Source organism: Lacerta agilis, chromosome 3 (assembly GCF_009819535.1).
Source record: "Lacerta agilis isolate rLacAgi1 chromosome 3, rLacAgi1.pri, whole genome shotgun sequence".
Classification (NCBI taxonomy): domain Eukaryota; kingdom Metazoa; phylum Chordata; class Lepidosauria; order Squamata; family Lacertidae; genus Lacerta; species Lacerta agilis.
In genome coordinates this window covers 8,387,343-8,443,976 of record NC_046314.1, presented here as the reverse complement: position 1 = coordinate 8,443,976, position 56,634 = coordinate 8,387,343, and the positions used below count along the sequence as shown (strand labels likewise).

At 43.9% G+C, this 56,634-nt stretch overlaps 2 protein-coding genes across 2 annotated transcripts in view; one reads left to right on the top strand and one right to left on the bottom strand.

Moving 5' to 3' along the window:
- LHFPL6 (LHFPL tetraspan subfamily member 6) overlaps positions 1 to 16,664 on the bottom strand; it is a 19,416-nt gene extending 2,752 nt beyond the window's left edge. Inside the window, exon 1 of the mRNA XM_033142772.1 lies at positions 16,265 to 16,664. Coding sequence (XP_032998663.1) covers positions 16,265 to 16,661 — 397 coding nt within the window. The 5' untranslated portion in view covers positions 16,662 to 16,664. The remainder of the gene's footprint in view (positions 1 to 16,264) is intronic.
- An 11,739-nt stretch (positions 16,665 to 28,403) lies between these two features.
- COG6 (component of oligomeric golgi complex 6) lies at positions 28,404 to 55,603 on the top strand. The gene is made up of 19 exons (XM_033142771.1): positions 28,404 to 28,598; positions 30,319 to 30,462; positions 31,393 to 31,464; positions 32,879 to 32,937; positions 34,904 to 35,015; positions 35,848 to 35,930; positions 36,123 to 36,193; positions 37,562 to 37,655; positions 39,477 to 39,605; positions 39,697 to 39,788; positions 41,093 to 41,157; positions 42,154 to 42,245; positions 43,860 to 43,977; positions 46,106 to 46,237; positions 47,234 to 47,401; positions 50,771 to 50,878; positions 51,162 to 51,215; positions 52,525 to 52,604; positions 54,929 to 55,603. Exons 1-19 carry the CDS (start codon positions 28,419 to 28,421, stop codon positions 55,074 to 55,076), a joined length of 2,001 nt encoding a protein of 666 aa, XP_032998662.1. The 5' UTR covers positions 28,404 to 28,418; the 3' UTR covers positions 55,077 to 55,603.
- Positions 55,604 to 56,634: the final 1,031 nt, after the last annotated feature.

Below are 56,634 nucleotides of genomic sequence, written 5' to 3'. Positions count from 1 at the left end.
ATGCTTCTGGATGTGACAGTAGGATTCCTGACTCTCTCCCTGCACAATTAGGAATAATCTGTTTACCAGACTGGCCTTCCTTGTCAGTGCAATTATTTACAAGCTGCTGGATGTCTGCTCATGAAAGGCTCATAAATCACACAGCAACAGACTGGAAAACACCGAGCACACATTTTGCTGGGAATAAAACAAAGGCAAGAAACACAAAAATCCCTGAGGGGGTTCCTGAAGTCCGCGTGTCACTCAAGGCTATGCATGTTTACTTGGAACTGAGCTTCACTGTTTTCAGCAGGGATTTATTCTCAAGTGTGTGCCTTACATACGAATGTTTAACACTGTGCCGTTACTGCTGTACATTTGTTTAAAAAGCAAGCTGCACTACAACAATAGTCCCTTATTGAGGGGCCAAGGACCGCTTGGATGGGTTCTCAAGGTGGAAGCTTAAAATGAGAACAAAACATATGCACCCTACTTTGATGAGAAATCCATGCACAATTCTTCACTGGAGATTGCTGTGCACAAGGAAGGAATGACCTTTAAAAAGCTGGCAGTTCTAGGAATATCCCCCCCCCCAAAAAAAACCCCTCTTAGGCTTCCAAGCAAATTTGCAAGATACTTATATTTTGGGAGTGCTGCCTGGAAACTGCTTCCATCACAGTTCCAGCTGCTCAGCCCCACTCCTCTCACTCGGGAGGAACTTGGAGGGAGCTGCTGCCTGGCAACGGCCTGTGAGAGAACTTGAAGACAGTTCCCATCTTCTTCCTAGTGAGAGCCAGAAACTCAGCTCCACTCCTTTGCCTCAGAGGACTTTGGAGAGAGCTCCTGCCTTCCAACTAAAGACAGCGAAGAGGGCAGGAAATGCTGCCTGAATAATCCTAGGTCCCTGTGGAGACCACGGATCGCACCCAACCAAGTCATCCTCTTCGCACAAAGACTTCCATTTGCACAACGGGACTTCCCATCCTTGCGTCCCTCAAATCTGCTTTACTGGGTTGGAGGAAACTCCCAGAATATATTTGGGCGGGGAGGAGAAAGAACTTTTCATTGCACACAGGGGCGTCTCGCCTATAGAGGCAAGTGGTGCGGGGTACCAGGGCTCCAAGTTCGCACCAAGTTCTGGAGGGCGCCTGGGAAGAGGCGGAGGCTGGATGCGGCGCCTCCCGGTATCAGCTCACTGCCCTCGCCCGCCACGCCGAAGCAGCGCAACGCCCGGAGCCTCTGCCTCTTCCCCGCCAGAGGAGCCGCCCTCCAGCCGCTGCCCGCCTCCTCCAGCCCCACAAAGCTGCCGGCAGCGCTGTAAAAAGGTGAAACGGGGGGGAGGATCAATGAGCGGGGGGGCAGGCGGGGGGAGGGATCAATGAGCGGGGGGGCAGGCGGGCACTGGAGGGATCTTTGAACCACGGCGCCGGATATCCTTAAGAATGCCCTGATTGCACACACAGAGGTCCTTGAGTGAATGGGGCGACTAACTTGGATGCGCCCAGGGTGGATAAAAATCAACGATTTAAAAAATAAAATAAAATCAGATTTCTTTGATTTAAATTGGATTTTAAAAATAAAATGCATTTGGAGGAAACATCTTTCTAAAGATAGTTTTCTATTTACGCTACATTATAGTCCAAATGCTATTCATCAGGAAATAAGGATTTGTTTTAAGTTTTTCATGTGTGCTGAAACTCAGTCTGTTTTTTTGTTTGTTTTTTTAAAAATCATTTAACCACATCAGTTAACAAACATGGACACATATGCTGTAATGTTATTGTTTTAGTTAAATAAATAGTTTAAAATGTTATTAAGGAAATGATTGTTTTTCTCCTTCCAATAAAGTAAAGCAGAAAAGTCGTCCAAATATAAACAGTTAAGTTATTAAACCTCACAATAAATTTCATAAGTATCTGTCAATGTATTTCTAATAGTATAACCAAATCAGTAATTTTTCATATAACTGTAAAAACTAATCTGAAAATTTATTATTCCAAAAATGAAACCTTCATCTGGTTGTACCGTAAATATTAAGATTATACCAGCAAGGATGGGTCTTTCTGTTAAAAAAATTAATGATTTAAATCTAGCCTTACTGACTTGTGATTTAAATCAAGTTTTACTGACTAGTGATTTAAATCGTGATTTGATTTAAATCAAATACACCCTGGATGCGCCCCATGTAACTGGTGTCCCTGTACTGAAGATTTGAATGTGATTTCATTCTGAGAATCCTAAAAACCATTTTAAGAGTCTCTTGGGGCTACAAAGTGGGATACATACTAGTCCGCTGAATGAATAAATATGAAACTCTGCAATCCAATGGTGAAACGTCTTTAACCAGCCCTGCCATTTTGGCTCCCTTACAGCCCAAGTCTGATTGGTCAGCATCATAGGCCACATGGTTGGAGCCAAGGCAGGGCAGGGAGGGTGCCCCCACCCCCCAAAATCAATAAAAATACATAGCAACTGAGGTTCTGCCCCCCTCTAACAAAAAATCATGGCTATGCGCATGATAGGCCATATGCATTTACCAGCATCAGGACACCTGTTTGTGCATCTGAGATAACCTGTTCAACTATGACGTCATTCCTTAATTGATAACACCGGACGCCATTGTTATTTCTGCATGCAAGGCTGCAAAAGAGAACTGTCCTATTAGGCAAATTGCCCCAAGTCTCATGAAAAAATTAGCTACCTCTAGATGGGAAAGCGTCAAATTTTCATGGAACTGCACAATATATATATATATATATATATATATATATATATATATATATATATATCCTTGCCTGCAGAGAGAAGTGATCTATCTACTATCTCAGTGGTGGCGAACCTTGGCAATCCAGATTGTCTGATCCTCTGCCTAGGAGCAGCTATATGTATCAGATCACAACTCTTTATTATTGAAACAATTATTTCTGAACAGCAGGGAAGTAGGAATTAATTTAGTAATATACATTCATGAATTGCAAAGAACACAAACAACTCCATATGAGGATAAAAGGCTGTGCCAGTAACTGCTGAATTGATTTTTTTTTTAAAGCCCCACTGGCACCAAAGCTACCATTAAATTGAGTTGTTCTTCCGGCAAAATGAATGTCAGGACTCTGTAAAACCCTTTGCTTGCTGGATATCAAAGTGGTGATTAAAGATTCTGCAAACACTAATAATTGCTTCCCAAGTGACCATAGTTCATAAAGATGTCTTATAATGAGTATTCACCGCAGACTGTTCAGTGCTCTAAATTCGTAATAAAGGTTACATTTAATACCTGGCTCTTCTCAACATTCAGAGTTGTTAATTAATACATCTCAAATGCAGTAAAAATGGACAAAAAGCCAACACTCCTCTGATAATATAACAGAACATTCACAGCAGAATCGAATCGTTAAAATTATTTTAAAATAAAAGGGGGGGGGAGGAAATCCTGAAACATTGGGCTCCATTAGGAAGCAATTCCACAAAATTAAGGCTGCGAAAAAGAAGATACCACTTTACTAGGGCAGTCAGTGTTTCCCGAACTTGGGTCTCCAGCTGTTTTTGGACTACAACTCCCATCATCCCTACCAAGCAAGATCAGTTGTCAGGGATGGTGGGAATTGTAGTCTGAAAACAGCTGGACTCAATTTCGGGAAACACTGCCCTAGTACAAGGGGGGGGCACTGTCATGGAGAGGTTGGACACAGAGAAATGGTGGGAGGAACCAGCTGGGGAACTCCCAAGAAGACTCAAGAGGCCGGGGTGTGGTGGTGGGACAACAATGAGTAGTCAGATGGAGAAGACTGGGGAGAGGAGGTATCGGAAGCCGGGGGGGGGGTAACAGGGGTGAGAGGGCTTAGAGAAGTCCAGACCGAAGCAGGATGGTGGGAGAAACAAGGCCAAGATGCTGAGATGAGTCAGGCTGGTGAAGAGACACTGGTGCAACAAGCAGCCGTCCTCCCTGGTCTCCCAGAACCAGAAGAGGCATGAAAAGGGCAGGAGAGATTGGCAATGTGCAGACAGTCTCCGATTGCTTGAAAAGAACCCTAGAGAGGAGGAGACTTAGGCAGCTGTGGGGAGGCGGGGACCTTCAGTCTCAGCAACTGCTTCACGGGGGCAAGACCGACTGGGACTGAGCTGCTGTGCTCCTTAGGCCCGACACTCGTGTGCAGAACGTGCTTTTGCTAGTGAAGAGTTAGGTCCAACTTGCACGGTGTGATTTACTGCTGGCTTGCTGCCGACGGGAATGTTAGGCCCTCCAGATGTTGCTGGACTACAATTCCCATTATCCCTGGCAATGTGGGCTGAGGCTGATGGGAGTTGGAGTCCCGATGACATCCAGAGGTCCACAGGCTGCCTTTCCACCCTGCCCTGGTATATGCAGACAGCGATTGAAGCAGGGCCTCGTGGAACATTTTAATCAGAGTCAAGACATTCCTTGAGAGCACCAGATTCCAAGGCACTTTGGCTGCCATAGATCAACAGCAGCCCCTTGGGCTGTGTCTGGAAGCTGGGTAGCCCCTGTCGTTGTTGTGTAACAGCTCTTATTTGCTCCTGCCAGCCCTCTCTCATCAGGACACGGGCCACCGCGTTCTGCGCTAGAACTCCTCAAGGGCAGAGTCATGTAGAGCTGATTGCATACATTCATCATGTGCAGCAGACAGATAAAATCCCATCATGCGAACAGGGAGAATGCCATTTCTGTTTCCTGACTCCTGGACAGATATGCGTGATTTCTGAAAGTATACGACCAGTACATTTTTTATTTTGCCACCATTCAATCCCCGCCCCCCCGACAAGTGAATTTCCAGGAACAACAGACCGCTTTCCTTCCGTCAAAGAAAAATCCAGCTCTGGCTGGCTCATGGCTTGCGCGCCTGAGCAGTGCTCTCTGATGCTGTGTGCATATGGGAAGAATGCATGCAGAACGCTTGCCTGAGGCTGGCTTCAGTGGAGAGGCAGATTATTCTGATCCCCCCCCCCTATATTTCTGCAAGGATAGGAATCTCCTCCGTCAGCAGTTAGGCATGGTGGATGACTCCATGCTTGCCCAGATTGATGTATCATTCATGCCCCATCCATTAGAATACACATGCACGCACGCGCGCACACACACACACAATTGTTAAATTAAAAGTATTTTTAATTTAATTAGTATTATTAAAAAGGTCCACCAGAGGCTGTATTTCCTGCGTCAACTAAGGAAATTTAAATTGTCCCAGGAAGTGTTGATCCAATTCTACAGAGGCATCATTGAAACTGTTCTCTGTAATTCTATAACAGCTTGGTACGGTACAGCCTCCAAGAGAGACAAGAAAAGGCTCCAACGAGCTATGAGAATTGCAGAAAGGGTCATTGGTGTTAGCTTGCCTTCAATAGAGACAATTTATGCTACCCGAGTTAGGAAGAGAGCAGAGAGAATTGTAGCAGATCCTTTACATCCCGGTCATCATCTGCTTGATTTACTTCCATCTGGACGTCGCTACAGGACTTCATATACAAAATCGGCCAGGCACAAGAATAGTTTTTTTCCCCCTTGTGCCATTAAATTGTTAAATTCGTAGTTGTATAGCTGAAGGGGAGGTAAATGATGGGTGGGGTTTCTTTGCTTCTTTGTATTGTGAGAGGAACAGTGTCTGTATGTTTACATTGCAATGTAGCCGAAACAAATTCCAAGTATGTTGGAAAATGTACTTGGCCAATAATAAATTATTCCTATTCCTATTCCTATTCCTAAATATGTCATTGCTTCTCAGGGAACTCATTGCACACTTGCAATATTCCTAGTCACACGCTAAGCACCACTGCCCAAGGACTTCCCTTCTACCCTTCCGTCCACTGCTAAAGGCTCCTCCCCACCTGACCTGCTATAGGCTGGTTTTTAACTACCGTATTTATTTGAATGTAATGCGCACCTTTTTTGCCAAATTATGGAGTGAAAATTAGAGTGCGCATTAGATTCGATGGCACATTATGTTCGGGTAAATACGGTAACTCTGCAAAAACTCTTAACACTCTGCAAGAAGGGTGTTAGTTCTTTGGGATAAAGAAAAACATACCGTATTTTTCTATGTATAAGATGGTGCTTTTTGCTAAAAAAACAAAACAAAAAGGCAAAAATTCAGTGTCGTTTAATATATGGATAGTGAATGCAGAGGGAGGACATGTGATTAATGGTAGCAGCAAGCAGGAGATTGGCAGTGGCGATTGGGCGGGTGATTGGTGGCTGTGGCTGCGGCAAGGCCTGCTGGCGATTGGCTGTGGCTGCGGCAACTGGGCAGACAATTGGTGGCTGCGGCAAGGTGTGAGATCGACAGCGGCTGTGGCAAGCGATCAGCAGTAGCGGGTAGGCAGGTGAGCGATTGGCGGAAGTGACCTCCCCCGCCTCCCAAAAAAGCTAAACAACTTAATTTCTTAATTTTGGGGTTCGTCTTATACATGGGGGTGTCCTATACATGGAAAAATACGGTAATTGCCCTATGTGAAAAATGAGCCTCAGCAGCTGAGATATCCAAAATGGCAGGATTTGCACTACCCTGTGCCTCAGGGTTCACGTTGCCATGCATGTGCACCAGAGACGCAACATGCACCTGCCCTCCCACACAGAGATTTAACTTCTAGAGCAGCATTCCCCAATCTTAGGAGTCTCTAGATGGTGTTGGACTACAACTTCCATCATCCCTGAACTTGCTGGCTAGGGATGATGGGAGTTGTAGTCTAATGACATCTAGGGGCCCAAAGGTAGGGATGCTGTTCTAGAGAGTCTGGGAAAGAGGGCTGAAACTCGAAGAATGGCAAACCCTAGCAATTCATAGCAACATTATTTTTTTACGGCACCCCTGTGAACTCTCCCCCCAAGGCAAAATAAGGACAGTATTTACCTGCGACAGATACCACAAAATCAGGCCTGTAGCTCAAATAGAAACCACCGCAGGAAACGAAATTTAAGAACTTAATGCAGTTATAGTGTACCCTTCCTAGGTAATTGCCACAATGGCTTCTTAATGATATATCTGAAAGCGTAAATGGGAGACATGATTTAAAAACCAAGAGCAAAGTGAAGCTGCTACACTTCAAAGAGGAAGCACAGCTCACTCGTTCTTCCAGGTTATGTGCTTCCACATAACATACGAAATCAGCCCAGAAATGTGGGGGAAAGATGTAATTTTCCTTTAACACACTTTTTGCTGATCTTTTTTTTTTTTGGCTCAGACCACAATCTGTGTCCAGCCCCAAAGAGATCTGCATTGCATCTCTGACAACACAATATCCTCTGTGCATCACAGCACAGAACCTCCAACTCTCCTGAGGTCTTCACCTTGAGAATGAGGCCCCCTCCCTCCACACAGCCTCCCATCTGGGTAGTTTGCCGAGTGGCACCTGGGTACGGTTGATTAGTGCCAAGAGGGTTACAGGCTTCCGTAAATCCTTTTATACACCTGTGAATGCCTCCTAGGGCAACTGGGAGCCACAGGAGCCACACCTGAGGTTGAGTTGATGCTTTGCAGCAAGAATCCAAGTATAAACTGTCAAGAGGGTAAGAAAGAAGAGCAGCTGACATAAAAGGTTCACCAAACAGCTTCCTGGAAAGGAATCTGTATATGCATGTTCATCATCCCATAGCCCGGACTGAGACAACAAGCTGGAAAGTTATTTGGCATTCTGTTTTACAATCAAAGTGTAGAGAATCCGGGCTTGATTGTTTTATGATTTACAAACAAATCTGGGGAAACGACACTCAGATGAGCCAAAAACATTTCTGAAATTGTTACAGCCTATGTCTAAATCGACTTATTCCATAGGGGGAACATCTGATATTGTCTACACAGACTTCCATCATAATTAGCTAATCCGCTGCAATTTGCTTACTGGAGAAAAAACAAGAGGACCATTAAGTACACTTTTCCTAAAAAGGACTGACAATAAAAAAATAAATAAAAATTTAAGCAACATTTCCCGAGCGGCACACATAGCATATTAAATAATACATATTTCATAAACTCACCATCTAATAGCTTCAAAAATTCAACTGGTGTAGCTTCACTGCCTTTCCATGTAGGAAACACTACAAGTTGAATATCTGCCAGGCAGCCATTAAAACCATTGCTGGAGAAATAGAAGCTGAGCTAGAATGTGTACCACAGATCAGGGCCAAGAAGATGCCAGCATGGTTAATGAGCAGAGTCAAGGAAGCTATTAGTAGCAAGAAGTCTTGCTTTTAAAAATGGAAGTGTTGTCCAAACGATAATAAAAAGGAACATAAACTTTGGCAAATGAAATCTTTGCATCTGTCTTCACAGCAGAAGATGTAGGGCAGATCCTTGGGCCTGAACTAATTCTCACAGGAAGTGAGTCTGAGGAACTTAGGCAAATAGTAGTGACAGCAGGCAAAGTTCTAGGCCTTTTTGACAAAACAAAAGCTGACAAATCAGTGGGTCTGGATAACATCCACCCAGGAATTCTCAAATAACTCAAATGTGAAACTGCTGATCTGCTAGCAAAAACATGCAACTTGCCTCTGTCTCTGAAAACAGGGGGGAAATCCAATGTAAAACACTCATTTTTTAAAGAAAAAGGATTCAGAGAGGGGATCTGGGAAATTACAGGGAAGTTAGCTTAATGTCTTTTCTGGGAAAACTGGTGGAAAACGCTATGAAATATAGAAGAACAAGCCCCGCTGAAGCAGAACCAGGAAGGATATTGCAGAGCTGTAAAAGATTCAGAAAAGGGCAACCAAAATGACCAAGAGTTTGCAGCGAGTTTGGGGGGGACAGGGGACGACTGCCATATATGTCCAGGTTTTCGAATATTCCATTTTTGTTGGGGGGGGGGACTCATGGAAATTGTGATTATCAATGACTGTGCTGCCGCCAATTTACATGTTCAGCTTCTTTTTTGGTTGCTATTTTGAAAACAATGTTTTATTGAAGATTTTTAAAAATCTTTTAAATGGCTTATGCTGTATTTGTGATGTTCTGCTGTTTTTCAGTAGATTATGGTTATTTGTTGTTTGTAAGCTGCTTTGAGATTCAGCTGAACAAAAAGCAGCATAGATATACAATAAATCAAATGAAAATCAAATCAAATTTAGAGGCAGGGCTTTTCTTACATTCTTAAAAGCCGATTTCTCCTGTACACTGGGATACAACTTTCCATATTCTACGTTTGTGCCATCCATCACATAATAGATGCCAGGAGTCCATGCGGAGACAATCTGGCCATTCTCACACCATTTCCAATCCCAGAAGATAAGTGGTGTTATTCTGCTGCAGCAAAAATAATGTGGCTGATCCCTGTGGCGCTGGAAAAGTGCTACCCTGAGAAGGCAACAACTGAGGGATGGGAGATAAATTCCTAAACAAAATAAAAACTGAAAGAGACTAAAATCTTTAGTATGGCATGAGCTTTCGTAGGCTACAGACCCTACTTCATAGGTGGGGGTTAGATATATAAATAAAGAGGCTGTAACTCATTCGTGGCTAATAATAAATAATCATAATCATAATCATAATCATAATTGCAGCAAGAAGACATGAACTGCACCCTAAAGTGGTTGAGCTACTCCAATGCTAGCCAGAACCCTGAAAATCTGTACACATGGATCTTCTGAAGTACACCAGATTAGTAGGGAAGTCTGAAAATGGGGCATTTTTACATCTAGGATTCAACATTCATCGCACAAATTTTATCCGGCCCCAGATATTATCAGCCAAAGAATGAGAAGCTGGCAGGAATATTCCTCCTCTGCCAGCTCCTTCCTCAAAATAATACTGTTCAAATGGTCAGTTGTCCTGCAAGCACAGAGGTGAAAGGAAGGTCCAGGTGGTTGCCCCTTGCAGGGAAATTAGAAATTTAGTTGCGTATCCGTTTGTGAATACAGTACTGTATATGAAACTGCCTTCTACCAAATGAGATCTGTTGGTTCATCCTAGCCCAGTGCTGTCTACTCTGACCGGCAGCAGCTGAGTCTCAGGCTGAGTTATTTGCCCCATCAGCTCCTTCTCCTTCCTTTTAATTGGATATGCCAGGAATTGAAACTGGAAAAGCACGGGGCTCCATCCCCAACACACCTCTTTGTTCTGGCACTGACATGTTGATCTCCCTTTTCTTTCTTTTCGCTCCAGCTCCCTTCCCTTCCCCTTCTGTTGTCTTGTCTTTTTTAGTTTGTAAGCCTGAGGGTGGGGCCTGCTTCTTCTTTTCATTTATGTACCCTGCCTGTCTGGGCACCGTGTGCTGAATTTTAATTGCGGCGAGATGCTCTGAGAGATTTTGTATTATGATTTTTGTCTGAAAAGCAAAAATAAAAATATAATAAGAAAGAGAGGGAGAGAGAGAAAAGAAGGAAGGAAGGAAGGGAGAGATGTCTCATAACAGAAGCAAACACTCCAGCACAGAGCAAACAAAACCACATATGGACGACACATTGGGCTGTGAACGTTCCTCTGCCCTTCAGGCACTGTAATGAGCCTTCAGGGGATTTTCCAATATGTGCATCTACAATGCTTGCAGGAAAAAAAAAGCTGCTATTAGTAGCTTTGCTATGGAAAGCTGCTCAGGACTGGCTGGCTTGCTCATGTACTCCGAATGCCATGGAACAGGGGTAGGCAACCCAAGGCCCGGGGGGCCGGATGCGGCCCAACCGCCTTCTCAATCCGGCCCTCAGACAGTCCGGGAATCAGCGTGTTTTTACATGAGTAGAATGTGTCCTTTTATTTAAAATGCACCTCTGGGTTATTTGTGGGGCATAGGAATCCGTTCATTATTATTTTTTTCCAAAATATAGTCCGGCCCCCCACATGGTCTGAGGGACAGTGGACCGGCCCCCTGCTGAAAAAGGTTGCTGACCCTTGGATTAAAGCTTCACCTGATGAGACGCAGCCCTGAAATTTGGCACACGGGTAGCCGAAAGCGCTCCGACAATTAAAGAAATGTGTGCAAACTTTTATTTATTTTACACGAAGCAACCCAACATTTGGGCCATCTCCAGTGGGAAGCAAGCAAATTGGACCAAGATGTTGGAGGCCTCGGGTTTTCGTTACCTCTTTTTGACTTGAATTTGCAGGCGGGGGGGGGGGGGGCGCTTTAAGTGTCCCTCCGCAAATGCAAAGCCTCCGCAAATGCAAAGGCACTTGGCCAAATCCTGAACTTTTTATTGGGGTAGCCATGTGTTCCCCACGAGCTACAGCTCTGAAATGTGCTTCAGAGTCCAAGACTACCAACTCCTCCTGTCAGGCAGCCTTGAGGTGGGAGACATTTTTTGGGGAAAGGAATGGTGGGTGGCACTACAGGGGAAAGAGTTTGGAAATAGGAAGAAATTTGAGGAAGAAGGAAACTGGAAGGCACATTTGTTCACCACAGAAAGGGAGGGATTAGCTCAGGGGTCTGCAAACTTTTTCAGCAGGGGGCCGGTCCACTGTCCCTCAGACCTTGTGGGGGGCCGGACTATTATTTTGAAGGGGGGGGAATGAACGAATTCCTATGCCCCACAAATAACCCAGAGATGCATTTTAAATAAAAGCACACATTCTACTCATGTAAAAACACGCCGATTCCCAGACTGTCCGCAGGCCAGATTTAGAAGGCGATAGGGCCAGATACGGCTCCCGGGCCTTAGTTTGCCTACCCATAAATTAGTTGATATGCGAGAGAGATATGGGAAAGCCAATCTAGAGAACGAGGGAAACGGAATGGAAAAGCTTGCTAGGGAGGCTTCATAAAGGAAACGACTTTAAAAGTCTCTCCTCTTACAACCTACTACGTGAGCAGGATCAAAAACAGCAAGAGACATCTCCTGTAGCTTTGGCTCTCCAAATTTAGCAGTGCGGCAGCCTGTAACCGGGAATAGCATTTATATCCCCTTTTCTCTCTCTGAACCCATCCTCCTCCCGGCCTCAGCCAACTTTACATCAGAGGTGTCCCTGTCTCTCTCTCTCTCTCTCTCTCTCTCTCTCTCTCCAGTCTCAATATCAAGCCCTACAGTGAACTGCCTGTCCCACGCTAGGGACTGCGGAGAGCAATGGCCTACAAGGAGCACTGATGTGGGTTGCCATGGGAGCAAGCCACCCCTGTTATTTTTCATGCAGGCCGCAGCACTGCTGCCACCGCCGCACGTGTGAGCGTTTAAGAATGGCAGCACAGCCAAGCAAATCTCTTCACAAGCCTGCTCCACAAAATGGAGCGAGCGCCCGAAGAAGAAGAAGAAGAAGAAGAAGAAGAAGAAGAAGAAGAAGAGTTAGGATTTGATATCCCGCTTTTCACTACCCGAAGGAGTCTCAAAGCGGCTAACGTTCTCCTTTCCCTTCCTCCCGCACAACAAACACTCTGTGAGGTGAGTGGGGCTGAGAGACTTCAGAGAAGTGTGACTAGCCCAAGGTCACCCAGCAGCTGCATGTGGAGGAGCGGAGGTGCGAACATGGTTCACCAGATTACGAGTCTACCGCTCTTAACCACTACACCACACTGAGCTTACACCACCTTGTTTTCAAGCGGGCTGTTCGCACTGCGAAACCAGCAACCTCTGGAAAGCGTGAGCCCATGCAGGAGAAGGCAGCACACAGCCAAATATTTCGTTTTCACAATACCCAAGGGTCTATCCACTCGCAGATTTCTATTCTCCGAATCTCTCACTTGATCCCAGAGTGTATCCAACAAAGTATGGTTTTCACTCGCGAAACCACATGCCGTAATAAATAAGTTTGTGCTACAGGCTTTTGATTTTTTAAATTTTTTATTTATTTTTGCTAATATTAAGTCATATCGCTACTCTCCTAGAAGCGGGCTGGTAGTTCGGAAGTTATTAATAAGGATTAGGCTAAATCCAGACTAAAAAAAACAAAAAACTTAGGTTACATATTTTAAAAGGAGCTTAAAGGAATGGTTGTTGTATAACTATTTAAAGCATGCATTATATTTCAGCATTAGTGGAACTGGAAGAGAAGAACCTCATTCTCCTATCTTAATGCCATTGTTTTTTCTCCTGTGTAGGTGTCAGCACAATTTCTCTTTCATGAGATGTTAAAGAAACCCTCCTAAACTTTCCCCTCTCAAATTCCTCTTTTTAGATGTCATTTATGAATAATTGGAGGACCCGTGTGGCGCTGTGGGTTAAACCACAGAGCCTAGGGCTTGCCGATCAGAAGGTCGGCAGTTTGATTCCCTGCGACGGGGTGAGCCCCTGTTGCTCGGTCCCAGCTCCTGCCAACCTAGCAGTTCGAAAGCACGTCAAAGTCCAAGTAGATAAATAGGTACCGCTCCGGTGGGAAGCTAAATGGCGTTTCCGTGCGTTGCTCTGGTTCACCAGAAGCGGCTTAGTCTTAGTCATGCTGGCCACATGACCCGGAAGCTGTACGCCGGCTCCCTCAGCCAGTAAAGCGAGATGAGCGCCGCAACCCCAGAGTCGTCCGCAACTGGACCTAATGGTCAGGGGTACCTTTACCTTTATGTATAATTGGACTTGTATGAGGTTTGTATTTGAATACATATTTCTGAGCACTTCTCCTCGTTTTTGAAAATATGTAAGCATGGCATAGCATTTGAACTCATGGTTCCCAAATTCTGTCATATGTCCCCCCCCCCCAACTGAGCTACAGGTTGAGAACATCAGGTAGAGATGGCCTCTTGCTCCCAATTCCCTGGCCATCGCCTAACGGATGGAGGAGCAAGAGGTTAAGCATCATTAACCAGGGTTGCCTTCCTCACAATACTATTGATTGGTGATTTCATTAAGGGGTTTTCAGGGGTGTTGTCTGTGGATGATGTTGTGACTGGGGGGGGGTGGTCTCTGGGTGGTCGCCATAGTTGCTGCAATTGTCATGCTTGTAGCATTGCTAGTCTTCGGACAAGGGAGCCTAAGATACTTGCTAATCTGCATAGGTGCAACGTCCACCTTAGTGTGCTGTAGAGGAGGGCTGCTTATCAGTATAGCTACAAGAAGTAACCTAAATGGTGAAATGTGAAAGGATGCCCATTTTAACACGCAGAAGCCGTTAAAACAAACCGGACGGTGTGAGGTACATATCCTGAATTCAAGTCCGACCTTTCAGCTAAACAGGCCTGCAGACCTCTCATTGATAAAGATGCAAAACTATTTACATAACAAGATTATGTGGCGACAGATTTAAAGCACTGGGGTCCTGTAGCCGCCTTTGAATTTTAGTGCCTTAAAACAAAGAAACAGAGACTGAGAAAAGAGAGAAAAAAGGAGAGGAGAAGACTCTTCCTGTTCTTCCTGTTTGCCCGGTTGAACTTCAAACTGCTAAGCTTGCACATGAGGGTACAGCGCGTCACTCTCCAAAAAACAGCATGCCTACAACAACATTCTGACTGTGTAACCATTGTATGGGACAGGCTGAATGACAATCACAGGAATGCAAAGCATTGTTAGATACTGTTCTACTAACAAAAAAAGTTAACTGGCCACACATAGCCAAAGACAAGGCAGTCTGGAAATCGGACTCTTTCGCAGCTTGTAGTCAAAACTCAGGACATGGAATTTATGTTCTAACTGAGGGCAATGCTCAGTGCGAGTAAAGCCATGCACAAAACAGAATATTGAACCATGGATGTAACATTTATTGCCTCTTCACCAGTGAAAGGGGGCTACTGGTGGATTTTTCCACTGCCCTAAATCGAATCGTGACCTAATTTAACAGCCTTTTTTCAACTTAAATTCTGTAAACAAACTTAAAAATGCATGCCGTGTTCAATTTTATATACTGTGTTAGTATCTGAAAGGTTTGCCCCAAAGCCAAAAGTAGCTGAATGAAAATACTGTGTGTGGGCTGCAATAAAATGCACTTAGCGTGGTTTGAATATTATGAAATTTGAAGATTTGCTTGGAAACTATTTTTAGAATTACTTGTAAATACTGTATTTCAAGGCACGACAACTAATAGCACACACTTCCCTGACATTATTTAGATTTTAAGAGGGAAAGTGACAGCACTGAAAACCACTGCCGGTAACTGCTGGAGAAGCTGTATATAAATATAGGTACTTCCTCTAGACAGTTACCAAAAAAACTGAACTACAACTTTGATTTTAGATTTGATTAGTACTGCAACCATTCCAGTTGTCCATCTTGACTTATACTGTGTTCATTTTCTTAATGTCACTAAGGAAATGCTACCGCTATCTACCAGTGCATTTCTAAATTTAAAAAAATAAATTGGGAGATTACAGAAAAATAGTAGTGGGGGGGGGGATTATGCCGAAAATGTTCTGCTTCCACCCCCCACTCCCATCACTACTTTTCGTACACTTTAATCAGGCCTGGATTGGTGAAGAAAATTAACCACCAGTAGCAGCCAGAAACATGTACTTTTGAGAATGCAATTGTCATTTGTTAGCACTCTCTGGCCTTGTTCGTCCCATGCTCAAATTGCAACCCAGAGTTTTCTGCAAAGATAGGTATCTTCAAGAATGCAAGCTAAGATGGAGGCAATGCCAAAATCACTTTTCTCCATTGCAGGATCACAAGTTTACCACAAACACAAAGACTACATCGTAAGAACAGGGGAAATTGGAGTTTTTGACCCAGCTTTTCCTTCCACAACAGCAGCTGCAGAGGTTGGAATTAGAAGCAGTTGTGGAGTGGAAGGAACACAAAGACGTAGGGAGCGCTCTTGCCACAAAAAAGAGAGGAAAAGCTAAAATTAAAACCATATGGTCAGAAAGAGTAAAACCGAGAGTATCCAAAACACATTTTTTATATATATAAAAAGGAGAGGGAAAATATGCAGAATCTACCTACAAAACATGATATGAGCTGCAATCCAAAATGTGTTTTCCAGTAAGGAAGTCTGCAACCCTACACATGAACCTGACAGAGCAAAAAGTCCTAATGAACACAGAGGACCTTATTTCCTAGTAAAATGTAGATACAATCGTGCTGCTTGCTTGCCTCATTAAAATCAATAGGGCTTTCTTCCAAACAAACATCAGGACTGGGCGACCAGTCAAATACCCTTTTCCTGTACGTACTGTAATGGCGGAAAAAAGGAATCTGCCACTTCATGAGCCGTAGCTCTGAAACAGCTCCGTTCTTCCATATTGTAAAAAAACAAAACGAAGAGTACAGTACTGTAAAAGCAGTGCACTCACTCGTTTGAAAGTTTAGAAATCGAGAGCAGCCTTTCCCATTCCTAACCGAGTGCAAATGTCAGATCCGGCAGAAAATTTAACATACAAATATATTCAAGCCACAAAGACAATTCCGCAAGGGTAACAAGAACAACATAGGCACTGTTTTCTGTACTGGCGGAAAGGCGGGTTCTGAGTTCAAAAGTTCACTGTTACTCACCACCCAAGAACTGGAGTCCTCCAGCCACCCTGCCCACAGTCCTGGAGATAAGCTCTGACACGCAGCATCCCATGAGTGCCGTAAGGGCCACCAGGAGGAGGAGACCGCAGCCCAGACCTGTCACCACAGTGCAGATCCTCCACTCCACGCTTGGGATGGCCTGAAAAGATGCATAGCGTCCACACTGCTCCACCATCACCGTGATCTGGAGGTTCTCGTCTCGTACTGGATAGGAGCATCTCCGGAAAGTGCCAAAGGACACCGATTTCTCCAGCTGAGAGCCCAGCAGCCAGTAAGGCATGAAGAAGCCCACGCAGGAAACCCCGGCGCAGAGGAAAGAGAAAAATGCCCATACTACCCCCGTACAAGTAAGGCTAGATGCCATTTTCCCAGTCATAGCTCTTCCCCACCCTCCAGCCGTGTCAAAAAAAGGCCGGGGACACGATTTCGCTGTGCGCCGTGAAGGTTAGGAGGACATTGCGCGAGTAACCCAAAGGCCTTTAGTCTCAGTAGCGTTGCGGCCCAGTAGAATCTTCCGGAACAGCCATTGTATTTGGTTCTTTTATCATCCAAAGTCACCTTCCTGGTGCGGTGGAAAGTTTTCTCACTCTTCCCCAATGCGTTCTGCTCTGTGTTAGCTGTGGTGGTTGTAATAAGAAGCAGCCAGGGAGGGGATGGTGGGAATAGGAAAGGACAAAGGAAAAAAAATATTATCAGCAAATAACATCAACTTGCTCCTGCAACAAAGGAATGGGGAAAGGATGCTGGGATGGGAGTGGAATTTTTTCAGCATGCAGAAGGCGAGAGGAAAGAGAACAAGGGGGGTTGGGTTAGGGTGGGGCTACCAATTCCAGTTCTGGGTGTTGCTGTTTTCAAAGCGGAGGGGTAGGGGGTTGTGTGAATCAATCACACCTGTGCTTTTGACAGCATTGTGATGTGCAGAAATCAGTAGGTGAAGCCTTTCACAGCAGATAGACTTCATCACCTGCTAATATCTGCACATCTGGTGGCTGTGGAAGGCAGAGTTAGAGAGGCCAGGTGAAAAGTTGGCAACCCCCCCCCCCGCACCCGCCTCCTGTAAGACAGGGATTCAGAATCAGTGCTGGATTGCTCGGGAACCACGATAGAACAGCAAGGTGATGTCATTTCTCAGAGAATAACTAGGTTACTTAGAAAATAAATCAAAAGAGCCGTAGGTAAAGAAGGTGGTCTATATACGAAGCCTTTTCCCTGTTCTGCTGCTCATGGATGAGCAGAGGGCCAAGTGGAGCCTTTTTGGGTCCTAAACAAAAATCTGCCCTTGCTTTTCTTCTCAAATGTAGAGGGGGGGGGGAATCTGCTACCAGGGCAGAACAAACAAGAGGGGCTTAATAATTATATTGACTGTAGTTTAAAGTGGAGAAAAACAGGCAGGAGAATGAAAGGGTGGGCTTGATGGAATTTGGCAACCTTGTGGAGAAAACTTGGCTGGTGCCCCTTCCCACAAAAGCGAAGCAAATTAAGACCCAAGGCATACAGTGGAGCCTTCTTTAAGCATGCCCAGATCCACCCCACCCCTCCTTTTGTTTTTTAAGCATCTACTTTGGTGGCTGCCTAATTTCAAAGAGGCTGTAATGGTCAGAAATCCCCAGAGTTTCCAGACAACCTGTTTATCCAGCATTCATCCTAAGGGGTGCTTAGACGACGCAGGATATTTAACGAGCATTCGTTCAGGCACGTTGGCGGAGACTTTAGACGACGTCGCCTCCAAGTTCCGCTGCAATTTCCCCCCGCCACTTTCCTTACGGCAAGAAATCCCATCTTCGGGGAAACTTACCATTGCGCAACCCGACTTCGCCAGCATGCTTTCCAATCCCAACCCAAAAAACTGAAAGCGCCCCTTTCTCGGGAGAATGCGCGAGGGAGACAGCCAGAGCAGCGCCGCCTTTGGCAAAGCCTTCAAAGGCAGAGGGGGCGGTGGGGACACCCCCAAAGCGACCAGCCGTGGCTTTTATCGCAACGCCAACATGGGTGCGAGCAGCAGTAGCAGCAGCGCCCAGTGGCCAACTGGACTTGCTGGGAAGTTTGATCCCGCCTGTCCCGAGCAGTGCAAGCCAAGGAACGGATCCAGCCAGGGCCTGGGATTCAGGGGACGGGGATGGGGGTCGGGACGGGGAGCCCCCCCCCTCCTTTGGAATAACCAGCAGCGCTGCGCGCCCCCTCCCAGCTTTGCGCAGCAGCCCTTCTCCCGGGCCGCTATGCGCGCTGCCAGCCCGAGGCGTTGGCGAGGGTCGTGGGAGGCGGTGGGGGGTTTCCGTCTCCTGCCCGCCACCCCCACCCGAACAACGCGACTCGCCACTAACCTGTCGTCCCCAACACGGGCCCACATGGACGCTGCCAAGTGCGGCCTTTCTGGGCACCCGAGGAGGTGAAGGAAACGGTGCCGCCGTCGTTCCCACCCACCCCTCCGCTCCTCCGGCGATGCTGCTTTCGCTGCAGTCGCCGAGCTGGGCTCTAAGAGGCGTGGGCGGGCCAGGGCAGGGTCCCTAAATCCCGGAGCGCGGAGCTCCGCCCCCTGCCATCCCGAGAGGGAGGGAGGGAGAGAGGGAAAAGGGGGAGGGGGATGCCTGGCGCGCAGCCTTGTAAGGCAAAGAAGGACGGGGAGGCGAGGCGCGCCCTCAAGGAAGCGGGAAGGCAGGGGCGCATCTCCAGCAGCGCGCCAGTTTTTTTTGGAGGGGGGGAGGCGGAATCGCGTTAAATAATATTGGGTGGGGGGTGTCAATCACCACTAACAAATAGTTATCCCGCCGAAAAAAGCGGCGGACGGAGGGTGAAGAATGATGACCTCGCGATGTGTCGATGGTTTCCCACTTTTGCAGAAATGCATTTTGCGCTCCATCGTGAAACGAGTCGGCTGGAATGAATGGCCGGGAGGCGTTGGGGATGCTTCTGCTGCTCCTGGCAATGGGTACCCAAGGATGGTGGTGGGTGGAAAGAAATTCTGCCAACCTTTCCCCCCCCCTCCCACACCAACTTCATTTACTAGGGGACCCCGACATTGGGGACCTCCTCTCCAAACCTGTGCCAGAGTTTCGCAGTCGTTTTGCAGCGCTCTGAGTAATTGAGGAATCAAGCGCGGGGTTCGTAGTTGACACCCAGAAATCTAACCTTGTCCAAATCGCTTCAAACCGGTGCCAAAGTTTGGCAGAGAAAACCACACGTTTTGCAGACCCCTACACACTGAATAATTGATACTCAAACCGAGGGTCATGGATATCACCCTATAACCCAACATTGTCCGATTCATTTCTGGATTCCCACCCCCCAATGGATGTAGCCAGGAAGGATATATCGGGGAGGGGACAGGCTTTATGGGGGGGGGGCAGAACCAAGTTATCAGTGATGCAATTGGTCAGTTAAGCATTTTTATTTATTTACTTTATGAGGGCAGCTGCACTCACGGATCCCCCCCATTTTTAGAAAATGATGGTTTGAAAGATTGGTTAGTAAAAATTTCACAGCGCCTTCATTGTTTACTAAATTAATATAAAATGCATTATTTTTATATTAACTTCGTAAACAATGAAGGCACTGTGAATTTTTTCAACATACTCATTTAGCACGCCCAAAGAGATGTGCAGATAAATATGTGTTTACTATAGATAACCACCTGAAAAAAAGGGAATTAAGCTTTGATTGTTCATTTAACATGGATGTTGTGTTCATTCCAGTTGTCATGGACTTACCTTGGAAACCAAGGATTGAATCCCACCACTCACTCAGCCGTGAAACTCACTGGGCGATCTTGGGGCGTCCACCATCTCTTAGCCTAAAGGTAAAGGGACCCTTGACCGTTAGGTCCAGTTGCGGCGCTCATCTCGCTTTATTGGCCAAGGGAGCAGGTGTACAGCTTCTGGATCATGTGGCCAGCATGACTAAGCCGCTTCTGGCGAACCAGAGCAGTGCACAGAAACACAGTTTACCTTCCCACCGGGGCAGTACGTATTTTATCTACTTGCACTTTGACGTGCTTTCGAATTGCTAGGTTGGCAGGAGCAGGGACCGAGCAATGGGAGCTCACCCCATCAAGGGGATTCGAACTGCCGACCTTCTGATCGGCAAGACCACAGCACCACCCGCGTCTCTTAGCCTAACCTACCTCAAAGGGTTGTTGTGAGGAGGAAACGGAGAGGAGAAAAAGAACCTTGTACACCAGCTTGAGCTCCTTGGAAGAAAAATCATGGTATATAAATGTAATAAATAAATAATAAATAGTCAAATCTAAAATGCAAGTTGTCATTCACATTTTTCAGAGGACTGTCCATAGGAAGAACATATATTTATGTACCACTAGCATGCTCAAATTGGTACAGGTTTTCAGCGCCTTCCCATTTTTATTTTCATTTAAAAAGCAATGTCAGGGAAGTTCATGGTATTAGTTGTCACATGCTAAAATATAAAATAAAGTACGTCCAATAAAAAGTATATCCAAGTAATTTTAAAAAATTTGTTTGAAAATAACATATAAACCACATTAAGTATGTTTTCTATAAGTTTGCCCTAATAAAATATTTTAGTTCATCTACATTGGCTAACGGGGGGGGGGGGGGGATGATCAGAATGACAGCATATAATAGCACTTGTTTAGTTTTTAATTTTATTTTTCTTGTTTTGTTTATTAAACTTAAGCATGCTATATCAGATCTCCCATCAATTTAGAGTGGAGATAAAAAATTCCAGGGGGGAAAAAAATCTCGGTTTTGTTTTTTTAATTCCAAGTGTTTCAGGAAACACGCAAAGTGCATTCCCAGGCTTGGCCCAAGACATACTGGTGAAAAACTCAGCTGCCTTTCTGCTAGAAGGCCAAGCAAAATGACAGGTCTTGAGTTTGACCTGCCTCTTTGTCATCCCATATGTAGATTTGTTAGTTAACACAAAAACCGTGTTGAACATTAAGTTACCAGTATGGATTCTCTGCGTGTTTCTACATGTCAAGTTTTAAAACAGGTGTAGGAGGGCACTTGAAATACAGTACACAGTATGCCGCCTTGAATATGCACACCAACTTTTACGTCTGATATCACTCTCAGCCTTCAAATCACATTGTCTCATGTTTTGACATCTTGCCTGGCCCCTTTTGGAAGTGGGTTTTGATGATCACACCTTGAAAGAAGTCCAGTAGGTATGTGCACTTTTAAAACACCAATCTACATTTCAGGTATGAACACCAGCTTGAACCCCAAATCCATTTTCAAAAACAGAGAGAGGGAGAGAAAATTCCTTCCAGTAGCACCTTAGAGACCAACTAAGTTTGTTCTTGGTATGAGCTTTCGTGTGCATGCACACTTCTTCAGATACGAAGGAGAAACGAAGGAGAGAGAAATGTACTGTAAAACGGGTGGTAAACACAGCACTTGAAGTGAGACCTCTTCTTGGATAGTGTTTTTTTCCTAGCACGTTGAAGCACACGGTCCATGAGGCAGTTCTGCAGGCCAACCCCGCTGACATTTCATTGCGCCTGAGGTAAATCCTCAGCCGACAGCTACATTAAATGGGAGTCAAAACCTGCCACCTGAGCTGGTATTTTTAGCTTGTTTTTGGGTAAGATCATCTTCGACTTGGGATCAAATCTGGGGAGGGGAATATGATGGGCTTTTTTTCCGGCCGGAACTCGGTTCCGGCATCTCTCAGATGGGTGCCATTGCCGTTATAAGAGAACAAGGGTGAGTTCCAGCACCTCTTTTTCTAGAAAAAATAGCACTGGGAATATGAGACAACTGTGGAAGGGGTTCTGATCAAGTGTTCCTGCCTGCTGGCCTGGAAGCTAGCTAGGGCGGGCTCTCTCTGCCGTTGTCTATTTCTCTTTGAGCGCAAATGCGCAAGTAGCAGCTAGAAAAAGGAGCTCCTCAGGGCGTTTACCACATTAGCTATCTGCTGAGCATTCACCCTGATTTGTTTGCCGGGAGCTTAGGTGATTGTGGGCTATTTAATGAGCCATCCACCTGATTTGTTCATGGGGAGACTAGGCGAAATTGTGTAAAAGCAAGTGTTAGCCCATGCTTCACACTGCTGTTTCCTGATTGCAATAAGTCTGGTCCTTTGTTTATTACACAAGAGTTCCCAATCAATTATAACTGCGTGACTTGAAATTGCAGGAATATGTGATTGAATCCCACCTGAAAATAGCCATCAGCCTGGAAGCGGCCTCACATCCTTTTGCTAAAAATAAAAAAACCAGGACAAGAGAAAGGAGAAAGATGCCTGCTGAAAATGTCAGTATCACTTCACCCCAATTGACAGGTTCTCATGCTCAGCCACCGGATACACACAGCTTTGTTTGCTGAGATCTCAATCATTCATCAGCCCAACAGATAGGCAGTCTTGTGTGTGTGATGATCCAAGAGAGTGGAGTGAGTTTAGGTAAGCAAACATTTGAGAAACACTCCACTCTTTAAATGCGCTCTCACAAGGCAGTGTCAGGGGACTCATTTTCCACATGGCAACGTTCACAATGTGAACTGCGGAAAGTAGTTCATCGCATAATTTTTCTACATGCCCTCATTGTAACAACACACACACACACACACAAAGCTTCCGGAAGAGAAACAACTTTGGTTGTTTTCCACACTCGAGCTTTCTGGAGCTGTTGAGGGACTGCTTTTCTACAATTAGAAAAGATGCGCTTTTCTTCAGTTCTTCGTGATGCCAAGGTGAGACATTTGCCATAAGGGTTGTTGGTGTGACTACACTCGCAAGGGTGACGAGATCATTAAAAGTGATGAGATGGGTGACACTTCTTTACACATCAGAGCTCACAAGAAAGCCTTTGAGCACGGATGTGAAAGGAACAATTATTTGAGGCTGAACAGATGTCTGCACAAATTACGTTAGTTGTTTATGCATACACATTTTCTGGAGTTCTGTAATCCACGCCGAAAGACATGATGAAAAAGCATCTTGCTTAAAGAATCAGGTTTTGGCAGTCAAAACTCTATAGGTGGCCTGGTATATTCTGATGAGGTGTCTCTTCGACTGCATGCAGAAGCATTATTTGAATTTGCCCTTTTGGTAGAGAAATTGTTCAGGAAGCAGCTATCGTTTTGCATTGCCATATTGTAGGTAGGCAGTTTTTCAAAGATTCTGTGAAACTCTCATGCTCAGCACCCACTAAAATTATTGTGCCTGACTGACAGTATTGAACTGCCAACTCTATGGATGATGCCGTTTTTGAAATGCATGTTTTGGGCAACAGCTCTTGAATGCTCCTAACAGTACAAAGCAACATGGCTGATTCATAGCTCAGAATATGTGCATTACATGTGTGGTGACTGGAAGGCACCGAAGTGTGGTCAAGAATGAGGAAAATGTACAGGTGACCAGCTATGACAATGATGCTGATGACAATTGGATCTGCCCTGCAGGTGAATAGCCACAGAAGCATGATGTTTGATATTGACTTTTCCAGCAAACAAAAGCCTAAGTTATTGTTAATTGTTTAGGATGTAAAGTTAAATTCATATTATAATTTTTTAATGCTTATTGTGACATTACAGTGGTACCTCTGGTTACGTACCTAATTCGTTCCAGAGGTCCGTTCTTAACCTGAAACTGTTCTTAACCTGAAGCACCACTTTAGATAATGGGGCCTGCCGCTGCGCCGCCAGAGGACGATTTCTGTTCTTTATCCTGAAGCAAAGTTCTTAACCTGAAGCGTTATTTCTGTGTTAGCGGAGTATGTAACCAGAAGCGTATGTAACCTGAAGCGTATGTAACCCGAGGTACCACTGTACAGTACTGGGGAAATAGCAATCTTTCCCCCCAATGTTTTTGGCTCTTTGTACATATGACGGTCATTCCTCTAGACATTAACTGACAGAAAGCAATTGCCAAGTTGCTAATAGATTTCAATTTGTTAGGGCTTAAACCGGGGCCAGCCCAATACATTTTTTTCCTTGTCGTGAACAACAAAATGGCTCTCCCTCGCTGCCAGGGAAGAAGGGGTGAGTGAAGATCTAAATCAGGATCAAGGAGTGGATAAATATCTCCATTGGGAACAGGAATGGGGATCAAATCGATCTTAATCAATGGTTGAAGTGGGAATCAAAGATTGTTGTGTGATTGAAAGGAGCCCACCCTGAATCACACTGGGTGAATGCAAAGCCCAGGAGACCCCAGAGGGCAGTCCCTAGGGGTGGGAGGAGACCAGGAGCACCTCTTATTTCCTGAGAGGCCACTGTAGAGGCAGCATGGATGTTGCTGAAAGGAGGTGCGAGATATGGCCTCGAAGGACAGCTCTGCAGCTATCACTGCAGCAGCAGCTGGCGATGACTTCATTAGAGCAGGGGTCCTCAAACATTTTCAGTAGGGGGCCGTTCCACTGTCCCTCAGACCTTGTGAAGGGCCGGGCTATATTTTTTGGGGGGGGATGAACGAGGGACGATGAGCGGTGCACTAAACGGCTCCGGAGAGGGGCTGCTTTAAATGGCGGGCCCTCGAGAGGGGTGCTCAGCCAATCGCAGCTCCTGTCTTGTGAGCAGCAGGGGGTGGCGGGGGCGGGGGCGGGGGGGGGGATTATGAGCGGCGTGAGAAAGGGCTCCGGAGAGGGTCTGGCACCAACAAAGCCCAGCCCCCCCCTTCCTCCTCTAGGCAGGGCAGGGAGAAGCCAGGAGGAGGGAGGGAGGAGGCAGTACTGTGTGAGGGAGAGGGAAAGAATGTGTGCACTGGTGATCCATGCGGCGATTTCCGGACCATCCGTGGGCCGGATTTAGAAGGCAATTGGGCCTGATCTTGCCTTACTTTGCCGACCCATGCATTAGAGGCTGGATCTGCTGCCCCTGTGGATCCTGCCTCCTGAAGCAGTTGCCTCACCTTGCCTCATGCAAGGTCCGGCCCTGTTGCAAGCCCACAAATCAACATAGCATTGACAACTCCCCCAGGGAGGGGGAGTTGGGGCTCTTTGATCTATACTGATAAGTAAGCTCCACTGACCTAAGTGGGACTTTCTTCTGAGTAAATGTGAAAGAACATGCTGCTAAGGAATCAAGTGTTTACATGAAGGAAAGTTTTTTCCCCCCTGGAGTTCATTTAATTTGAAAGCTTGCAGCATCTTATGGGCCATTGGCAAAAAATAATGTCTGAAATTGGACAAAAACAAAACAAAACACCAGTGGTTTTGATATAGTATGTTAATGGGTTCGTTATTCTCTGTTTATCCCCCACCCCCCGGAAATAAATCTAAAACCTGGATTATGTGAAATAAAAAAAATACATGGGTATACACAAAATGTATTTTTATTCCCAACCAGTTTTACACCTTGCACAGACCCTCCAAGTGTCCCTATTTTCCAGCGACAGTCCCAGATTTACAGAAACCGTCCTGGTTCCTGATTTGATCCCGGAATGTCATGCTTTTCCTTAGGACGGCCCTATTTTCATAGGAGAAATGTTGGAGGGTATGCAGTTATGCAACCCTCCAAGCTAAGGAGACAAGTTAACTATACAACCTTTCGAAGACACCTGAAGGTAGCCCTGTATAGTTTTATTATGTTTTATAGATTTTGGAATCCGCCCAGAGTGGCAGGGGCAACCAGTCAGATGGGCAGGGTATAAAGAATAAAAGTATAATGATGATGATGATGATGGGATAGGATGTCCCTATTTTCATCAGAGAAATGTTGGAGGGTCCATAACTTTTAGTGTCACAAGCTGGTGTAGTAACCAAGAGACTGATTAGGATGTCTCTGGTATGAATTGTGCTTTTGGTATGAACTTGTTAAGTAGCTTTAGGCAAGGCGCACCCCCAGTGCAAGGATAATAATACAGATCTATTTCACAGGGTTAAGGTAAGAATTAGAATATAATATATGTGGAGTGCTTTGTATACTCCAGAGCACTATATAAATGCTAATTCTTCCAGAGAGGTAGCTATGTTATTACGCTGCAGTAGAAGCAAATCTTACTTTGAGCACCGTAATAACTGGCAAATTTATGGTGGCGTAACCTTTCATGACCCACTTTGTGAAGGGTGAAACAAGTCTCTTAATTAAGGCTCTTAATAAAAAAACAGATATCACATAATGCACAACAGTATTAATATGCCACTACAAATAATATACAACCCAGAGAAAATATTATACTATTAATATAGGCAGATCCCAACAATGAATATGCATACATATATACCGGTATATGTGCATGTGTTCTGGTCGGTTTTATTTTAGTAATTACTGTTCCATAAAATGATGAAGAGGGTCTGTTTTTCTTTACATTTATTGGCTTGAGGACTGCAAAGTATGTTAACTATGGAGACAGCAATTTCCCAGATTCTTCTAATCTAATCTCTGGGTTTCCAGGAGAATGCAACATCTCTCTTAACCAAGAGATGCTGTTTGCAGAGGATGTGGCCTTGACAATGCACTCTGAGGAAGCTCTACTGAGACTCAACTGTCTTGCGCAAGCATCCATAGAGTCTGGCCTCACCATTAGCCTGACAAAGACCAACATCCTCGGTCAGGATGTCATCGGAACTCCATGCATCAGCACTGGTGACAAGTGTATTGGCAAGGAAAATGTGATGCTAACCATCAATACAAAGATGAAGGTCTATGATAAACATAATTGTACAGAACAATCTTAAATTTGCAGAGGAATATATCCGTTGGAATTATATACCCAAGACATGGAATCCAACAAAGGGACAATATGCATGGACTTTTTGTGTCCTTACTATGGCAAGAAGATGGGTATAGGTGAACTGGGAAAATAAAAATACACCTCCCTTTAATGATTGGATTAAAGATATGTACAAACTCACTACACACGAACAAGTTGTATACAAACATAGACTTGCCATGGACAAATTTTTACGATTTTTGGAATTCATTTTTGTAAATACCATATTAGATTAAGGTCTGGTTAATTACAATAACAACTCCCTTTCTTTTTGTAACGTACACAATATATTTTCTTGTTCTGTTTTCTACAAGGGTACTATTTCTTCCATATGTGCTGTGTAAGAAAGATCTGGGGCATCACATGACAGGACAGTCTCAAACAAAGATGTGCTCTCCCAAGCCCACAATCCCAGCAAGTCCAGTCAAAGGTGTTTATGGGGTTGCAGTGCTCATCTCGCTTTCAGGCCGAGGGAGTCAGCGTTTGTCCACAGACAGCTTTCTGGGTCATGTGGCCAGCATGACTAAACTGCTTCTGGTGCAACAGAACACCGTGACAGAAACCAGAGTGCATGGAAACGCCGTTTACCTTCCCGCCACAGCGGTAACAATTTATCTACTTGTGCTGGCATGCTTTTGAACTGCTAGGTTGGCAGAAGCTGGGACAAAGCAACGGGAGCTCACTCCATCACGGGGATTTGAACTGCCGACTTTAAAATTGGCAAGCCCAAGAGCAGGGGTCAGCAAACTTTTTCAGCAGGGGGCTGGTCCACTGTCCCTCAGACCTTGGGGGTGGGGTGGGGGCGGACTATACATATTTTTTTTTGGGGGGGGAGAACGAATTCCTATGCCCCACAAATAACCCAAAGATGCATTTTAAACAAAAGCACATATTCTACTCATGTAAAAACATGCTGATTCCTGGAACGTCCACGGGCTGGATTTAGAAGGCGACTGGGCCGGATGCGGCCCCCAGGCCTTAGTTTGCCTAACCATGCCCAAGAAACTCAGTGCTTTAAAACACACCGCCACCCACCTCCCACATACCTAGCTTTTCTTAACAGAATATAAAATAAAAAATTCCTTCCAGTAGCACCTTAGAGACCAACTAAGTTTGTTCTTGGTATGAGCTTTCGTGTGCATGCACACATGTGTGCAAGCTCATACCAATAACAAACTTAGTTGGTCTCTAAGGTACTACTGGAAGGATTTTTTTATTTTTTTAATTGTATATTTTGTTTTGACTATGGCAGACCAACACGGCTACCTACCTATAACTGGAACTACCTTTTCTTGTTGGACTACAACTCCCAGCATCCCTAGCTAGCAGGACCCCGTGGTCCAAAACAGCAGCGGGACACCCGCGTTTGAGAAAACACTGCAGGGCGGAACTCTGCGTCTCCGGCCACGGGGAGGTGGGGGGAACCGGTGCAGCGACGCTCCCGGTCCGGGTGACGGCACCGCCTCCGCCACGGCGGCCTCAGGGCAGGAGGAAAGGAGCAAACATGGCGGCGGCGGCGGCAGCTGAAGACCAGCAGCGGCCGCTGCAGCCGTTGGCGGCCGGGGCTGCTGCTTCGTCGGGGGGCACTTCTTCCTCCTCGCAAGGGTCGTCTGGAGGGCCCGGGTCCAACCCCCTCTCTCGCAAGCTCCGCAAAGTGCTGGAGACGCGCTTGGAGACGGACAAGGTGGGCGAAGCTGAATACGGCGACCTGTTGTCAGTCCTGCCGTATCTGAGAAATAGGCACAGGCTTTGTGAATCAGAGCCATAGAAAAAGGCATCATTCGTGTGGTTTCTCTTTTCTCTAGGAGTTTAGGGGGGCGAATAGTTATTTAAAAACGACTGCCTTAGTTCACGGCTTACCCTCCTGTTGTGAACAACAGCACAGCCCTAACCAGGTCTACTCAGAAGTAAGCCCCGTTGAGCTCCATAGGCAATGAGGGGTTCAAATTGATTAAATTATAAATGAGACCTCTTCTATTTTTTTTTGGTAGACTAGACACCACCATTGAAAAGGCAGGGAAATGTAATGAAGTAGAGAGGGATCCTTTTTTTCCACATGTGGTGGTCCTGTAAAGGAATCAGGGAATTCTGGGAAGTAATTTACAACGAATTAAAATAATAATAATAATAATAATAATAATAGAAACACCCCTCCCCCCAAAAGCCTGAGACATTCATTTTGGGAATGGTAACAACAGAAGTACCTAAAAAAACAAAAAAATATATATTATATGCCACCACTGCAGCTAGAATCTTATTGGCGCAAAGGTGGAGAACGAATATTTTACCCACCAAGGAAGAGTGGCTGTTTAAAATACTCGAATGTGCTGAATTGCCCAGGCATAATGAACAGGGTAAGAGGAAAAAGACAATAAAGAATATAAAGAGGACTGGAAAACATGTATTGAATATTTTAAGAACCAGTATAAACAAGTAAATAACCTAGCAGGTCTTGAGTAAATCCAGCAGAATAAGAGTTAATAGAATTCAACAGAGGAAGAATTTTGAAGGTTAAAAATTTGGAATATGCGATTTAATAGAAAAATAAACCAGGAAAAGGGTGAAAGGGAAGTCACCAGATATTTAGAGATTGGTATGAAAGTTGTACAATTGGGCAGTGGAGGGAAGGGGATGTGGGATGTGTGTTTTTTTGTTTCTGTATTAAAAATGCAAATAAAAAATATTTGTTTAAAAAAGAAAGGCAGGGTTTTAAAACACACCAAGCTGTTGCTTTCACAAAGCTGTTCAAAACAGAATGGTTATTAAACTACCCTGTTTTGATTACTTTGGCTGAAAAAGAGCATTCTGGCCTCCCCCCCCCCCAATTTACATAGGGAAGCAAGTTTCCGCTTAATTAGCTGAATATCATCATCCATATCATAAGTCTCATTAGAGCCTTACTGAACTGACTGAATACATCTTTTGCAGATAGGAATGAGCATTCCCATCTGGAACCCCTAGTTCAGGGGTCAGCAACCTTCAGCTCTCCAGATGTTTCGGACTACAATTCCCATCATCCCTGACCACTGGTCCTGTTAGCTAGGGATCATGGGAGTTGTAGGCCAAAACATCTGGAGAGCCGAAGGTTGCCTATGCCTGCCCTAGTTGAATGGAGCTCAAGCTGGACTAATGCCCTAGAATTAGTCTTTACAATAGAGGACAGGGTTTAGCTTTACTTAAAAGTAATTAGTTGATTGAGTTGACTATGGCATAATTGCATCAAGTTGATGTTTATATTCAAATATACGTTGAGTATTTAATGTATATATTTGCTCTGAATTGTAAAGATAGTTTAGCATTGTTAAAATGTGATTTATCTGGAAGATGTTTTCTGTGTCTTTTTAAAAAAGAAGTCAATTTTGTATATGAACTGTCAGTATGATCTTTATATATATTTTTTATAGGAGATGTTAGAAGCGCTCAAGGCTCTTTCAGTCTTTTTTGTAGAAAATAGCCTGCGTACCAGAAGAAATTTACGTGGTGATATGGAACATCGCAGCTTAGCTATAAATGAAGAATTTGTTCACATTTTCAAGCAAGTGAAAGAGGTATGCCATTTTTATTCATCAACGCTCTAAATGTCCAGCAGGAAGCTGACAGCCAAGGGCCTCTGTAAACCCACCTATATGTCCCTGAGGCAAATGACTGACTGATAATTCCATTGCTTGGTTCAGTTCCCCCCTACTGTACCTGTAATTTGTGGAGAGAAGAAAGAAGCACACAATATATCACAGGGAAACTGGATTAGGCTTGGTTGTGGCAAAATATTTTCATGTTCAGAAAGCAAAAAACAAACAAAAAAAAAAACAACAACCACATTGGCCAAACAGGGAACTTGTTAAGACAATCTTGTTAAGAATAAGATGAGAAGTAGAGTGCCTTGTTTCATACATACACATTGGGTTCTAGAAAAAAATACTGACAGCTATCCTTTCCCTCCACTTCTCTCTATCAAGGGGTGGCTCTCTCACTGGGCACTCGCATTGGCCACAGTTCAACACCCCCTATGAGCATGTTCACAAAATCCATATAAAATACTACCAGATCTCCATTTGCCACCACAAATTTTTTATAGAGATTACTATTGCTGCCTGCTATCCTGTACAGACTTACCTGGGAGACAGCTTCACTGAAGTCAAGGAGTCTTACTCCAGAGTAGACATGTATAGAGCAGCACCGTTAGTTGTATCTCTGGAGCTATCCAGCACTTGTTGGAAAGCACGAATGCTAAAAGCAATGCTGCCTTATATTGCAGCACATCCAGTCTCTCCAACACCGAAAAGCCAAATCTGGAGCTTCAGGGAGGAAGAATCATTGGATATTCTTATCAGTGATTGTATCATATAACAGTGAAGATTATGCTTGTTAGTTCTGGTGTTTCAGAAAATTGGGGGGCGGGGGAGAGAAATGTGGAAAAAGCTAATCTCAGTATGAGTGCTAGTGTTTTAGGCTACATGTCTGTTTCTGTGCTCTTTCAGGAACTTGAAAGCATAAATGAAGATGTGAAGTTTATGAGCAACTGCTGCCAGGATATGACCAATCACTTGAAGGTAAAGAATGGGTGTGTGTGCAGATGTGGTAATTTCTGGCACACTGGGACTTTGTAGTTTCAACAGCACAGTACTTTCCCCCAGTACAACACATAGAGATCGCTTTTGATCCCAATGTGAAGATTTATTTATTTTTACAGCCATGGGAATTCTAAGGCACAAAAGGATCCCCTGCATGAAAAGAGGTCCCCATTAATTTCTATGGCAAAAGCAGGTCTGTGTTTGGATCCCTTCACTGTTCAGGAATCTGCTCCATCTAGTGAAATTAATAGGACATTTTGCATGCATAAGAGCTCTCTTGTGTACATTATTCGGTGCTTGTGTGTATGTAAATCATCCAGGTAACGTTTCTAAAACACTTTCCCTATGAATCATTATGATCAGTTTGATGGGATGAATATATTGTTGACAGTTTAATGGGGCAGATATGTTGTTGTTACATTTAACACCTGTCATAGATGCTTTTAGCTGAGATTCCTGCATTGCAGGGGGCTGGGCTAGATGACCCTTGGGGTCCCTTCCAGCTGAACAGTTCTATGATTTTTATCCCACCCTTCCTTTGATGAGTTCCCTTTTTATCCACACAAGAATCCTGTGCGGTAGATTAGGCTTGGAAAGGGTGATTGATCCAAGTTCATGTCTTAAGTGAGGAGTTGAACTTGCATCTCCACAAACCAAACCAGCACTCTAGCACACTTGCTACACTTCTGTATTGCACTGGGCCCTAGTTCTAGTATTAGGAAGACAGTACAGTAGACCTGCAACATAAGCACATTTATTTTGTGCACATTTACCTGCTAGGAAAAAAGTGTGTGTGTGTGTGTGTGTGAGTGAAAGGGCATCCAGGAAAAGAAACTTCGGCAGTCCCACCTGCCATTGCACCCAGTGTGTTTTGACTATACACAATTTTGTCTTTATGCGCTATTTCTGGAATGAAACCACTGTGTATGTTGTGGGTCTACTGTATATAACGGGTCAGGAAACTTTTTCAGTAGGGGGCCGCTCCACTGTCCCTCAGACCTTGTGGGGGGGGGGCTGGACTATATTTTTGGGGGGGGGGAATTCCTATGCCCCCCAAGTAACCCATTTGCATTTTAAATAAAAGGACACATTTTACTAACGTAAAAACACGCTGGTTCACGGACTGTCTGTGGGCTGGATTTAGAAGGTGATTGGACTGGATCCGGCTCCCGGGCCTTAGGTTGCCTACCCATGGTATATAAATACAGAAAGTTCTGCCTTTCTGCCAGGTTAAGAAAAATGTAGCTTTATTTGTTTCTGAAACTGAACTGCCTTTCTGTTCACCGTTCTACTGTGCTTTAAATGACTTATAATTTGGTTGAAACAGCAAATGAAAAAGTAGAAATATACCTTAAGACTTCAATAGGGTTTAACTGTGATTCTTCTGGCCCAGGCAACCAAGGAGCAAACCCAGGATTTAATAGAAAAGACAACCAAGCTTCAAGCAGAGAAGTATGTATTTTCCCCTTTTGTTATATTTACTGGGATGTCAAATTAGAATGCTTTTCTGGATTCTCCCACATTTGTACTGAATGAAGTAACCTTAGGAATGCTTCCAGTGGTCATTTTTATTAAACTGTTCTTCTGATGTTTGCCATGGGATATGCATCTTTCCCTTTTTCTAATCACATAATTTTCAGAATGAGAGATTTTCACATTAACTCACTTTGCATAATACTGTGTGAGGATTGAAAGGTCCTCTGAGTATAATTTCTGAAGTTTAAAGAAGTACGGTTTCAGATTCTCAATAAGAATGGATATCTATTCATTACTATTTAAAGTAGACAGGATAAGTATCAGGGTATGTTCAGTAAACTCAGTTATGCTATGTAATTTTAACAAATTTGGGCGATAATTGAAATTGCCAAGAATGCAAAGGAGGGTAGCAAGTCATTTTTTTTGTTAGTGGCCCAACATCTAGATTTTACTCACTGAGTAAAGGTAAAAGGACCCCTGACCATTAGGTCCAGTCATAGACGACTCTGTGTTGCGGCGCTCATCTCGCTTTACTGGCCGAGGGAGCTGGCGTACAGCTTCCAGGTCATGTGGCCAGCATGACAAACCTCTGGTGAACCAGAGCAGCGCACGGAAATGCCATTTAGCTTCCCGCCGGAGTGGTACCTATTTATCTACTTGCACTTAACGTGCTTTCGAACTGCTAGGTTGGCAGGAGCAGGGACCGAGCAACGGGAGCTCACCCCGTAGTGGGGATTCAAACCGGCGACCTTCTGATCAACAAGCCCTAGGCTCTGTGGTTTAACCCACAGTGCCACCCGGATCCCACTCACTGAGTACTGATACGTAAATATAAAGCTGGTTGAATGACACTCAAGTAGCAGTTTCTTGCAGATGCTTAATTTATTAAGTGGGTATTATTTTCCTGCTTGTAGCATCATTATATTGTTGGATGATTCAGTGTGAATCACCGGGGCTACTTATTTAATACACTGAAGTGGCATAGATCGCTGGAAGTCTTTCTTCAGTGGATTAAAATCCTATTTCCAGGGCACACTCTCCCCCCCCCCCCCCCCGCCTGTGTAATTTGTATACAAAGCCAATTGTTCCATTTAGGAATGGGAATAATAGGAATAGGAATAATTGCCAAGTACATTTTCCAACATACTTGGAATTTGTTTCGGCTACATTGCAATGTAAACATACAGACACTGTTCCTCTCACAATACAAAGAAGCAAAGAAACCCCACCCATAATTTACCTCCCCTTCAGCTATACAACTACGAATTTAACAATTTAATGGCACAAGGGAAAAAACTATTCTTGTGCCTGGCCGATTTTGTATATGAAGTCCTGTAGCGACGTCCAGATGGAAATAAATCAAGCAGATGATGACCGGGATGTAAAGGATCTGCTACAATTCTCTCTGCTCTCTTCCTAACTTGATTCTGCTTTCTGGGTCGAATCCAGACCTATGCTCAGTGGAGATCTGCTTATGCTGGAAGAAGGGGCCAGGGATGCGCTGTTGACTTATTCCTCCTTCCCCCAGTGGCCCCCTGAAAATCTATGCATATGGTTGGGGCACCCTGGAGGGCTGCTGCAGGAAGGAGAAACTGGCGAATATTGCCTTCCCACCACCTTCCTGCAATGAAGAACCTCCATTGGATCATGGTATCCTCTGTGGACAGACGTAGTTGTTCCTTTCACAGACTGGACGCTCTGGTTCCAACTCATTAATAAATTTCTTATATTTCACTTTAAATATAGTTTCATTTACATTTCAACCTCTATTTTTTCCCCATCTATATATTCTATTTTGAAGTAGTGATGTATAAGGCTCATTCAAGACAAACGTTTCTCAGAGTATACCCCATAGAACTCACTGGGACTTACTTCGAGTCGACACACATATATGACTCTGCTATAAGTATCCCATTTTCAGATTTCAACCTTTTAATTGCAGCCAAAGGTTAGAACTGAAAGCACAGATAGCAGATGCGTTCATAGCAGAATTCCAGCTTTCTCCAGAAGAGATGAATGTCCTTCGAAGCACAAGAGATGGGCCTGTTACAGAGGTAATATGAGCATGCACAGCAATAATATTCTAGCTTTAGCACTTGACGTGGATCCTTTCTCTTCCATTTATCTTGTTCCTTTCATATTGTGTGTTCCCTATAGCTCCTAATGTATCATAAAGCATTGATAATATGATAGAAACCGATTATTAAAAAAAGCATACATACATTCTTTTATTCGACCTTCAGTCAGAAAAAATACATTTGTACAGAATTATAAAACCTCTGAAGGAACTTTGAAGAAGAAAAAAAGGAAAAACATAACCCACAAAGGAATGGAGCTAAACAGATAGCCCCATATCGATACAATCAATTAAAATCTTACAACGCTTAAAAGCTAAAAAAAGAAATTTAGCCGCTTGGGAGGCTGTATTTCTAGTGACATTGTTCAGTAAGTATAAAACCTGTCTTTCTCTGGATAGAAAGCTAAATTGATAGAAAGCTAAATTTCCACCCGGACACTGTTTGCAAGCGCTGAGTACTGGCTATGTTCCTGAAATTCCGGCTGTATGGCAAACCTGCTTCCTTGAAAGGATACAATATGACTTAGCTCATAGACCATGCCTAGTGGTTGTCTTTAAATATAGGCAAAAACATACATTGATGTGTATTTGGAGAAATTACGTTTGGGATGGCGGTTGTGAACTAAAACTCTTGTTTTAGTATTAGTAATAGTATTGCATTGTTTAGCATTGAGATCTTGCCTATCCTCCCACTAGAAATTCTTTTAACTGGAAAGTTTGTGGCATGTTGTATAATGATCTGGGGATATTTCTGTGTGGACAGTTTACTTTAATAAAATACCAGTGACTTTCAATCTTGCATTTCCTAGGACTTTTTTAAGGTATTGGGGAGAGTAAAACAAATCCACAACGATGTCAAGATTCTTCTGCGCACAAACCAGCAGAGATCAGGGTGAGTTCTCACTGAACAACTACAAAGCAATGGCTGAAGTTGTAGTCAACATTCTGTTTAAGCTGTATAAAGTGGGCTGTGAATATATTTGGAACGGGGAAATAGCTCTAAAGATTATTATGTGTTTTAATGATTTTTATTTTATTTTCATAAAACACTTTTTAAAAGCATTTAATTGTTTTAAATTTGCAGCCTAGAAATTATGGAACAGATGGCTTTGCTTCAAGAGACTGCTTATGAGCAGCTTTACCGATGGGCTCAAGGTACCTTAGTTATTTGGGATAATACTTTTTCTTGAAAAGATGCTTACAGTATTTAAAGAATGTTAGCAGTGCTTGATATTAACCACAAGGTGGCAGTCTTGGAACACCTACCAAATTCTATAGCATCAACTTACTTATTACACTCTTGTTTAATCCTGGGATATATATTTTTTGTTAATGTATAAGTTTAGCCAGTACTATCATTATGGTTTATAGAAACATTTATTTTACTGCATTTTTGTAAATCATTATGGTTTATAGAAACATTTATTTTACTGCATTTTGACCTTGCGTGCATATAATTACATAAAATTATTAAAACATCAACAACTACACAATAAAACCAAACAGACAAATGGGAGAAAAATGAAGTCTTTTTGCAAATGTTTGCAGTCAGCCAAGCAATACCAACTGCATCAGCATTATCTCCTCTCTTTCTCCTATCTTTCAGCCACAGGAGTAGGTTAATTTTATAACAGGAATGTTTTAATAATAATAAAATTTATTACGGTCCCTGACCAGATTCACATACTGTACTAAGCGAACATAAAACACAATAGAATTAAGTTTGAATTAGCAATCGAATATGACAATAAACAATACGAATATGACAGCCATTAGAAATGTGGTTTAGGTCTTAGTCTCTAAAATATTATCTAGAGTTTTCATCTGAGGTCTTAGTCTTTGTAATAGCATAGCTTGTTCCCTGAGATTTATGGCAGCTGGAATGTTTTAATGTTCTAATATTTTAAGCTCCCTTATTAGCCCCTAGGCATCCTTATCCAAGACCCACTGATTTGGAAATAACCACATATGACTCAAAATGACAGCCCTGGGCAGGACTCCTAAGCTTAGTCTTCTAGGCCTCAACTAGGGCCAGGGCCTTCTCAATATTGGCCCCGACTTGGTGGAACAGCCTATCACAAGAGACCAGGGCCCTGCGGGATTTGGCATCTTTCCGCAGGGCCTGCAAGACGGAGCTGTTCCACCTGGCCTTTGGGTTGGTTTCTGTTTAATATTTACGCTTCATCTTTTATTGGTGGGATATTTTGAGATTGAGACCTGCAGTTTTAATTGAATTTTTAAATTTGTATTTTAATCTGTTATTTTAAATTGATCGTTTTTATGTTTTCTTGCTGTGATTTTAATTGATGTTAGCCGCCCTGAGCCCGGTTTTCTGGCTGGGAAGGGCGGGGTATAAATAAAATTATTATTATTAATTATTATTATTATAGGCCTTGAGATGAGTTTTTAAAATATGCGTTTTGGTTACAAATAGGATCGAAACAACTTTTATTCATTATTTTTAGAATGCTGTAAAGATTAGAAACGTTGCTTACTATTGGCCTGATCGTTTCCTCTTTGCAGGCGAATGCAGAACTTTAACCCAAGAATCCTGTGACATTTCCCCAGTTCTAGCTCAAGCGATGGAAGCTTTGCAAGACAGGGCTGTTCTCTATAAGTATGTTGCATGTCTTAGTTGCAGAACATAATGTCACCAAGATTAATATTGTGGGGGCTTCATCGTTCTGACCAGAAGCTAGCTTAAAAAGTTCATTCATTGTGGAATTGAATATTTCAAGGTGTGGGACTTTCCACCACTCTACATATTTATTGCTAAAGATTTGGGATAACTTCCTATCACATCATAACGGGGGGGGGGGGTGTTCCTTATTGCTTGCTACTTGTGTGTTATGAATGGCTTTCCTTTTTTCAGCACCAGTTGACTGATTTTTAAAGAATGTTAGCAGTGTTTGATATTAATCACAAGGTGGCAGTCTTGGAACACCTACCAAATTCTATAGCAGGAGGCAAACTCGGCCCTCCAGATGTTTTGTGACTACAACTCCCATGTTGTTGTCGTTCAGTCGTGTCCGATTCTTCGAGACCCCATGGACCAGAGCACGCCAGGCACCCCTATCCTCCACTGCCTCTCGCAGTTTGGCCAAACTCATGTTAGTAGCTTCGAGAACACTGTCCAACCATCTCATCCTCTGTCGTCCCCTTCTCCTTGTGCCCTCCATCTTTCCCAACAGGACCAGTGGTCAGGGATGATGGGAGTTGTAGTCCTAAAATATCTGGAGGGCTGAGTTTTCCTATGCCTGTTCTATATAGCATCAACTTTCTTTTCATTTGATGAAATGCCTTGCTGAAATACATCCTAATATTATTTCTACATTTTTATTTCTTCATAACACAATGGCACAGTTCACGTGTACCATCAGACTCTGACTTAGTGCTAGTTGGATGAACTTCAGCAAGTTGAAGCAGAACATCAGATTCATGTACTCCCCTTGCCTTCTCTACCCCCACTCGTGCCCGCCCCCCCCCCCAAATAAAATAGATGGGAGGAGAATCTCTGGAAAGTTTGGTTTCACTTTCAAGAATCTGCACTTAGCATTACATTCAAGGGATCCTGGTTTAAAGAATAATAGAATCATAGAGCTGGAAGGGGCCCTGACGATCATCTAGTCCAACCCCCTGCAATGCAGGAATATGCAGTTGTCAGTTATGGGGATGAAACCTGCAACTTTGGCATTATCAGCACCACACCCTGACCAACTGCGCTATACCTCTTATTAGCAAACTTATTTTCATACTAAACCAGCTGCAAATGCATAGGTTTAAACAAGGATCCCTGATAGAAACATAATGCTAAACTGGTGTCAAGCAGGGTTAATTTGGCCCATGTGTTGCAGCCCCCCCTGCTATTAAAAACCCTCTGCGACCAATATAATACAGTGATACTTTGGTTTACAAACTTAATCCGTTCCAGAAGTCCGTTCTTAAACCAAAGCGTTCTTAAACCAAGGCATGCTTTCCCATAGCAGCTAGGGAATCAATTTACAAATGGAACACACTCAACAGGAAGCGAAACACCTACTTCCGGGTTTGCAGCGTTCTTAATCTTTAAAAAAAAAGTTGTTCATAAACTAAGCTGTTCCTAAACCAAAATACCATTGTAGTTGCTTATATTCCCATATTTTCTAGCTTAGGTCGCCATTTCCCATCTGGAACCGGAGCTGATTAGCTCATCCACATATAATGTATTGCCTTTTGAAACAAACCACCAGATCCTGTGTTGGGAGGCTGAGGCATGGTACCGACCAATTTCACGCTGTGAAAAGCATTTTTGGAGTTCAAGTGGTGAATTCTTCAGACAGTTTATTTCTGTGCATAGCGTACGGTACTTACATTCCCATAAAGGAAGGCACCTTGATGATTGTAGTGGCAATATAAAGCACATGCATTTTAATAAAGTGCCTCTTCATTTCCACTGTAGATACACCCTTGATGAGTTTGCAACAGCCAGAAGAAGTGCTGTGGTCCGTGGCTTTATCGACGCTCTTACTAGGGGAGGTCCAGGAGGAACCCCCCGGCCTATCGAAATGCATTCCCACGATCCTTTGAGGTATAGCAGTCATGGAAGCGTACGCTGCATAGTGATTTTGCTGCTAGAAGTATCATTTAATGCAGCAGGATGTTTTGGTTTTTGGTTTTAGATATGTAGGAGACATGTTGGCTTGGCTGCATCAGGCTACTGCTTCAGAAAAGGAGCATCTGGAAGCCCTGTTAAAACATATCACTACTGAAGGTATTGCTCAATTTCAGGAAATGTGTATTTGTTTGTTTTTTTAAATCAGTTTTTATTGGTTTTCATACATATATCATACATTATTCAGCTTAACCAAACAATCGTTTTATAAATTCCCCTCTCCCCCTTGGGTTCCCACCATTTCAGTTTCTGGTTTGTTAAACCACTTGTTGCATTCTGCTGCTTATATATAGTAATATATTATCACATTGTTGTCTTCCTTGTTCTCTCTAATTACATTATGTATGTTTATTTAAACCCTGCCAAAGAGTCCATACTTTTACATTGTTTCTGCAAATCTGTTACAAAAGGTTCCCATTCTTTTCCAAAGTCACTATTATCTTTTTCATGCAGTTTATCTGTCAATTTTGCTAATTCTGCAAATTCCATCAACTTTTCATGCCATTGTTCTTTGGATGGTATTTCTCCCGTCTTCCAGTTTTGTGCTATTAAAATTCTTGCTGCTGTTGTCGCATACATAAATACAGTGGTACCTCTGGTTGCGGACGGGATCTGTTCCAGAGCCCCATTTGCAACATGAGCAGAACGCAACATGAAGTGCCGCATCTGCGCATGTGCGCAGCGCAATTCGGTGTTTATGCGCAAAGCGCCATTCGGCGCTTCTGCGCATGCATGAACTGCCGAACCCGGAAGTAACCAGTTCCGGTACTTCTGGGTTCGGCGCGTTCGTATCCCGTGACAAACGCAACCCGCAGCTATCATAACTAGAGAGATGACTGTAGTGCCCTCAATTCTTTCTTCACATCTTGTCCTAAAATACCCAACAGAAAAGCTTCTAGTTTCTTTACAAATGTTATTTTAAACATTTTTTTTCAATTCGTTATAGATGATTTCCCAATATATTTTTTTTACAATCTTGCATTCCCACCACATAGGAAATGTGTATTTGGAATCTCCAGGGAAAGATTACGTGGTGATAAACATGTGCCAGTGTACTTCAGCAGATATTTGTTCTGTGTAATTGGGGTATGGGGACGTGGAGGATTGTAAAAAAAGTGTTGGCAAAGTCCAAGGTGTGCACAGAGAGATGTGGAAAGTAAGCAAGTTGGATTTGGGTGGTTTTTACATACATAATCATTTTATTTGTGTACCGACTTTCCATAATTATAACTATGCTCAAGGCAACTTATAGCGTGAGGGGAGGAAATACCGGTACATAATTCTCACAGAATCTGTGATGTGTTAGAGTTGCCTGGGTGTTCCTTTTTTCAAGGGAGTGTGTGGCAATGGGAAGCATGGTTGTTGAAATACCTCAGAATAACACTGGCTATGTTTCCTTTCAGGAGTGGAAAAAAATATGCAAGAAGTGATTGGACACATCACGGAAGGCGTTTGCCGGCCTCTGAAGGTGGAGTATGTTGGTTTATGTGTGCCCTTGTGTCAGGGAACTGCCATCGGGCAGTGGGAGGGGGGCTGAGGCTCTGCCACAGTACAGAGAGCCCCGACGCCTCCTTGACAGCAAGACCTCTTCCAGCACGGGAAGCAGCAACACCTCTAGTGGGGAGGAGAGGGAAATGGCCAGCCTGGTGGGGAAAGGGCTTGGAGACGATGTGGAGAGCCCCAGCACCGCACCTCGACTGGCTCACCAGGAGGGAGGCACGACATTTCCATCGCCCCAATTGTGCAGAGGGGTGAAACGCAAAGAGGGGAGGAGGAGACTCGGGGTGCCGAAATTCTTACGTTGGGGGCGTAGCTGGAAGGGGCCACTCCCGGATTCTGCTAGTGACTGAGATGCACATGAACTTTATTGCTCTGCACTGTAAATAATTTGCGCCAATAAAACCTGATGAAATTCAGTCCGGAGGTCTGCCTCGTTACTCGTGAGTAACCACCACAAGGACCTGACACCTCGGAATAAGAGAGCATTTATTAACGAGGTGCATTTTCCCATATAGTCCTATAAACAAAGAGTGAAAAAAGCAAGAAAAAGCAGGACAAAACGTGTTGGAAACTTGTCTGTTGTTCTCGTTATATATTTCATCAAAACAATACTGGCTTCTTATTTTCCTAAATAGTTTTGTCATGATGAATTTTCCAACCTCGTTTGAAGCAAAACTTTTATCACTTCGCGCCTCAAGTTACCGGACCCAGAAAAACAGGCATGGTCAGTGGGAGGGCCAGCACTGCAGCCTTGGCTTCCTGCTTCTGAATACTGGGATGGGGCAGGGGCAGGATGGGTGCGGCAGCAGAACCAATCCAGCAGTTCTGCTGCCGCACCCATACCTCCCAAACCCCACCCCACCCCTAATGTCTTACCTGCTTGAAGACAACATAGACATTGTCTTCATAATGGGATGTGAAAGAATTCTGCATAACTGATGTTTGTGTCAATCTGTTTCCTCAGGTTAGGATTGAACAGGTGATCGTAGCTGAACCAGGAGCAGTCCTGCTGTATAAAATTTCTAATCTTCTAAAATTTTACCACCACACCATCAGGTAAACGGAAACAAAAGAGAAAAGCAAATTCCTTGCTTTGCATTACAGTGTTTAGAATTTCAGAGCTGGTAGAGTTGGTTTTGCGTTGAGGAGGAAAGTAACAAAGTCCTAGTACTGCTTTTAGTAAGTAAGGAATCTTTATTTTTATTAAAAAGGTAATCTCTATACTATTTATAACTTGTATTTAGGGAAAAAATATTCTGATGTTATCACAACAAAACCCTTTCGATGTGCTTTCAATTCACTTTGCTCTTTGTTTAAAATTACATCCCTGGGCTCCTGCCCTCTTCAAGCAATGATAGTACCATTATGCTCAGCTTCCGAGGCAACTAGTCAGACCATAATTGGCCATTAGAAAAAGCATCCTTTTGCAAAACACTCAGCTTTGAAGTTGTCCTGCTTTTCCAGTTTTCCTGCAGAATTTCCAAAAGGAGAATAGAATCACGTCAGTTCACTTTATTTCAAAGCCATGTATTCATTGGTGAGATCAAGTGCATGTTTCACATTGTAAAGGACATTAAACCAGTTGTTCTACGTAAGGGAAATAACTTATGGAACTCAATAATATCAGCATCTAGCAGAGCCATGGGACGCCTCCGGCCCTCAATATGTTGTAAGATTGCAACTCCATTCAGCTCCAAGCAACATAGCCAGTAGTCAGTGATGATAGTAATAATCCATCAACATTTGGAATAATAATTTATACCCCGCCCATCTGGCCGGGTCTCCCCAGCCACTCTGGGTAGCCTCCAACAAATACCAAAATACAATACAAAGTCACAGTTTAAAAACTTCCCTAAACAGGGCTGCCTTTAGGTATTTTCTGAATGTCAGGTAGTTGTTTATTCCCTTGACTTCTGATGGGAGGGCGTTCCACAGGGCGGGCGCCACTACTGAGAAGGCCCTCTGCCTGGTTCCCTGTAGTTTTGCTTCTCGCAGTGAGGGAACCGACAGAAGGCCCTCGGTGCTGGATCTCAGTGTCCGGGCTGAATGATGGGGGTGGAGACGCTCCTTCAGGTATACAGGACCGAGGCCGTTTAGGGCTTTAAAGGTCAACACCAACACTCAGAGTTTGGTGGCCTCTTGCCTTTAAAGGTAAAGGGACCCCTGACAGTTAGGTCCAGTCATGGGCGACTCTGGGGTTGCGGCGCTCATCTCGCTTTACTGGCCGAGGGAGCCGGTGTACAGCTTCCGGGTCATGTGGCCAGCATGACTAAGCCAGAGCAGCACACGGAAATGCCATTTGCCTTCCCACCTGAGTGGTACCTATTTATCTACTTGCACTTTGACGTGCTTTCGAACTGCTAGGTTGGTAGGAGCTGAGACCGAGCAACAGGAACTCACCCTGTCGTGGGGATTCGAACTGCCGACCTTCTGATCGGCAAGCCCTAGGCTCAGTGGTTTAGACCACAGCGGCACCCGCGTCTCCTCTTGCCTTTAGAGAACACCTAAAAACACCAGGCAAGGCATAGGTTTCTTTTAGTTACTAGGTGCTACTTTTTCTGAAAACATTTTGTAGCGTTTTATTGAGCTAAATAGCTGGACTTTGATATATGTCTGCTTTGTTTATCGTGAAATTTCTTACTGCCTCTCTTTCTCTCTTCCAATTTCCAGTAATATTGTGGGGAACACCGCAGCCATGCTGTTAACTACGATGGAAGAGATGCATGTCTTGAGTAAAAAGATATTCTTCAACAGTTTGAGCCTTCATGCAAGTAAACTGATGGATAAGGTCTGTTTCAGGGGTTAGTCAGCCCTCTCTCCCTTCCCTACGTCTGCAGTTGTAGGTTCTGTAGCATTGTCAGTGGACTCTCTGTGCAGGCATCAAGCTTGGAAGTCCAGATTCTGTACTATCGAAGTGATCGGCAACCTCGCTGTTGGCTTTTGCATTTCATCTGTGCACTGTTGCCCTCTTGGTGAAACTCCCTGGTCCATCAGCACCCTCTGCCGCCAAGTCTCGCCTCTGCTGCTCACCACACTTGTCTGCCCTTTCCTCGTTCTGCATCTTCCCCCTCCCACCAGCCAATGCCGTTTACTTCAGTGCCACCTCAAAACTGGTGCTTAAAGCCTTTTGCACTGAAAGAAGTGAAACGAGGCCACAGAGTGACAAACTTGGTGTACTTTGCTAAGGTACACCTGCCTGAAATGAATGCAGGTCAACAAATCAGTAAACTCGCACCGCATATATTTGCGTTGGGACGCTAAAGAGAAAAGGTTGCCAGTTGTTATTCTCTAACTGCTACTACTCAAAGAGTTCATACATTCTGGTGTAGTCTGTCACTGCTTTGCCATGTAGACACTTGGGATCATAGTTGCTGTTACCACCATTGTGGATCCACCGTGGTCACTATGTTTTTACAGCAGTGGTCTAGTGTGCAAGGTATTTCTCAGTTCTGTCCTGGTGCAAGCACCAGAAAGCAGGGCAGGAGGTAGGGAGAATCCTTCACCCTTTCGTAGTCCTCTGTTTTTGGCTGTGATACGCAAAAGAAAGCTGAGTCAGCGTACTGGATTTCTTGCTACTTGCCCTCGGTTTCCCTGCATGCACTCCCCGGCACCTGCCCCCTTTTTGAGGCACGACTACATTTCAGATGGTTCAGTTGTTAGTTGCTCCTAGTTGCTGAGGGTCCTGGTGACCACCCACGAGCCTCTCAGAGTACAGTGTTTCCATAAGGAGTCTCACGGCAGATCAGCCAATTTTAAGGAACGGCTTTAGGCTTGCAATAGACATGTGTGTGGTGCACAATTCCACCAGGACAATTTCCCACGTTAAAACATTGGCCAAGCGTGGCTCTTCAGCATTTCGCGTGCATCTCCTCAGCCAAGAAATGTACACAGGTTTTGTTGATTGGACTGCTCAGCATAACAGAGCAGTTCTCTCATGTACTGTGGAAAGAGAGCTGTGGTTTTCACTCTCCCAGCATCTGAAAGTAAGGTTGAACAAACACCTGGCCCACACGTCAGGACGAGACCCTTTTCTTGGCTGAAAAAAAGAAGAGGATCTTTGCTGGTGTTAAACAATGCAAAGGGATTAGGTTGTAACAGAGCTATGGAAGGCAGAGAGGGGCTGGATGTGGCTCTCGGCCCCTTGAAAGGATGCCACCATGGGGTGGACAGACGTCTGATATGTGGTATAGTTCACAGATGTGCTTCCTGTATGTTGTCAGGCCCTCAACATGCCCTTGATATAGGGAGTTTCCAAGCTCTTTACACAGCAGGATTCATGATGCTCATTTGTTATGTATGTATGTATGCATGTATGTATGTATGTACAGTGATACCTCGGGTTAAGAACTTAATTCGTTCTGGAGGTCCGTTCTTAACCTGAAACTGTTCTTAACCTGAGGTACCACTTTAGCTAATGGGGCCTGCTGTGCTGCCACTGCGCGATTTCTATTCTCATCCTGAAGCAAAGTTCTTAACCCGAGGTACTATTTCTGGGTTAGCGGTGTCTGTAACCTGAAGTGTCTGTAACCCAGGGTACCACTGTATGTGTAAATAAATAGCCCAGTAGCACCTCAGAGACCAACTAAGTTTGTTCTGGGTATAAGCTTTCGTGTTCATGCACACTTCTGCAGATACACTGAAACAGAAGTCACCAGACCCTTATATATAGTGGGAGGGTGGGCTGGGGTTTTTCTCAGAAGGGTAGTAGGAGATGGCTGATTGACTCAATGGGTATGGTAAACCTGTTGATGACTGTTAACGACTGCAATTAGTCCTGCAGGAAAAAGCAAGGGATAGTATGCAGATGACCAAAAATAGCTTTAGCATGTGTAATGAGAAAAGAATCCAGTATCTCTATTCAGACCAGGTCTCTCCATAGTTTTCAGTTTAGTAATAAGTTGTAATTTGTTTTGTAGGTTGAACTGCCCCCTGCAGACCTTGGCCCAAGCTCTGCACTGACTCAAACCCTTGCTCTGCTGCGGGAGGTCCTAGCATCGCACGACTCTTGTGTCATTCCTTTGGATACCCGTCAAGCTGACTTTGGGCAGGTAAATTTGGTTGAAATTGCAAGGAGCCACAGCAACTTGACGGAAGGGCTCTCAGGGGGACAGGATGACAGAAACCATAATTCAGACAGTGGGAAAAAAGAGGAGATATGGTGCTGGATCCGTGGCAATTTCTAATGATAACAGATGTGGCATTGTTTTGCGTACATCAGGATCAAGAATAGACAGTGGTGAGCAGCTCCTGCAGTCGTGTCTGGGGCTCTCCTGTGAGAGAAAACATTGTTTTATGTTTGGCAGCAGAGATTTCTGACAATGTCACATGGGTAGATCATGTGACCTAGCCCCCCCGCCCACCTCACCTCGTTGAGTGCTGGAGACTCCTCTCTCAATTATTCTCTGTTTTTGCACAAGACAGGGCAGGCTTCTTCTGCTTGCTAGCTATCCCTTGACCTCAGGCCTTACCTCTTCCTGTTTACCTCATTTTAAGTGCCATCTTCGTCGTTTCTCTAAACAACAATGATGAGCAGTCTCAGCTTTATTCTGTGGCCCTGTGACGTGATTCTGAGCTTGGATGTCCACTATGCCAAGCATCCCATACAGTTGCTTGTTGTGCATTGCATTGAAAACCTCCAAGGGAGGGAGCTGCAGACTGCTCTGTTGCTGTGCTGCTCCTGATAGGAAGCTGTTGGAACCTTTGATTTAAATGTCCAGCCTCCTTGTAATTCGAACCTGCCTTTTTCTCAGAGCAAGGTTTGGACATCATAAGCAAGCACCATCAATTGCCTAAGCTATTGCGTCTGCATCGGGCTGGCAATGACTTGCGCAACTTCCCTGCGCAACATGCTTTTCAGACTTTTAACAAGCCAGCTGACTGTGCAGTAGACAGCACAAGTGGCTGGCAATGCTTCTTTGTCGGAGGCAAATGCAGTTTCCCCCTTTTCAGCATCATTCCTCCGCTTTGGGAGATGTAGAGAAAGGGGAATGGACAAGAATTCTCACCCGTTAACAGCATTTTTTGCATGCTCTTCTTCCCGTTAGGTTCTCTCTTGTGTGCTGGATCCCCTGCTGCAGATGTGTACTGTGTCTGCCAGTAACTTGGGGTCTGCTGACATGGCAACCTTCATGGTGAATTCGCTTCATATGATGAAGACAACGCTGGCTCTGTTTGAATTCACGGATAAACGGCTAGAAATGTTACAGTACCAGGTAAACATCCAGTCAACCTCCCGATGTTTTCTTTGCTATCAAACATTAACAGGGAATGCCGTATTTTTCTGTGTATTAGACGAGGTTTTTTGACTCAAAGATCATGTAAAAAAAACAGGGGTCGTCCAATGCACAGATAGTGGCATGGGGGGGGGGAGCTCAACAACTTTGGGCCATCTCCCTTCATTTTCTTAAAATTGAGTCGCTAACAATGGGGGGGGGTCTTATACATGGGAGCGTCTTATAGACGGAAAAATACGGTAAATGTGAAACAATCTCCTCAAAATGTGTGTATCCTCACAGCTTTGTATGTAAAGTCAACATACAAGTGAAACTCGAAAAATTAGAATATCGTGGAAAAGTCCGTTTATGTAAGCAATTGTTTTCATTAGCTACTGGAGTTTAATATATGAGATAGACTCATGGCATGCAAAGTGAGATATGTCAAGCCTTTGCTTGTTATAATTGTGATGATTATGGCGTACAGCTGATGAAAACCCCAAAGTTGGAATTGTTAATTTGGTGTTCTCATCAGCTGTACGCCATAATCATCACAATTATAACAAATAAAGGCTTGACATATCTCACTTTGCATGTCATGAGTCTATCTCGTATATTAGTTTCACCTTTTAAGTTGAATTACTGAAAGAAATGAACCTTTCCACCATATTCTAATTTTTTGAGTTTCACCTGTACAGGTGTGTACAACCACAGAATGGTATTTATGGGAAGCAAAGACAAGACAGCAGTAATGAAGCAGGTAAATGCTTCACCCATGCCTTGCAACATGAGCTACTTTTTTTTTTTACACGAAGGAAAGACAACACATACAAACTACATATATTTCCTCTGTTAGAATCTTTATTCTTAAATACCCTCTCCTCTTAATGTTAAGGTTAACTGATTTTTGCATTTTCTAGGTTTTTCTAATAGAGTCCTGATGAGGCAGGGATCCAGTGGATCGTAGCAAAATGGTAGACAGGTACAATCAGGCATCATCGTGCAGGGCTGAGTAGTGATGCTTAAGTTGCAGAGCTCACCTGACTTATCTTCGCCATACATTTAAATTTGCCAAATCCTATTTATAGCAGCTGCCCCTCCCAGAGCCTTGATATGCTTTGTTTCCATGGGCAATGCATATTATGGATGAATAAACGGAGTGAGACGCCGTTATCCAAATGCACCCTTATTGTGAAAGTGGATTGGATGGATTAGTCTCAGTACTGATCCCAAATTCCATCCTTTTTGGGAGATGGTACTCCTGTTCAAAATCTGGGTGGGGTTATTTTTATTTAATTCATACAGCACTTGATTGTAAAAAAAAAAACAAATCTCAAAAGCAGTTTATAAAAGATAAAACAAAAAAATCAAGAAATATTTACTGTCGTCCTTTAAAAAGTTAAAATGCGAAAACAGATTGAAATTATCAAATGGGTATGTATGGTTCTGGAGGTGGATTGTGCCCATATGGGGAGGGGGAAGGTGATGTGTGTGCCAGCCCTCCATCTCCTCCACATCTGTTTGCAACTCATCACAAAATAAATCCCATTTGGCCTACTTCGCACTTAACAGTTAGCCAAAACATGGCTTAGCCCAACAAGCGTGGGCTCCAACTGAGGAGATTGCAGCTTCTTTAACTCCTCCCTGGTGTTTTTGAAACCATGCTACACTGAGCCTAAACCATGGTTTGGCTTGGATTTTCATCCAGATCAGGGCTCATGGCTCGACTCTTTCCAGACAAACCGTGAGCTGTAGCCAAGCTTTACCATATGGTTGACAACCTGTGGTTTTTCCAGGAGAGCTGAACCATGAGCCTGTGGGGTTTTTTTGTTTGGCTCTTTGCCTTGGGGGCAATCCAAACCCCTGGCCAGCAACGGCAGAGCTTAATGGAGCATCGCAGCCCTGCCACTTGCACTAACCAGGTTGGGAGGGCGGTTGTGTGTGGAAACGCGTGTTTACTATGCAGGTTTCAGATCCAGGACCTTTCTTTCCCCGCGCCATTTTTCCTCCAGCAGTAGCTTCCATCCACCTATTGGTTGTGAAGATGCATTGGATCGTTCACTGCTCTGACTCCCCAACTGGCAGCAGCCACTCACACCAGCCAATGAAAGCTGGTTCATCTGGGTAGGGGCAGATGGAGGGAAACCTTTGTTCCTTCCAAATCTTTAGTATGATGGATCAAGTTACAGTGGACTCTCCGGATACGAACTTAATTCATTCCGGGGGTCCTTACGTACCCCCAAAAGTTCACAACATGAGGTGCCGCTTCTGTGCGCACGCACGGCACGATAGAGCGCTTGTGCGCATGTGCGAAGTGTGCAGAGCACTTCTGCACATGCGCACACGGTGAAACACGGAATTATACAATTCCGGGTTTGCCGCGTTCACAACCCGAAAGACATAACACCTGTCTTGAAAGACCTACATTGGCTCCCAGTACGTTTCCGAGCACAATTCAAAGTATTGGTGCTGACCTTTAAAGCCCTAAACGGCCTCAGTCCAGTATACCTGAAGGAGCGTCTCCATCCCTATTGTTCTGCCCGGACACTGAGGTCCAGTGCCGAGGGCCTTCTGGCGGTTCCCTCGCTACGAGAAGCCAAGTTACAGGGAACCAGGCAGAGGGCCTTCTCAGTAGTGGCACCCGCCCTGTGGAACGCCCTCCCACCAGATGTCAAAGAAGAAGAAGAAGAGTTTGGATTTGATATCCCGCTTTATCACTACCCGAAGGAGTCTCAAAGCGGCTAACATTCTCCTTTCCCTTCCTCCCCCACAACAAACACTCTGTGAGGTGAGTGGGGCTGAGAGACTTCAGAGAAGCATGACTAGCCCAAGGTCACCCAGCAGCTGCATGTGGAGGAGCGGGGACACGAACCTGGTTCCCCAGATTATGAGTCTACCGCTCTTAACCACTACACCACACCACTCCACAAAACAACTACCAGACTTTTAGAAGACATCTGAAGGCAGCCCTGTTTAGGGAAGCTTTTAATGTTTAATAGATTATTGCATTTTAATATCCTGTTGGAAGCCGCCCAGAGTGGCTGGGGAAACCCAGCCAGATGGGCGGGGTATAAATAATAAATTGTTGTTGTATAAATAATAAATTGTTGTTGTTGTTGTTGGGGTATAAATAATAAGTTGTTGTTGTTGTTGTTGTTGTTGTTGTTGTTATACGTTATCTGAAGGGTCCACTGTATTATTATTATTATTGGCCCATAAGGAATGCGCTTTGAATGCACTTAATTTCATAACATAGTCAAAATGCTTTTGTTGCATTCAGTGACTTTTCTTCTGAATTGCTTTCGCCAACAAGCTGTTTCTTCAGTTACCATTCCGATAAGTAATAAATGTCTTCCTTCTGTCTTTTAGATTGAAGCGCACTTGGATACCCTTATAAACGAGCAAGCTTCCTATGTATTGAATAGAGTGGGCCTGAGTTACATCTATAACATTGTACAGCAGCACAAACCAGAGCAGGTAAGCAATAATTTTGGGGAGAAATGAGTATAGTCCACTTCTGTTCCAAACTGTGAGTAAATAAAACTTGTGGTGCAGTTAAGATGTAATCTGACTTATGTGTCAAGGGTAGTGATGTTAAATTCTCGAGAATAATCTTTTGGAGAATATTCTCGATTAATGAGAATATTAGAGAATTCCTATTTAAAATAGGAGAATATTCATTTTAATGCCAAACCAACGGCACTCCTTAACAGTGATGGTTAAATATTTATTTATTTGCTTATCATTGCTGTGTTTTTAGGGTCCCTTGGCAAATGTACCCAGTATGGATTCCATGTCATTAAAAGCTTCAATGGTAAGATACTGGAATTTAATTTGTAGCTGTTTTTTGTTTTTGTTTTGTTTTTTAGAGGGGGAAGTAATTATTAAATAGAAACCGGAGCAAGAGGAGACAGGGGGTAAACAAGGAAGCAATGTATACTTTTTCCAAGAGACATGTGCTTTGGCTCAGTTAGCGTATGGGGATGATAGGAGTATCTTCATAGTCTCACGGAAGTTTAGAACCGAATGACTTGCCTCTCTCCTGGTTGTTCCACTCCAAAGCAATAAATGGGACTGTGAATGAACCACCTTGAAGCATACCCTCTTTTTTGTGCAAAGGTGGATCCAAATTGTGCATTTGCTTCGGTTTTATTTTGATGTTTTTCAGAACATTTTTTTCATTTACACAGCTACATTGCATGAAAATTAAACTATCCCCTAAAGTTTTAATGAGATACCACGTTGGTGCAGATAACCAAAAGGATTGTTGGCTATTTATTTGTGTGGTCTTTTTGTCACAAACCCTTAGCACAGAAAATTGCTTTGACTAAAGCGAGCATATTCAGTGGTATCTTAGGCCGTGTAAGAAGATACTCAACAAATTCTATTCTGGTGCAAAGTTCTGTTGTATCATTTTGAAATATGTCCAAGAGTTGTTTCTAGTAATTGATAACGGTGGCATTGGTTTAATTTGAGCAGCTGAAATAGATCAGGCTTCCTCAATCTCGGCCCTTTAGATGTTTTTTGGCCTACAACTCCCAGGATCCCTAGCTAGCAGGACCAGTGATCAGGGATGATGGGAATTGTAGTCACAAAACATCTGGAGGGCCGAGGTTGAGGAAGCCTGAAATAGATGATAGACTTGCACACACAAGCATTAAGAGTTAGGGTTAAGGAGCAGGGGAGAAGCAGACGCTAGGAAAGGGGGCTCCTGACATGGAGGACAGGCTAGGATGCACAATCCTGCTTCCCATCCTCTTGTGCATGAATAGCCCTCAAACTTAGACCTCCATAATAGATGGAAATCAAGTGGAGCAGGTAGCAGTCTCCAGCTGCCCATAGTCCCATCCTCTTTGTTTCTCTGTTCTTTCGGTGCCAAATTTAGACACGGATCTAAATGCATCACCGTGAAACACATCAGGGCTTCCCTCAACCCCCATAAATAAAGGTGTGTGGTGGGGTCTGATTTTCATAAGGATCACAGCAGGCAGGCAGGGAGAAGGTCGGCCACTCCAGCCACAGCCATTAGTTCCACCATGAAGCTTCTCCCTGCTCCCTTGATTCCAGAAAATTTGGGTGAGATGCTTAGTGCCTAATGCCTGTTCTTCTTCTGTTTGTGTTAGGTCCAGTTTGATCGTTATTTGTCGGCTCCCGATGGGCTGCTAATGCCACAGATAAACTTTCTTCTAAGTGCTACCGTGAAGTAAGCGTTTTGGCTTTGGGTTTCATTTTTCGGCTGTAGATTCTGATCCATATCAAAATTCATCATTCCATGTAGCCTCTTTATAAGCCACCGTTTGGCAGTGGGCCTGCACAGACCCGGGCCTGCAGTATCTTTAGAGTTTTGACCAAAATCCTCTTGCCCGTGTTCTCTCCACCCCCTTGGCTGACAGTTGCATCAGAGGATGGCAGCAGGAGGTTCTTGGAAGGACCTTCGTCTCAGGACTGCTTGGCCCAAAGTTAGTGTTCATTATCCATTATTGAGTTGGTTGTACCCATCATTTTGTTTGCTTACCTCCCCATCCTCGTCCTGCAACTAATCAACTGTTTGGATGTCAAGGAGACGATGCCCACAACATGCCCTCGCCCCATTTGCTGGGAATTCTATACTGTGCCTATGTGGAGACACAGAGGGATTCTTATCCTATACAATATTTTGGCTACAGGTAGGTTGCCGTGTTGGTCTGCCATAGTCAAAACAAATAAAAAAATAAAAAATTCCTTCCAGTAGCACCTTAGAGACCAACTAAGTTTGTTCTTGGTATGAGCTTTATTTTGGCTATAAGCCTAGGACTTCCATCAACTACGCCTAATGATTTTCAATCTTCATCAATTAATCTTGCATTTTGTTATTTTCACTATTACTTTTATTAATCCATAACTAATAGTCCATTCTCCTAAATTTTCCCTGCAGTATTTCATATAGTCCTCCTTACAAAACTTCTTGCAGTCCTACAAGCGTAGTCAGTTGATTACAGTTGTTTTTCAAATAGTTCGCATATTCACTCCAATCTTCCAAGTATTTCTGATCCCGCCGGTTTCGAATTCTCCCTGTCATCTTAGCCAATTCTGCATAGTCCATTAGTTTCATCTGCCACTCCTCTGCGATGGCCACCTTTTCTATGGAAAAAGTGTGTCAGAATTTTGGTGCTTTGAGACGCTTTTTCCTTTGCACATTTCTGATGTGCTCCCCATGACCCTGTTGACTGAAAAATAAGGCTGAGGTATTTAAAGACTTTAACTTGTTCTATCAACTGATTATCCATAGTTTCTTGAAAACACCATGACTTTAGTTTTCTTGTAATTCACAGCCAGCTGTTCTCTTTGGCGGTATCCTGAGAATGCCCTCATCAATCTTTTTAGGCCCACTTTTGTTTGAGATAGAAGTACTGCATCATCTGCGGATAATAATATAGAGATGGCTTTTGTGGCCAATTTAGGGGCACGATACTCTTGGGATGTTAAACTCTGGACAGTATCATTTATATATAAATTAAACGGTGCGGGAGCCAGGATACAACCTTGCTTTGTGGCTAGTACGGATCCTGTGAGCTGCCCTTTTTGTAGAGCAACACACTTTCAGCACAGTGTTTTTATATAGACATTTAATCAAGAACAATGATCTTTTATTTATACTGGAAGATTTCAACTTATCCCACCCTCTTACTCGAGAGATTGAATCGAATGCAGCTTTCAGATGAATGAAACTGGTTTCTTAACATACTTATCTATAAAATGGGCTACTACAACCAATTAATGCCTGAACACTTGAAGCCAAATTCCATCATTATGATTTTAAAAAATGGAGAGCTATGAAAATCCATTGGGGTGGCAATCAGCAGTGCTTTGCAGCTGAAATAAAGCAGTTGGACTCAGGAGAGGGCAGACTAGAGTTTGTGGGTCTCCCAGTTCTCCCTCCTTCCTGCACTTTCCTCCCTCTCCGCAGTCTGCCCTCTGCTTCCCAGGTCTGCTAGAGAAGCCCACTTGCTCAGTGTCCTCCCACAGTAGCTTTTGGAGAGGAAAGGGCACTGACTGGTTGTCGAATGTAATCCGTTCCGGAAGCCCGTTCGGCTTCCAAAATGCTCAACAACCAATGCACGGCTTCCAGTTGGTTGCAGGAGCTTCCTGCTCTCAGTGGAAGCCATGTCGGATGTCCAGCTTCCGAAAAACATTCGAAAACCGGAACACACACTTCCATGTTTGCGGCGTTCGGGAGCCAAAATGTTCCGAAATGGATGCATTCGGGATCCGAGGTTTGACTACAGTATATTCTGGCGTACAAGACTACTTTTTAATCCAGGAAAATCTTCTCAAAAGTCAGGGGTCGTCTTATATGCCGGGTGGAAAATCTGTGGTTGAGTATATCTCAAACTCTATATTTTAACTGGAAAAGTTGGGGGTCGTCTTATACGCCCAGTCGTCTTATACGCCGGAATATACGGTAATTTCTGCAAAGGTGCAGAAGTATGCAGACAGATATTTTGTGTTCATTACTGTTCTCAACACTGTGTTTTTGTTTTGTTTTAGACAGCAGATAATAAAACTGTCCACGGAACTAGTCTGCAGAGCGTATAGCGAAGTATATTCAGCTGTGATGAATCCAGACAATGGCTATAAAGATCCAGAAACAATTTTGCCCAGGTCTCCTCATCAGGTTCAAGCACTTCTCTCCTAAACTTAGCCAAAATGGAATTTCTCACTGTTTAAGGTCAGAAAATTTTCATGCAAGCACAAGATAGGCAATGGCTATTTGTTTCTGTTTTTGAAATCTTGGTGGAAGTTTGGGTGGATGTATGCTTGGGCTACAGCTGTGCACAAAGTTAGTCTGATGAGATCCCGTTGACATGAATGGGATTTCTGCTGCGCAGTACTGTAGACATATTGGTAGACAGAGGCAAGAGGAATTTTCAGATACTAAATTATTTTCATGTTGTTATAAACATGAAGGGGGCTTCTTTGGGAAAGAAAGAAAATCCCCGATAATTTTTTAATGATTAATCGTGTACACCCAAAAAGCTTCCAAGTTCTAGTGACTTAGTCAATATTGGGTTTTGTTCTACCATTCTTCCGCTGACAGTTTGGAAGAAGAGATAATCAGCGTTGTTGAACAAAGGGAGACAGTTTGGATTGGATAAGGGACGAATGTGTGGATGCTTCGATGCATTGCTTTCTGTCATGGATGCTCTTGGCAAAAATAAAAACATGAGTCTAATCTTTGAAGATCTAATGTATATCACTGGCGATCACTCGTAGCCGAGTAAGATTGTCTTCCATAAACATGGTTTTAACAATGAGTCTGTAAGTGACTGGTGAGGCCAGTTCTGGATCCACACGTCCTTCCACAGCGGGGACATTGGTTTCCGGGCAGGAGTTGATCACGGTGTGGATTTGCCACATGTGCCTTCCACCTAGCATGTTTCTCCTTTGTGTCCTGAGTTCAAGTGTCTTCAAAACCCATGACACCTTCGGTAAAGGCTGTTCTCCAACTGGAGCGCTCACAGGCCAGTACTAAATACTATCTCAAATACTATTAGGTTTTTGCCATGTATCCATTACCCAGTTGATGGTTGCCTGGGAGTAAGTCCTATTGAATACAGTGGAACTCACTGCACTGTTAATAATGTAAGCAAGCTCTGCTCCATCAGATCCACATTGGTCACAACACCTCATGATATCCACATGCACTGTTTAGAATCAGGGAAGTGTGCATACAAACCTGACTTTAAGAAACCTGAATCTTAACATGCCTGGTAAATACAATTTCTCTGAGGGTATTTCATTGATCTTTTCATAGAATCATATATTTGTAGAGTTGGAAGGGACCCCAAGAGTCATCTAGTCCAACCCCCTGCAATAATGACTCTTGATCCTCTTGGTTGCAGTCCTGTACACAATTACCTGGGGGTATGTTCCTGTTGAAATCATTGGGGCTTGCTTTGAAGTAGCCATGTATAGAATTGTACTGTTAATATCAATTACGTTTCTAGGGTTGTCGAACGCAGAGAAATCTGCAGTCGGTATTTTAATTTAATTTATGGGTTGGGTATTTCCAATGGTCGTTAAACCTGATCAAATGAGCTAACAAATGTTTCATGCACCGGACCAATGATTAAAGTAAATAAAACACATAACCGTGTGTCTAATATGTCTGGAAAAACTATTTTAAAAAACCTTAGGAAGGTAACCTGGTAAGTGCTAGTTTAGGTACCTGTAGGAAAACACACATGGGTAGC

Bases quoted from the DNA above. Each gene is read 5' to 3' on its own strand.
- COG6 (XM_033142771.1), top strand. From the start codon at position 28,419: ATGGCGGCGGCGGCGGCAGCTGAAGACCAGCAGCGGCCGCTGCAGCCG. The intron at 50,879-51,161 runs GTAAGCAATAAT...CTGTGTTTTTAG, and splicing joins AGCAGCACAAACCAGAGCAG to GGTCCCTTGGCAAATGTACC. The intron at 52,605-54,928 runs GTAAGCGTTTTG...GTTTTGTTTTAG, and splicing joins CTTCTAAGTGCTACCGTGAA to ACAGCAGATAATAAAACTGT.